Below are 61,977 nucleotides of genomic sequence, written 5' to 3' on the forward strand. Positions count from 1 at the left end.
TCCAGTTGTTTGAGGATTCTGTTGCTTTATTGTCTGTATTAAACTATTAAAGCAAAAAAACTTTATTAATTTTTATGCATCCATTTTATGCCTTTGCTAGAAAGGCATGAAGTTAGAATATGTGCAGGAGTTATCGGTCATCATGCAACAAAAATAATCAAGACGGACCATGAAACAGTAATAAATACTAAATTATAGGTATTTATAGTTACATTTATGATTTTCAGGTGAAATAAATTTTTGTTTTGTTTTGTCAGACTACATCACGTTTTTAATTATGCGCTCTGATTCAAAGAGGTGTGCAGTATTTCTGGGTTTTGTTTTAACGTCTGTTTGCCTCTGCGGGTTAAAATATCTTCTTGCATTAGTTGACATGGCGACAAACTTATTTCACATCCAGACAGAAAATGTTTCTCAGCGTAATAATGAAATCCTGCTGTTCAGTTGTGCCTGAATTTTAATGTTGTATTGGTTTTAAAATTCATTGAGACTTAATGTATCACAGATAAAACTGGCATTTTCACTGTTATTTTAAATGAGGAAATGTTTCTACATTTTTAAATAATACAATTTTATAATTACATAATTATTAAACATACAATGTGTTAAGGTATGTATTTTAAGGTACTACTATTAGTAAAATACAGTATAAATAACTGAATGGATTTTGGCAAAATTTTCAGAAAATAATCTTTGGGTTGACTTCTACAACAATTTTGAAGCGACCTTATTCGTCATGGCTTCCACAGCAAAGCAATCTTAGCAAACACAAACATGTCTATAACTCTGTCAGTTTCACAGACACTGAGCTAAAATGTGGTGCGGTTGTAGCTGACAGTCATTAACACATATTCCAAGCACTAACAAATCATGCAAGATATTGCAACATCACATGAGAGTGTGCATACGGGTTTTTTCAAAGTTTGAGCAAAATGGCTGTAATTCCATCATTTTTCAACATTAGTGGGTCTTCGTTTAAAACTCTGGCATGCGAGGCAGCAGGCGATATGTTTTCCTTCAAGCAATACTAGACCTTTTTTTCAGTATTTTACAACTTTTCCTGTCTTTACTTGGTAATTCCCCAACTTATTAAAAAACATTAACAGTTTTATGAAATGCATTTTTAACATTGATATTTTCTGTTTAGTCTTTGTACAAATGTCAGTTAGAACCATTTTCGTATTTTTTATTTTTATTTTTTTATTTAGTATTTTTATGGGTTCTGCATTTAGATGTAAAAAGTACAAAATATATCTTTTGGTAAATCTACTTTATAATGCAGTTTCTTTGAACACAGTTAGTTTACTGTAGTATAGTTTTTTCCCACTTATATGTTGTTTTATTTTCACTGGAAAACCTCTTCACACCCTGAAAATGCTCACCTCATAATTACTGCACATGTACAATAAAGTGACTCTTGCTTTTTTATGGCCTCTCACCCAAAGCTTTCCTGTTTCTTTGCTACCATTCTGCTGGTCTCCTGAACTTCCCCCATGCAGCATCCTGCTCCTCATTAGAAAGCCTTTCATGGTCACAGCCAATAAAACTTCAATGAGAGGCTGGCTGATGAAAACATGGCTGTTCTGTGGCTTTATTGAGCAGTAAATACATAATCTCCATACCAGACAGTAGAGGGCCAATCAGTTCCTCAGCAGCATGGCTGACCTATGACCAGATGTGGAACACAGTCAGACACATTTCACACAAGAACTGGCTATGACACAGGTCATACATGCACAAACCCATACTTAACTGACATATTATCATTTGCATGGTTTAGACCCTCAATATTCATTAACCTCTCGCCATATGTGTCATATGTTGCTTAATTTTCCTTTCCAGTAGGAAAGTCAGGCAAAAACACAACAATTACATATTTCTGAACATTAGAAGAGTAAGCGTGATAGAGTTCTGTCAGCTTTGCCCAGAAACACAGATGCATAGGCGGTAAACAAGGGAGACACTTGACACTGTTAAATAAAAGTGTAATTCATGCCCATTCATTTCAGAGCTGTAATAATAGGATGCGAGTGCAGCCATTTGTCAGTAAGTGATTTGTGAGATGCCGTCTTCTTTGTTTGCTCTGAACCAGTGATGAGGGGAAGGCAAATTATAGACAAGCATTTCCTAATGTTTTCATAAACAATATTTGTCTTTAGAAATATGAAGACAGAAAAGGATTCTTATTCCCACAAGGTCCTGTCCTTCTCAATTTTGTTCCTTATTTTCTTTGCTTTTTACTTTTGTTTGTGCATCTTTTGCGGCATAAAGCTGCCTTACACTTTTTATTTTATGTGTTATATCTGCAGGAGTGTGACACCTTCTAGCAGTGCCTAATTTAGCTTCAGACAAAGAAAGAGGTGGAAAATTGCACACTAATTTCACTGAAAAACATACTTGTTGATATGACACCACTATCTAATGATCTAACAGAACTGCAGTATTGTGTGATCTTTGAAGATGTGTTAGTGCTGTAGTGGCCATCTTGAAATAGGTTGACTCCAAAAGTTATCCAGTTGTACTTTGAGTTTCATAAAAAATCCATCCAGTGATTCATGGGTATTTTGCTAACAGAGAGAGTTGACTTCAATAATGGCAAAGGTTTTAAAACAGATTTTTCACATTCAATTATTGCAGAAAGTGTATGTTAGAAATGTCTTTCAGCTCCTTCTACATCATGTTTTAGCTCAATATTTGTCAGATTTGCTGGCTTATACTCATTTTTGTGTTTGATAAGGTTGCTTAGCTTTTGCAGCTTTTTTGAATGGAGTTGACTCCAAAAGTTATTCAGTTGTAGATGCTCATCCAGTGATTGTTTTCTAAGAGTTTCATTAAAATATTTTCAGCAGTTCATGAGATATTTTGCTAAAGCTACAGACAAACTAACACATGCATGCACATATACAGACATGCAAAACCATCACATTCAGTGGCGAGTAATACCAATATATTAAAAGCTATGATAATCAAATAAACCAGAAAAAAGGAGAAAACATGTTACTCTTACATAAAACATTAAAGTCACTGTTTTGGAAGTGTGTTTTATGGCATGTTTTTCCCTGTACACATTTCAGTAAATTTTGGATTATGTGAACTGTCTAAACTTGTAGCAGCACATGAGCAGAAACGAGGGATAATGAAGGCATTCAGCTGGTGACAGGTAACCTGGGAGCAGCACAGGGAACACATACTTGTTGGTCGACTAATTGCACCTTGAGGAGTGATGCGCGGCTCACACAGAAACTCTCAGCCCGGTGGGTGGGTTAGGAGGCTTCAGGGCGCGCCTTGGGTTCATGTGGGAGACACCTGGCCGGTGGTGATCCATCTGCCATGGAGCGCAGAGCACATTCAGACCACCTCATGAGGCACCCAGCAGCAGGTATGCATGGGGATGACAGGCCGTTCTATAAGAAGCAGATCCACCTTTCAAACCTAACGGGTTTAAAAATAACATTACAATAAGACAGGCATGGGACAGGATGGAATGAAAATGAGTTTCCTCCTCTTTCTGTCTCCCTTGCTCTCCCCGCCTCCCGCCCGTTCCACTGAGTGGCAGCGCTGGCACAGCATCGCTCAGAAAAGCCCGAGCTGCGGTGTCTGCCTGTCTGCGTGCACCTCTTTACTCAGATCCCTCCGTGTCGCCAAAGCCGGTAGGCGTGAGTCAACACAAGCAGGCTGCACGGCGTCAACCAGCGCAGTGCTATTTTCTGATGCGACTTAAAATAGCGTTATTTCAGCTGTAACCTAATTCTCGCATCTCTCTCTCTCCCTCCCGCTCTGTCTCCCTCTGTCTCTCGACATTTGTACCCATCGAGACAAGCCCTCTGCAAGAGAAGTGAGGGGGGGGGGGGAATACAAATACAAAGAAGTGGAGTGAAGAAGAGACCGGGACATCTGCGCTGTGAGGACTCGCTCCTGTGCCGCGCAGTAGTGCGCAAAGAGCAGCCGGATACTCAGCGGGCGCGCTCAGAGGGCAAAAGGGAGCAGCCAGGTGGAGGATATTTGACGCGCATCAGCACCAAGTAGCCATAGTTTTTACTCCGTTTCATTTTTTTTCTTCTTCTTCTTTTTTGTTCCTTGGATTTTCACTTGACTCAGCTGTCATGGATTCCTTCATCATAGCGGCTCTGGCACTGTGCTCTTTAACAGCACCAGCCTGTGGGGACAAAGGGTCCAGCAAAGCCCGGAGTTGTTCTAATTTTCGAACATTTTACAAGGGAAAACATTTCCCCTTGGATGGTGTCCCTCAGTCGGAAATATCAGGTAAGTTCTTTCAAAACCCATCTATTGTCCAAGTCATTTATTTTTATGATCTTCACACCCTTTTCCAAACTTACAGTTAACAGGAAAATCGTCCTGACAGAACTTTAAGTGTAAATGTAATCTGACATTTATCTTGGATGAGCTTTGCAAACTGTCTTTGGCAGGATCTGCTCATGCTGAACACTTGTCCACAAGTAAACAATAAACTAACAAGCACTGCATAAAATAAACCATGTTCAAAACTAAACCAAGGCTTAGAAAATATCTTTATCTGTTTTTTTTTTTTAAATTATACAATAATTTTGAGGGCATAAGGTTCATTTTTAATCGTTGATTACATTATCATTGGTTAGTTTGTGGTTGGTTCAGTAATGAGACAGCAGTAGTACAGTAATGCAGGTGTTCTATTCACACCAAACTTATATTTTAGTTTGTTTGAGAGATGTGAGATAACAGCTATCCTTACACCTCTTAAATCTGTTGTCACACTTCTTCCAAGTCACATGCTGCTGCAGAGCAGAGGAACTGCAGCTCCCGGCTGTCTCTGAAGATAAAACACTGCTTTGAAAAGATTTTGAGGCAGAGCAGACATGCCACAGATAATCTGCCTGTTTGATCCCTGATCAAAAAATATCAGAAAGTCCCCTTCCCATTCTCTCACATTTCGAAAAGACAGATGCAAGATTAGCAACTCACTGAACCTTTTCTCAATTAGCAGTACGTCAATCTTTCTCTAAAAATGAGTTTCTGATTTTAAAGACACTCCCTAAAACTTCTTTTAGCTGTGTTCACTGGATCATGTGCTGTAGCTGCACTGATATAATGTTGCTCAATGTGTCATTCTTGGTCTGATGTCAGTTACAAGCCCCTTTTACAGTTCAGCTGATTGCATGTTTGCCTCCCCTGGAATTCAACGAAATGCTTTCAGGCATCTCAACACACACATACACATATACTTTACTGTATTTTTTATTGTTGTGGAACTAAATGTGTCCAGACGAGACAGGTGTCTGAGGCTCTACTCACCCAACCCCTCATCCTCGCATTGATCTAAATAAAATGCAGTTTGAATTTTGTGTTCCACTGTTCTTCAAACTGAAAACTTTACAATTTCTTTTCTTGATAGCTATTTTAAAGGTCAAACAAAGGTTCACTTTACTGTTTCCAGTCTCCAGAAGTTACTCTATTTCTTGTTATGTTCTCATACAGCAGAGCATGGTTCCAGGACGGGTGTGTCTTTTGGAACAAAACATAATTATAAACACCTGCCTGATATTGTATTGTTCAATTTCTTTTAAACTGTCCCTGACCTGTTGCTGGGTTGGGCACAGGAACTCTGTCTTGTGGTATCTGGCATGGGGCGGTGGCAGTGGGTCTTTTGAGTTGCATGGTTTTATTTTTGATTAGGTTCAGGACATTGTTTTCTGATGAGCTTTGTACTGTATTCTACAAACTACACCACATATTTAATGGCATGAGTCAGTTTTGTCATTTTAGAGGAGGCTGTGCATGTAACTTGGTCTGGAACCATTTTAATTTGGGTGGTACAAGCGCAAGAAACGTCCATAACAATTTAAGAGTCCATGGTCTTCCAGTATGATTGCACTGTAGCAAAGTTATTTTCTGTTTGATGTGTTTTACCTTCTGTTTACAACCAGTGTTTGTTGAGAAGCATAAATGAAGCTGTGTTGGATCGTGACAACAACATACTTTATGTAGAGATGTCCTGTTGATCCTTTAAAATTATTACTCATGTTGAACCTTTTACAAATATATAAAATAGAGGAGCAACAATAAAATGTTGTGTTATCATGCCTTTCATTGCAGATTACAGCTGTGAGAACACATCTAATTGACCTAACTCACCATCTTGAATAAATCAGTTTCATAATTTACATCATCTTGAGTTTTTTAGGTGTCCCAACTTTAATCAAAATCTCTGTTGTTATAAGTGCTTCAATCTGTCTTTGTATAAAACCAGTTGTGCCTTTTGTTTCAGGTAATGATGTAGTACTTAAATTTGGTGTCACTTACTAAAAGAGAAAATAAAGTAGTCTGACAGGACTAAGAAGAGAACGACACTTGGTCCTGTCACTTGGCTCTTGAGCATAAATAACATCAGCTAATCACTTGTTGCAGACTGGCATAATAAACACCTTATAAAATATGAAAGGTTTAATTTATGCTGCAAAATTATGAGCCACTTGAAGATAGTGGATGAGCCCTGACATTTGCAGAGGGTATATCCTACTGTGGCACCAGTGCTTGATCAACGTAATGTATTGGCGGGGCCTGATTCAAGGTCACGTGCTGACTACATTAGACAAATTCAGTTTGGGAGGACAATGTTAGACAACTGAGTCCTAACTCTAAAAGTCATGTTAGGTTCAAGCGATTAAATGGTTCGCTGCATTCGTATTTTAATTACTGTGGGAGCCTAATAAACTGTGTTTTATAAGATAACAAAATGTGCCCAATAAATATTGGAAGAATATGCAAATAAAGTTTAAACAAGGTCTGCAAGTAATCCTTAAAGGGAAAATGGAAGGAAAAAATGCTCTGAAGTCAATACCCTTCTCTTAATTTTAAGGTTTTGGAACAGAAAAGCTTTTTTCCTTTGAAAAGGATATTTTGCACTACTTCAGAGTACTTTTTCTTTTTACTCTTTATTATCACCAGTTCATTCTTTCAGTCTTTGTTTGATTATGTTCACTAAGTGAGATTTCACACTGATATGCTTCAAAAAACATCTTGGATAGCCTCCTGTTTTTAAGTAATTTTCTTTGGAGAAAAGCCACGCAGAAGAATGCTATTGAGTTTAGGGCGAGCTGTTTGTTATCATTGTGTTGAAGCAATGTTTATTGGACCATTGCAGCATTATAAGCCAAGCACTTTAAAAATGAAAAACAAGTTCATGGGGAATAAAGTAAACTGACGGATGCTTTTAGAATGAGTATGATGATTCTACTCTGCAGAGTGCAACCAGTTTAGGAAAGAAATTCTTTTATTAGTTTTTTCTTTTTCTTTTTGTCAATGTTTACCAAAACTGGAAGATTGATTTTTATGATACTCATTTGTCTCCTCCTTGCACTGCCCCCTCCCTGTCCCACCCCATCATTACAGTCTTGATGACTTATCTTTTTGTCTTTCAGGGGATGACATTCTTCATCTCTATGTGTGTCTCTCTCATCAGCTCTTAAAGAGAGAGGCGTCAGGCGGCCTTTGAAAGCAGCTGGCAGCCAATGACTGTTAGATCCTCAATGTCACATAGGCCTGTACAAAGAAACGAGCTGTATGAGACATCTGCAGGAAGGCTGGTAACATTCTGGCATTGATTTTCCCATGCTGTATTTTTGTTGTTGTTGATTGCTGGTTGCTACACACTCAACTGTGTCGTACGATGCTCTGGAGTGTCGTCCCTAACTAGTGTTTGGATAATGATAGAGCTGGATTGCTACTCACCAGCCCTGCTAGGAAATCTAAGGAACACAAGTTGCTAAGAACCGGCTTGCGGGTGGAAACTTGTACTGATCAGTACAGATACCTACTGTGAGAAATATGGGAATGTTTTAAACCATATTTGAGGTCATGTATTTTAAATGCGTAATAGTAGTTCTGTTGCTGAAACGCAGTGCTTTTTTAAAATCATTTGGTTAAAAAAAAAAACTCTTGGGAAAGCTTTGTCAATTGTTTTGGTTTCATAAAGAAAACTTGGCACATTTTTAATGCCCATTGATTCAGATTTCTCACACTTCTTTATATTACTACAACAAAAATTATTAGCATGTCAAGTTCTTAATGGCTGTGGAAATGTTTGTGAAGTAATTGAAATTATTGCTTTCTTTTTACAGATTTAAATTTAGTCAGAGCTGTAGCTTTGATGTTTTAAACTAATGACGTAAAAACAGTTGTTTTCAAAGACAAAGAAGTATCATCTCCAAAGTTACTTGCTATTTGTCACCTAAGAAGCTGCAGCTCTACACAAAATTCTTCAAACCCCTTTGTAATTGCAGTTGTCTCACAACAACATGTCAATTTGCCATCAGAACTCATATTGAGCTAACAAGCATGTCTTGTTGTATTCTAAAAAAGACAGAATAAAAGAAGCAGTTCAAACAATAATCAGAGCAGAAGCCGAACCACTTTTAAGCACTTTATTCCCACTTGTTTGGCTCACATGCTGTGAAAATTATGATTAGGTGTTGCATCTAATCAGCATCAGCAAAATTGTGAAGGAGAAAAGTTTGGATGGCACTGTTGTCTATTTGTTTAATAACAGGACATGTCAGATTCATCTGAACAGCCAATCATGTTTCGAATAAACACGCCAACCTTGTACCTGTCTGTTCGTCTGCAGCAGATCAGACTTGTACCGCGCTGAAATAGATATGTTCTGAATATATGTCTAAGAGTGACATTAACAGAATTCTTTCTCAGAAGAGCTGGGGAGTAATTAAAACACAGCACAAACACATTCTTTCTGTTTAACCCTCCCGTGGCCTTCGAGTCAAATGGACCCGAAGTTACAAGGGCTTCTCTTCCTCTCTTGAGTTACGAGGGCTTCAGGAGGGCTAATTGAAAGTTATGCATGCAAAACCTGAAGGAGGCAATAAAGACCTATTACTGGCCCCTAATTTTAGTGAAATAAATATCTAAAACTAACTGAACTAATAGTTTTTGGTACTTTTGTACAAAGTCAATAAGTGATAACAATGCTTGTTTGGGAACATATCTTTGAGTATAATGTATGCATGTATCTTTAGGTTTTATTCATACACTCAGGCCCATTTTGGACAGAAACCTTGTTACAATTCATTTGATCACAATCCTGAGTCTTTTTGTCATGTCCTTGTTAAAGCTGTGTTACAGTATGAATGAAGGGCTTTTGGCGGAATCCATAGCTTATAGCTTTTTTTTTCTGATGCAGTGGGAGGTTTTCTTTACTTCAGAGTGAAAAGAGATTATCTACCTTAATCGATACCTAAATACAGAGGGCGTTTAAATGTCCAACAATATTCTGAATTACGTGATGTTAAATAAGCAATAGTCAATTTAGGCCATATGTAGTATGATGACCTGAGCTGAATTTGTGGCCATTTATGCATCTCAATCCATCTGGAGGTTTTACATCAACTGGTAACAGACACTGCTGTTTTGCAACGTGTGTCTTTTTGCTCCAGAACTGCCAGGTCATATTTGAGAAATTTGGATTTATTGTAGCTAGATGGGTGCAAATACTGCATTCGAAAAGGAAAGAGTCTTGACTTATACATTATACATTATATAAATAAATAAAAATAATAAAATATCCTTTGGAAATTAGGTAAATATCATAGTCACAATATTGTTTTATTTAAAGCTTTAGTCATATAAAGGTATTAAAATCATTTTCTACTAATATTTAGACAGATTCAGCAGATGTTGGACAATATTAAATGAGACTGGAAGAGGAATGACATGCAAACAAAAATCCTTGAATGGACTATAGATGCTATCCTTGCTCTACACTGTGAAAAAATAAATAAATAATGACAGTGAATTACACATGGTTGAAATGCATTAACTGCTTTGGAGATAAGAGTCAAAGATTATTTGAAGGTTAGGATGAGCAAAAAGCCCAGTGCTTCTGTAGGTCTCGATCTACAGGCAGATTAAAGCAAAAGCAACAGTTGTTTTTGAATCGCAGCATGCAGGCTCATAATTCTGCTGTGGTTTAATGAGTGTCAATCCCTGCATCTGGTTTCCTGGTTGTGCTAGTTTACATGTAGCTGTGTGTGTGTGTGTGTGTGTAACTGAATATGCTGAAGTTGTTAAAATGCTGAAGTCAGTAAGAAGCCTCCTGAAGCATTAAGTCATAATGGGCTGCAGGAAGCATGAAACAGACCACATGTGTTTGATGTTCACTAAAGAGAGAAATAGAGGGCAGGACTGCTGACTTGACTCGGACTTGACTTGGTCTGTTTGGTTTGTCTCATCCCTTTTCTGCTTTGCTCTATACAGTATGAAAAATAAAACAAAAAAATGTTGAAAATTGCTTAAAGGAAATAGCCTCTTTAAAAATATATCCTTCCTCATGAAGTCATTTTTATTATCAGGGATGTTGGAAACATTGACATCTGCAAGACAGTCTGTCTGGACATGTTGCTTTGAAAAAGTAACTTTGAACTCTGGGTGTTGTGTGAACATGCATCAACAAACCGTATGTGTTTTTCTAGTCTATGTTACCATTTTTAATGTTTCACAGTTTTTTTATTGTAAGGTCCCATGACTAATGTTGGAGCAGAACAACTCTTTAGCAAACAGAAAGGAAATCAGTGCTGAATAATACAACTTGATACTTGATTCTTAACCTTGACATGTATCTGATGTTATCTGATGTGAACTTCCCCTGTTGCTGCCACTCCTCCACATTCTTCTTCTCTTGAGCACCTCTTGTTTTTTGTTTTTTTTTTTGCTCTAATGTGAGAGTAAGATTTCACACCTACAACTCTCCTTGGGCAACAGCACACAGAGATGACAGCAAAGGCCATTTTATTTATTTTATTTTTTTATGGCTCTACAGGGGGCAGCAGTTTCATTGCAACATGAATGTGCATTTCTATTTGTTTGCCTTACTGCATTAGGATGTTTTCTGGGGAGTTCAAGTTTGGGTTAATCATAAATTGATTATGGTTTGAGCTATGACTTAGGTAGATAATTCCCAGTGAATGAAAGTCAACACAGTGTTCTAATAAGGATTGCTGCACATGCTTGTGTGTGTGTGTTTGTGTGTTTGTGTGTTGTTGTCGTCCTTTGAGGGTTGCGGTGTGTCAGTGTATGACTTCTTTTTTGTCTCCTGAGAAATTGGCAAAAGGAGAATTATTACTTTGTTACTGCATGCTGCTTTACTATCTCTAGTTTTGTGTGTGTGTGCGTGTGTGTGCGTGTAAATGTGCGTGAGAGAGCGCAAAAGCGAGAGAGTGCATACACCTAATGTGTCCATGAGTAAATAAGAGCAAATTTATTTCTGTGTGCAACACATATGTGTGAACTCAGCATGACTTCCCGAGTCATGCACAGTAAATGTTATAAAACTATTTTCCTCCAATTTTCTGCCACTTTCTGGAGATTCTTTGCATGTTTTATGATTGCTGGCACTTTTATTTTGCCCTGTTATCAGTATGTAAATGTGTATGTGCGCAACATCAGGCTGTTGCGCTTCACGTCACCTCCAGCTGTGCTCTCTGTAGTCTAGGTAGCTATTTAAAGTGACAAGGAACGAACAGTAGCTCTCAGCATGAGTTTCCCTTTGCCACGGCTCCCTCTCCTCTTTTCCTCTTGCTGCTTGATGAATGGTGTTGACCCAAACCAAGACGGCCACTACCATTTTAAGAGAGGGTACACAGTATGAATGCTACAGTGTGACACGCCCTAAACCAACACGCACACACACACACAGATGCACTGTCTGCAGCTGTGCAGACTTTCAGTCCTGGATAAAACACATCCCAGAGGGGTAATCCTGTGGCTGTGGCTCTATAGCAACAAACACACAAATAGAAAGGTTGGGTATTCTTTAGCTTGTGTTTATTCCGAATTCAATGTAGGTTACTTGTTTTACTCTCAGTTGGGAACAAAAAAAAAGTCATTTTTATTGCATACATTTACTGTAGATTAATTTAGCTGGGGTTCAGCCTACAATGTTTTCCTTTTATTATCTTTATCTGTTAATTGATATGGAAGCTATGTGGTGCAAGTGCAAAAAGAAAAACTGCAAACCTTGATCTGTGTTCTTAGTGTTGTAATCTTAATTTTGACATCCAAAGATTGTGGAGGACACCTTTATGTCAGCCAGTGATTCTTGTTGTCCCAGTTTGAAACACTCAGTAATCTTTAGCATCCATTTTGCAGTTCACTGAATTGAAATTGTGGTAAAGGTCCATTTTAAGTCAAAGTATGGTTATTTGTGTAACCCTATCAGTGCTGAAACGAAATGCTGTCTAATGTGTCTACAAAGCATCTTCTTTGTGTGGTAACCCTCACTCACAGTTTTGACTGACTGTTAAATGTTCCAGCAACTGCCTGAAAACAAACACTATCACTCAGTTTGAGATGCCATAACTTGTGCCCTCTGGTGTCTGTTTTAGATGTGCCAGTTCCTTGCAAATCAGTTTGTTAACATAACTATATAACTGGTCTGCATGGCTACTAAATTCCGTTCAAATCAGACTGTTTGTTATGGGTTTTTATTTACAATTTGGCAGTGAGTGTATTTATGTGCAGCAACCATGAAGACTTTTCTTTTTGTCTGTCCCAGCCACACCTAGCCTTGGTCCTTTTTTTTTCTCATACGAAAAGCATAATAGATGGATATTCTGATGGGAGACAGCCTTCAGGCAAATATTAAAAAAGAGGAAATTAAAATTTAGGGGAAGATACACTGTACTGTAAATAAAAAGACAAAACAAAAAGAGAAAGTTGATAAAACCATGTGCCTGTCAGAAATGTGTCCTCTACCTCACTGTGTGCACATGATGCAATAAAGACAGCACACAAGCGTAAAAGTAAATGTGCCTCTGCACTTCAGTTTGATAAGCAACAATTGTGTTTTGTTGTGTTATATTTTTTTTATTTAGAACACCATAGCTGGCATCTTTGTAAAATTAAAAAAAAAACAGGACAATCTGTCCAGAAATTAAAACAAGCAAGATATCAGTCTTTTCAGCAGGGCAATCATTACTGTATTTGTGAGTGTGAGGCAGTTATGTATATGTATGCATATACATGCATGTATATATATGTATGTATTGTAGCTGCCAGGCCACACAATCAGTACTATTTCTTTTTTGTTACTTGGCATTCATAATTTTACCAGATATTTAGCTCATTGAGATAAATGGGTTCATACTAGTTTCTGGTCTAATCATTTTCTCATGAATGCTACTTTCTGTTTCCAGCAAAACCTCTTCTGTCTTTGACACATTATGACTATATTTTTTTCCTTTTTCTTCTCCTGTAGAAGCTGTGAATTCATATATTTTTAAAGACAAATTTACTCTGTGCCTACAGATGTTCTCTAAAATTGCTGTATTTTTTTCTTTTACTTTTTTTATTATTATTTTCAGAACTTCACACTGCAATTTATTTTTGCTAAATTGTAACATAGTCTACATTTTTCAGAAGTTAAGAATAAAATTCTTCAAGAAAATATAAGGAGTCAAAGTTTCTCTGTCATCCACACTTGAGCTGCATTATTTCTCATCAAATTCAGGGCCAATAATTGTTTTTATGGCACATATAAAGTTTTGCAGTATCCCAATAATTTTACTCAGTAATTTTCCAGGGATTATATTTTCTCCATTGCACTTCTCCCAGCTTCTTTTTCTCTGCATTTGAATGTAAATACGGTAGAGTTTTTTGTTATTTCTTTATCTCCCCAGCAGCTTATTAAGACCAGTATTTTCAGGCTTTAGAACTCTGTTTTGCATGAGTGCCTCTCCATTTTGTATATTTTTGAGATTGGCACTGTATAATTGCTTTAAACTTCAGAGGTCCTTGGTACTTCATGCTTCTTGTAGCAACTAGAACACCCCAGAGAGTACTTCTAGCTGTGCACTGCAGCCTCTTTTCATGTCCCTTCTCTGGTTTTGGTTCTCTCTAACTCTAAATTCATTCTCTCTAACTCGCAACTCCTGTTGGATTTTAGTCTTTCTAGGCAAGCACATTTTTTTGTAATGAGATAGTAAGTTCTGGTTTTATGTGACATCATTTTTCAAGGAAAGTCCCTGCAGTTCATGGTGGTTTGCTTATTTAGCTTGACCAGCCCCTGCTATTTACATCTAGAGATAGTGACCGTCTGGAAATGTTGACGCGGAATGACCTGCAGATTACTAAGGCCTCAAGAGAAGAGGGTAGCATAAAAAAGCACATAATTAGAGGGGAAATATGTAATTACTGCCAATTGTCATCCTGTTTGCTGTTACAGAATTATCCATATTTATTTGTTTTTTTTCTCCTCCTGTAACCTTTCTTTTTTTTTTTCTTTTCTCTAGTCATCTACTTTATGGACTCTAATTAGTTATTTATTGAACATTTGGATAAAAGCACATCCTGTTGCTTTCATATTTCCATCAGGTACCAGAGCATTTCTAAGATGTTTTGCTAAATTGTTACACTTAGCTAAAATTGTTCTGAGAGGTTTTACTTTTTATTGAGCAAATATAAAAGTTTCCGCTTCTGCTCCTCTCCCCTTCTGCTCAGGAGGAGATACTACACAGTATGTCAATGAAATCAAAATGACAATGACTTATTTGCCTTTCTTCTGTTCAGCTGTAATGCTTGGCATTTCATTTGGGTCCACTCATCATCGTTTCACATGCATTGCTTTCTCTCAGTTTCTCCCTCACAATTTTCCTCTCGTCATCCTTCCCTGCAGAGTCTTCTCTCATAAATATTTTACATCTTTCAAATGAACTCTGCCAACTCAAGCTTGCTGCATGGCTGACTGACTCATCTCTTTAAAGCATATAATGTGTTTATGTATGATATGTGTTTGGGCTTCTGTGTGTGTGCGCATGTGTGTGTGAGAGAGAGAGAGAGTGCTTAAATCAGAGAAATAATAGCTCATGCATATGAGTGTTTCGCTACATTACTGCACAACGCAGTTTCTGCTTTCTCATTTTGAGAAGTACACACATGGTTTACATAATGTTTTCATCTTTTCATTCACTACTTGCCTATACAGAGTTGCACGCAACATTCATGCCTCGTAAGCCATTAGTAATAAGTAGTAATGATGTTTTTAATTCATTTATATAGCCTTCGTCAAGAACAAGCTCTGGAGTGCTTTACAAATGTATCAATCTGTCAGAAATAAGAAAAAAAAACATGTTATAGTGATTGAGTCAGTTGTGCTACAGAGAAAATCCATTCACCTTTACACTAAAATCTCCTTTATGCTGACTGACAACCCTTAAAACAGCCAAAATGTGGATGATCTTTGCAGGGTCTTGACGAGGGCATGGACATATAAAAAATGCATTAAACTTCTGTAGCAAGGTTGTGTTGGTTTATCATCAAGGTGGCAGTGTACTGAGGAAGACCTTGATGACCTCGCTGGCCTCATACTGAGACAAAGTTAGGGGTTACCGGTTTGAACCAGACCTGTTGTTCCAACCTGTCATTTAGTTGTGTACAGTAGCCAAGGGAGAATTCATTTAAACTTTTATACTCATTAAAAAAAGATACCATTGGGTGGTTGCACATTTTATCCGGTAAATAACACAGTCAGTCATGGCTTACCTACCAGAGAACCAACAAGCATCTCTCTTTTTCAGGTAAAGCTGTTTTGAAACAAACAGCTGCATTAAGCAACAAGGGTCAGCATATTAGCAGGTGAAACATACATTTGACAGCATCACTACAGAAGCAAATAACCCAGCTAATTATTTAACTAACATCAGCTTGTCAGACTTTACATAGTAACACTGATGGTCTGACAATTTATTTACAATTCTAAAGTAAAGAAGTGCTTGGTTTGCAAAATATAACTTCTTCTCTGCTGTTCTGCTGTGTGAAATCTTGTGTTGGTTTTGCTTGTGTGTATCTTTTGGTGCTGATAAGAAAGGATGACAACAGCATTTTCTTTCTTATTTCTGTTTAAGGAAAACACATCTCATTATAAGGTAGATGACAAAACAGTCAGCCAAACATATAAAACATATGAAACTTCCTCTCTTAGCAAAATACAGTATTTATGTGAAAATCTGTTCACAGTGTCTTTAAACAAGCTGTTCATGGTGAATTACGTTCATTATGTCCCCTACAATCTGTTTCAGCTGTGACAGGCAACAGTAGTAATAGTATTTGATTTTCTTTTTCAAGGCAAATAAATTGTGTGTTTATATTTTTGTTTTAATACCGGTAAACCATTTTTAAGCAAGTGACATTTAACTCACAAAGTTATTGACTGACTAAAACAGAAATTCATTGTATTGAAAACCTTAGTTTATTACAGGAATACTGTTTGTTTACTGTATATGGGAAGCTCCTAAGCTGTCTAGTAAAATGAATCGTTGAAAAGTATGAATAAATTATTTACTATTTTATATTGAACAGTAAATATTCTATCTGCATACAATAGAATTACGATTGACAGAATAGCAAATGAAAGGAGTCCCAACTTTCAATCATGCCATTTTTTTCCACCTTTACTCTGAGTAAAGTTGAATTTGTTGAATTTTGACGGAGTAGATTACAGGCAAGAGCTGCTTGCAGAGACACATGTTGAAGGTGAAACAGAAAGTGTAGGGTGTTGGTTGAAAATATTTCATCTGGAATCCACGACTTGCAAGTGTAATTTAATATACTTTAAGGAAAGTTAGTTGACACAAATGTCTTACACGATTTTGATCCAGGGATAATAGAACTGAATATAATTGTCAGTTTTGTCAAGATAGTTTTATGCCTCTTATTTTCGTTTTTTGGTTTAAGCATGCTTTAATGAACCAATATCTGGATGAAAAAATAAAAAGCAGCCCTTCTTTAAATTGTTTGTGTCCTTGTTATTGCTGTTTTGTTAAGATGCAAAGATAGACAGAGCTGATGAAAGCAGCTTATAAAGAAATAAAAGCTAATTTTATTTTCATTCCAGTTGTCCTGTATTTTCAGTTAATGTGATTTATAATATTCAGATTTTCTTCCGAAAACCACAAAAAAGGAAAATAAGTAAATTTGAAAAATCATTACACTAGTCAAGTTACTTGTTGCTCAAGATGCTAACCAACTTTTAAAATATATATATATATAGTTGGGAAGCAGCAATAGTGTCACCACTGTTACACAGCACACCCTGGACTCTACTTTTCCACCGGCCAAGCAGCCTCTGTTACAGCAATGGGGCCCGGGGCATCACTCAGTCAAATTAAATCACAAATCCTTTTGGGCAGAGGGGACTGTGGTTCAGGATGAATGCCTCTGGTCTGTCATGTGATGTTTGCTGATGAATGATCTTGGCCAAGTGAACTGAATAGACTCAAAGAAGGTAAGCAGAACTGGTGATATTTCCAGTACATCTGTACATCTATTTTGTTGTGGCTTTAAAAACAAGGGACGCTCATAAATCTAGAGCAGATCAAACTCAGAAGTTTGATAAAAAGGAATGGTTACACTCTTCAATTCTTGGAAATTAACTGCTCTTTTTAAAATGGTGATCTAAAAAGCAAAAGTTTATTTTTTTCATGTCAGTGTTGTGTTCTTATACTTAGCTGCTCTCCTTGACATTTCTATCCACTATACTGGCTCCATGTGTTTGAGAGTTAAAAATTAAGACTTCTTTCAGTCTACTTATTTCCCCTCTCTCTTTTCCCTGAAGGCCTCTCTTCCTCTACACAGCTTTCTTCACCTTCTTTCAGCCTCTCTGTGTCCTTTCACATCTCTATTGCCTTAGCTTTCTTGATTAAGAACAGTTGTTATGCCTGTCCCAAAGTCCCTTTTCCCTACTTTGTTATATAAATTAGCTGGCTGCTTTCCTGAAGCCCTTTCTTTGTTGATTTTGGGCGATGTCAGTAACTGTTGTTTAAGCCTTATACACAAAGCTGATTCCGGTGTCTCCTCGGACTGCTTTGACTGAGTTCATTTAGTTAATATGTGCATCTGTGTGTGTATGTGTTTCTGCATTTAAGTATGGGTATGCTTATTTGAATGTCCATTAGTGAACCGCATTTGTGAATTTTAAATTCATCACAAAATACTTCCCTGAACATTCATTATCCCTAAATTTCTTAAAAGGGACAAAATATATATGCCTTTGCTGCCTAATGATATATATATATATATATATATATATATATAACTGCATCTTCTATTGGAATACATTGAAAGAAGATACAGTTCTGCCCTCCTTCCTTGAATCACTCCTTGAAGCTGAGATGTGTCCCCACAGGGTGAGGCAGTCAGACAAAGACAAGGTATGCTGTGACACTGAAGGGATGGGAACCTAAATCACCTTGCATTGCTTGTCTTTAGCTGGGCAAAATCAGTAAAGAAGGATAAAATTACCACAGAATGGGGCAGTGTTTCATGACACATTAAAACATTATTTCCTATTGGCTCTTAGTCTTTCTCATTGTAAAATAACAGGGTGTGCATGCACTTCAGTCCAATCTATTGAGTCCTGGGTCATTTTTCAGCAGAGATTCCAACCCCTAGTCCTAATAGATTTGCAAAGGATTTTTACTGTGGTACCAAGGTGAAAGTAAGTGAATAAGTAATGTGCATGCATGTTAAGTCCAAACACTGAAATAAAAGTTCTGAAATCAAAACAACCTTCATTGTTCCTACTTCCAGATGCAAGACCCAAACCACCTCTATCCCTTTGACCTCTTTACTTTATTGCTCATTAACACCACAGTATGTGCTCCCAGTGGAGAACACTGCCCCAGGCAGTGTGTTACAGCTCCTATTTTAGACAACTTAGCAGCATTTATATTTGTGTGCCAAAAGCAGGCAAGCAACCACATCCTTGGTCCAATACCACATATCTCATTCATTTGGGAGCTTAAGTTAGACTTGACTGGATCTTCCAGGAGTAAAGATTAGGGCTTTTGCCCCAACAATTACCAAGAATAACTTTTTTAGGTCAAAGGTAGAGTTTTCTTGTGGGCTTAGTCCTTAAGAATTAGGTTCAGCAGCTCATACAAATAGGTAAAACCTTCAAACAATTGTTTAAAGTTATTATTTATCTTGCTAAGTGCCATATCTGTATGGGACCAACCACTACACAGAAAATAGTGTTTATAACAACACAATCTTTGAGTAGAGGGATTGAGTTTAGTATGTAACTGCTGTAGAGGGACAACTAGAGGTGCATATTGCACCTTTAAGCCATTAGTGATCTGCTTTTTATTTGCTGCATGGCTGTGCATACTTCGAAAGTGAAAGCTTTGTGGCTCTGCAGCATTTTAATTTTATCTACCACAACAGCAAGAAAAAGCGTAACATAAGGAACAATAATGATAATGGACTCAGAAAGGATACCATCACAATTCAGCAGTAGTATTTCTTAGTGGTTGTTAAATGTATCTTAGTCAACCCTTTATGAACAATGCTCCTCTGTGATGTGAAGTCCTACCAGCAAAGGGCATTTTCTGTCAAGCTACAACATTTCCTTGACCCCTGCTTTCATGTATTGTTGCCTTTTCTAAAAGCACTTTGCTCTCTCCAGCTCACAGGTTGCTTTTGTGAAACAGACATAGAAAGTTATTTTGTGTGGCAGCCTACTAGCTCTTTTGTACCTAAATGTCATGCAGCGGTTTTCAGAAGAGTCAGGTTGAACTGTTTGATCTTCCCATACCCACATCACCCATTTTGCAAATTGTAACTGGGTCCTTTCTCTCCAGGGAACACTGTGCCTAATGCACTATTGCGCAGCTATAAATACTCTTCTTCATAAACCATGCTCACACTTTTATTGTTAGGTGATTATTATTTTATTTCTACCTACAGTCGCTGGCTTTTACTGGTCTACTAAAAGACAATGTTTTCTGGTTGAAATAATTATGAGCACCCTGTAAAATATTTTTGTGAAAGTGAATGCACATTCATACAATGACCATTTACAGCAATTAGATACAGCATCCCTTGGCAGAGTTTTTTTTTTGATTAACTGTGTTTAAACAACTTCCCACAAGGGAGGATATATTTTTGATCAGTTTGAAGCACACATTTACACAGCCTTCTATTTTAACGAGAGTAATATTGAGGAAGATTGAGGAAGTGGCTGATATGAACAAATCCTACCAGTGGCTAGAAAGGGCTGGACTGAAGGACAGCACAGAGACACTAATCATGGCAGCACAAGAGCAGGCCCTCAGCACAAGAGCAGCACAGGCTGGGGTCTATCATACCAGACAGGACTCAAGATGCAAGCTGTGTAAAGATGCCCATGAGACAGTCCAGCACATAATAGCAGGAAAATGACATAACCAAGTGGCTGGAATAGTGTACAGGATCATTTGTACCGAGTATGGGCTGGAAGTCCCACAGTCAACGAGGGAGACCAAGGGTGTTGGAGAATGGTAGAGCTAAGATACTGTGAGACTTCCAGATACAGACTGACAAGCAGGTGATGGCAAACCAACCGGACATTGTGGTGATAGATAAGATACATAAGAAAGCAGTGGTGATAGATGTAGCAGTCCCCAGGGACTGTAACATCAAGAAGTAGCACAAAAAGCTTGAGAAATACAATTTGAGAAACATCATTTGTCTATACCTTAAAGTTTTTGTTTGTTTTTTTGACATCCTAGTTAGATAAGAAGAAAATAATACAGGAAGTGAGTATTTGCAGACATAATCACTAAATTCCTGTTTTAGTTTGTTTTCGCTGAATTTCTGTTCTGCATTGTTAACATTTAGTTGTTGTGACAATAAGCAGTAAATTCTAATTACTGTACAAGAAAAGACTATATTCTTTCTACTGTTGCTGACAAAGCAATAGAAAGCCTAGGCAACTTCAGCTCTTCTCTGATAGTTTTCTATTTATTCAGCAATTAGATGGCTATCTCTTCTAATTAAACTTCATGGCTACAGCACAACGTCCACAAACTCCCTGCTCTCATTGTATCCCACTGTGTTCCTGGCGTAAAATTCCATGTCCAACCTCATTGAAACACAGCAGCAGCAGGCTCAGATGGCAAACTGTCCTCTTTAACTGCTACAACGTCTATCCAAATTGAAATGATCTTTCCACTCTGCTGTAGCAAGCCTTCTATAAAATGTATCTGGTCAGGACAGAGCAAATGGATGGTTGGCATTCAAGGCTCTGCAATTGGCTTCTGGGTGTCCTTGTGGAGATGCTTTAGAGGTGTGCCAGCCTGTTTTGTTACAATTATATTGTCGCTGAATTGTTTAGCAGATTCTACTGCTGTTTGTGAGTTTTATTGTGTCTCTAGGTGTTTCTGTACTGCATGGAAGTACTGGATGTGTGTGTGTTTGGGTGGTGGAGGGGTAGAACAACATGGAGACAGTATGTACTTTTATGAGCAAGTCTGTCCTTGTAGTTAAACTACCCTGGAGTACTTTTTAAACCTTTGATTGTGCACTTGAGAAGTATTTGGTGATACAGACACCTGCCCTGGCAGTTAGGTAGCAAGTACCTCTGTACCTAATGCTGATGTCTGTAAAAGGAACTTAATGTGCTTTCTGAAAACCTTTACCCTAATGAGGCTCTGTCAAGTTCCCATTTCAGTCTCTGAAGTGACACAAAACCTTTAGATTTGCTTCCCTTTTTTCACTTTTTTTTATCCAATTCCTAGTGTTTGTTTTTCTTTTTTCTTTCAGAGATTCTTGGTAGAGACTGCTCACTGGGAAATCAGACTACTCTCCTCTCATCTCTTTACCTTATTACTAACTCAGGACCAGCTTTGATGTTCAATGTCTTTACTCTCTGTAGCAATGCAGCTCTACTGTAAAAGAATCCTCCCACCTCTCTCGTCTGTTTAATTTCTCCTGTCTTCATGTTGTAGGTGAAAACGATATTTTCTTGTTATACCCTAATTTATCTAACAACATGTTTAATGCAAAAAAATGTTCCTTTGGATTATATATCCAATTCCTCTACTGCCGTAATTTTTAACTCCATCACAGTACTTTTTCTTTAATAATATCAGCTTAGCTGAAGCAATTAGGGGAAGAAGTTATTTCCAGGCTCTCTTATTACATTTTTGTCTCAAGTGACAAGGCAAAGTTGATGCTTAAAATATTCTTAATTTTAAATAAATGTTTCAAGAGCCCAATCCAGAACATTGAAATCAATGCTTTAGACTGGATTAGTGAATCATTAGGAAAACTTTGTGGAAATATTTCAGAAATTGTGTGTCTGTGTGCATGTGTGTCTCAGAGGTCTGTGTATCAGACTCTCAATGTTTCTAAATGCAATACAGAAGTGCTTTACATGCATCAACTGTAGTTAAAAGAAATTGGGAAAAATGCATTAATATCTTGTCATATATTCTGAACACGTTCTTACTTATAGGGTTATGAATCTGAGACAGAAACTAGAGAGGATATTTGATTCATCCATATCTTATCAGAGCATGTGGCACCAAAAGCTCACAGTACATATAGTGTTGTAGAATTATAAACACAAATAAACGTGGAAAACATGAACGCAACAAACTACTTGACTTTGCATTTATTTGGTTCCCCTTTTTTTTAATTATTTTTTTGGGAAAAATCAATGGGGCATGGACTGACATATATGAATGTGGGGACACTGTAGCTCAGTGGTTGCTGACAGATTTAAAGTTAATTAAAAGTTCTCTTTTATCTGTTGACTGATGCCAGTGCAGTGTGGTCTGCATGGTTCATGGGTGGAGGGCAAAACCTGAGCTGCACAATGGTGGGTTTGTAGGTTACTGTGATGCAGAGAAAAGCTACAGCATATTTCAGTGCATATATTTATGATGCACAGAACAAAACGCCTTCATGCAGGTGCAAGATGAAGAGTGAAAAAAGGGGGAACGTGTTTGAAATTTAACCAGGAAATGTTGGAATTACTGCATTTATTGATAATAATATGGGACCAGTGTAAGATTTGTTTTAATAATTGAAACTGCCAGACTGTAACAAAAAAAAAAAACCCAAATAAAACAAAACAAAAAAACATTTCTCTTTCTAAAATACTCTGAAAGCTTTAATACATCAATTGATGCTTGTTGTTCTATCTGCTGTGTAGTATTAATAAGACATCTCCAACATTCCGGGCAAACATCTGCATCTATACCATTTTCATTACTAGTTACTAATTAGGAAGCAAGTGCTACTTGTTTGTTACTTGTTTCCCAAGTGCATTCGTGGTCAGAAAATAAATTAGGGTTTATTTCTCAAAGTGACAGTGTTAAATTAGGTGAATGACCAAAAGTTGTGTTTTTATTCAAATGAATATTTAAAGGAAATGTAAAAATAAATTAATATATAGAAAAAATTTCAATTCATTGTTGTCATGTAATGACTGCATTTCGACTTCTCAGCCTAAGCACTTGGTGGTTCCAATGTCATAACTGCAGAAAAATGAAGGTGCAGTCAGAAAGCATGTACAGAAAACCTGATAATAGATCAAAATTGTAAATGAACTAACATATTATTGTTGTTTCTGTCATTGTCATCTATATTTCACCCAATTATTGCCTATTTTGCACAGTGCAAAATGTTTCTGTGCAATTGTGTTACTTTTTCCAAAATTACTTGTTTTTACATTTTATTTGCTCTTCTTCCTTCTTGCATCATCAGGAAATGCTGACAGTTAGTAGTGAAATAAGTTAGGGTTGCCCTGTAGTGCAATTATGTAGTCATAACAATTTTAGTATTGTAATAGTAATTTGATCAAAATTCAAGTGATCTGCTGCTGGTCTTTTATAAAAGGAAGATGGCTGAAGTTGGTACCTCAAAGGAATGCATGTAGTGCAATGGCTGTTTTACATTTAAAATAATTATCAAATCAAATAGTTATAATAGTGTCACGATGCTCTAAAATCTCTGCTCACATCTTCTTGCTATTCCAACTGAACAGTGATGTTGTCATTTTGTGCCAGCATGCCCGTTTTTAACAGGTGTCAAGACTTTGAATATGAGTCACAGAGAAGTAAAACAGATAAAAGCAGAGAACTCCTCGATCCAAACATTCTTTGTAAAACTGCTGCGCCTTTTTTTACTCACAACTTCTCCTCTTAAATTCTTGGTTGGATGGATAACCATCTACCCTTTCAGCCAAGCCAGTGCCCTATCTGTCTCCCTGTGGCCTCCCTCTCGGCTCTGTCTGTCTCCTTCTGCCCTCCCTTTATCTCACTCAGGCAGGATAACCATCTAGCCTTTCAGCACTGCCAAGCTCTTTCTAATGGCTGCTTCCAGAAACAGAGTACAGTGGAGACGCTTTGTCCCAATCGTTCCAAAGCGTTTTAGAAGCTCTGGGAAAAAAAGTGGAGTTTCTTACATTTATAATATAGGCGCACTGTACATATGGACAGCATCATAGAAATCAATATTGAATTTAATGTGTTGGCAGAGTGAAATGAGATCAGATTCCTGCCTGTTTAACTTTAACTATTAATTTGTAGAATGATGTGGCAGCAGAGCAAGCCACGCTGCACTAAAAAAAGCTGCAGAGCATCAAACTTTCATATGAAAAACCACCATCAGATGAAATACCTGACGTCACATTGCATATGTGAAAGTTTTGACGACTGCTGGCAAGACCGAGGTGTGATAGTTGGAGAAATTTGGAGAAAAAGTGGAAGCCCACGACATGATTAAAAAAAAACATCTGACTGCTTGTAAAATTTGTAAGATGGACAAAATGTTTTTTTTATGATAAAAGCAAAAGCTGGAAACCAAGACATCCAGACAAATGGCAGTAAAAACCCATGATTTCTAACAGGCACATGCACTTTTAGAGGAAGCCCATATTGGGGCGCATGAGAGAACAGAACAGCAACCAAGATGAGACAAAGACAAGAGATGGGAAAAGCTCTTGGCTACTGCTCCTTCAGGCTCAGGAGTGCAGATTTGACAAGCATTTAGTTTTTGGTTTTCAAAGAAGAAACTATGAAAGCCCTCTTTCAAGCCTGGACTGATAGGGGGGGATTAGACAGGGAAGTACAGAGTGAAAGACAGGAACATTCCTTTTACACATCTTGTGCATTTACCTGTCAGAGCACTGCAATAAAGCTGCTCCAACATGGGCAAAGTGCCAAGATTTGAATTCTAAAGGCCTGCTGGGCTGTCTGCAAGAATATTAACACAAGAGAACCACTCTGTGGGTTTGTCAGAAGGACTGTGTTTCTGCTTTTCATATTCCATTTATATTCTAACCAAATGCTCATCTGTCTGTTTTCATCAACTGACAAGTTAAAACAAACACACAAACACAAATCCAATCAATCCAACACTTTGTGTTGTTAAATACATGTCTTCATAATTTGTCCAAAAGTTCTATTCCAGTTTGACCTTTTAGTATTAGAGCTGCACATCTTTTCCATGTCATTTTGAATTTCCCTTACAGCTATGAAGGAGTGCAATTTTCTTTGGTTCACACTATTTTATTTCCTCAAAGGAATGCTTAATTTTTTCTGAGTAAAATATAGGTTCTGAAATGTCACATAATTTGTTGACTTCCTGTCAGAAAGCTGTCTGTTTTAAAAACTCACGTGTTTGCTAAATTTTATGGTATTAGCCATTTTGCTTAATTTTATCTCTGTTAGATTTGTGTATTTGCAGGAAGTAGTATAGAACAGATTGCATATTTTTGGCTTTTCTCAGAATAACAACATCAGGATATATATTTGCCAATAATTATGCACAGTTGCATGCAGTGCAAACACAGGACAGGATGCACTGATCTCCACTGAAGCTTTGTTACCAAGAGGATTACTTCATGATAGTTATTTTTTACATGATATTTAATCCTTTTTTTCACCATTTTTAATATTTTTAAATAATTTTTTAAACATTTATTTGTATTAATAACCAGTCCTTTATGTTAAAATGATAGCCAGTATTTAGACTCACAGCCATGAACATAATCACAAACATATAATCTAAATAATCAAAGTAACTACAGTGATGTGTATCCCAGTGCTAGAAGCAGGAAATAAGTCATCATTAAATGTTTTGCAATTGACTCTTAATTTAGGTTCCCAGCTAAGTGGACACATATTGCATAAATAAAGAAAAACTTTATCATGGTATCTTCACTTCAGAACTAGACAAACCACTTTTTTCTTACCACAGTTTAATTTAAAGCTAAAATCATCAAGGTAAAGTCATCTAAAATTACAAGACCTTCATCATTTTCATGTATGAATATCATCCTGTAAATCGAATGCTTGAGAGTTCCTAAAGCTGACACTCACTGAACACACAGCTAAAACAGCTGGAGCAGTTTTTCAGATGCTCTGCTTATAAGGCCCGTGCTGCTTTGCATCCTGGGAGATGTGCGACATCAGGGATGATGGCCTACATAGAACAATGATTTGGTGGCCTGGTTTCTGAAATAAGCTGCTGTGGTGAATGCTGCTCTGTGCTGTTTTCCCTGGGTGTCATTGTGGTTTGTGGACAAATGAGGAACGCAGACCACAGATTTAATGGTTCTGACATCCTTAAACATCTTCATCTTTGTCTCAGACTGCTGATGCTTTCCAGTGGCTTCTGTGCTGAATCTGAATATCTTCCCTGTTGGTCGCTGTTGCTAAACGTCCTGCCAATCTCTAGTAAATGTTCCACTCCCATTGTCTTGCCACCCGTGACTTCCATGTTGCTGTTTGTTTCAGTCTGACTGTCAGTTAACCATGCATATCTGTTTGCTGTCCAGACTTTTCACTGACTCACGGTGACGAAGAGGGGGGCTAAAGTGTTAGCCTGCCCTGACCTGACTTCAAAATAGACTGCTTGGCACGCATAGCATTCTCACAGAACATCTCCAAAACAGGGCTTCCCTTGTACAGTTTTAGTTCCCATGTCGGCCTCTCTTTTAGTTCAAACTTTCAGAATGACTCACTGGTTAAAAGAGCCATCAAGTGAGAGCGATCATCCAACCCTACGGCTATCGTCAAAGTGTTTCTGATTGTCAGTTCACAAGAGCATACAGTTCTCTTTTAATTCAGCAATTACAGAGGCTGTTGGTGGTTCTCCACTGATCTGACCTTCGCTGACTGTTTACTGTATAAATATGTTAACATGCTGCAAGTGCTCATGGAAGCAGCTCCTTATTACTAATATGTTAGGCCATATAACTCTCCAACAAAAACTGTCACCACCTGACAGGTGATGATACTATTTATCTTGATCTATATTAAATCTAGACCAATGACATGAAATATTGTAGATAAGAGAAACGCCCTAAGGTAATGACTGTTAGCTAGCTCAAGCCATAAATTAAACAAGGCAGTGTTTGAGGATTTGGGCAAGTGTGGGTCTGCTGTCTAGAAGCCCAGATTCCCTGGCCATTTTCCCAGCCAGAGGCGAAGGAAGGAAATGGGGAAGAGCATGCATGTGTGTGGGTGTGTTTGTGTGTGTGTGTGTGTGTGTGTGTGTGTGTGTGGGTGTGTGTGGAAGGAGGGGGAAAACTGATTGAACCAAAGGAGGAACTGAGAGACTTGTATGTGCTTTGATCTGATGACTGAGGCAGAAAAGATCAGTGATCTTCTCTCCAAGTAAAACTCTTTAACCGGCTTGCCTGACTTTTTATGCTTATCAAAATCATTACTGGGAATTAAAGAAGACCCGATCGAGGATTTGACAACCTTTCTATCTGGCTTTGAAAATGGTTAAATGGGAGTGGCAGGGGTGTGTTTTTAAAGGTCTGAAGTTGATGACTGATGGCATTTTTGTGAAGGTCTTTGTAAAGTAGTAGAAAAGAGAAAGAGATTGCTGATTACATATTAAAAGTTTAATCACAAGCAAGTTTGTGCTCTGGATTTTAAGTCAATTTCTATTTAGAAACTGAAAGTTAGAGAAGAACCTGTACTTTGCAAAAGTTTAAAGCATTTATTTTTTCAGGGACGTAGACTAGGAATATGTTAAAGTAGTTATAATACTATTTGTTTTGGCTTTCTGAAGATCTTTCAAAGGTTTTTTGTTTGTTTGTTTTTTTGACATTAGTAACTTCTCTTTAATTTGTTAATGTTTCTTCCAGTCACTTTTAGTCCAGCACTATAGGAGGAATACGTGTTTGTCTGCTTTACTATGACTTATGAATCTTTTGGGCATAAAAGGCTTTAGAACTTAGGAATGGACCAGTGTTTGCATCTGCACATTAAGACAACTTATCAAATTTTGAATAGAATTTTTAGGATATTATTTCTTTAGCTGAAAATATGGAATTTACAAAATATAACATATTTTGAGTAATTAAAAATAATATTTTAGCTCTGGCAAGTCATTCCCAAAGAGCTGAGAAGAAAAGTAATCAGTGCAGTTGATGATTGACTGAAGGATGATGCATTTCTTAAGTCCTGTATCAGGTCTTTGCAGTCCTTTTTTTCTTTAAAAACATAACTTTAAAACACTGATAATCTGCTGTAATCTGTTGTTTTGACACTTCTTCTTTTGTCCTCCTCTTCTTACCTTTCCTTGTTTTTTAAGTAGTCACTGCACAAAATGCTGTCATGGTCAGATATACACACTGGACAGAAAATATGTGAAAAAGCAGCCTAATTTTGAAAACCTTGAAAAACCTTTGGAGACCTAAAGAACTATTGATCAAGACATCTTTAAGATAGACATTTTTGCATACTATACATAGTGAAGAACTTTAACTTCATCAATAAATAGAGATCATGGCAGCAACTTCAGTCATAACTTCCTTTGAAAAGCCTTATAATGTTTCTAGTAAATGTTTTTACATTTCTGTAAGAAAGGATGCCAAATATGAAAAGATACAAACACTAAGTTTAAACCTAAGACACAGTAACTTAAAGAGGTCAATAAATGTTGTTAAATTGGTGGCCTTCCAAAACTATTTAAGTAGGATCTTGCTGTAAATTTCACATTTCAAAAGAACACACATTTTCAGTAGAACATACAGACCATTATTATATTATATATTATATTATATTTGGAGCCTTTGCTTACTAGTCAAGCAGTGAAGTATTTGGATGCATGTGACAGAGTATAAATATCATGGCCTTGTTGATTACTGCTGAGTTCTTTCTGTATCACCGCTCGAGGCAAGTGCAGATAAGAAACTGGAAGTAAGTATGCTAAGGTATTTTGAGTTCATCATCAGCAAAAATATAATAAAACAGTCAAACAAACATTGCCTTGTTTTTAAGCACCTGACCTCACCTTCCTTTTACCTGAGGTAACGTTGAGGTGTACACATTAGCAGAAAGTTATCCATATGTCGCTACAATACTGATTAGTTAAAAGTGACTCTTCTTTTCACTTGTCTTTTTTGTGTCTTTCATTTCCCAACTTTGGTTTGCACTACATATTTTCTTTATCACATTGATTCTTTATTGTGCTTACCTCCTCGTATTCCATCTGCCAGCAGCTGCACCACCCAACCCCCTTTGGAGTCTATGTCTCTGACTAAGTGAGTTCTAGCTCTTGTTGCTTTGACTGGCCCTGACAACAGCGGGTCAGCTTGTGTGTCAGCTTCTCTACCACTGAACAGTGCAGGGCAGAGAGAAACTGGCAAGTTTGTTTGTTCTTTCACCAGCAGGAGAGATTTCTATCACAAGCTGGATGTTGCAAGTGTATAGAAGTCAAGCCTTTAGCGGTCTCTCTCTCTCTTGCTCTCTCATACAGACACAAAATCACATAAACCTGCACAGAGGCACATACACATTTTTTTTTTTTTACTTTTCTTTCTTTTTCTGACTTTACCTGCCTTGTAATGAAATATTAAATATTTAATCCCCTATACTATGCTGAAAATTCACCTACTTGGGACAAGTTAACACTGCTATACAACTGCAACATTGATTAAATGAATAAGAAGAGTAAGATATATCAACAGGTTTCTCTTTCTGACATATAAAAAAAAATCCCCAACTGCAAACAAAATGCAATTTTTAAGTTGTGGTCATGAATCTCCCCATAACCTCTTTCTACAATTGCATGCATTTTTTAAAGTATCTGTTCAACAACAGAATGACTAATCTGCCTTGTCTTCTGGTTAAAAAAATGAGTTGTTTCAGTAAATTTCAAAATTCCTGACATTGCCTGGTGAATCTTTGAATGCAGCAATGTTACAGGTTCACATTGTGAAAAGAGCATCTGTCAGTTCCTCCTCATCCTTCCTCTTTCTTTTGTTTCTGCCACGCTTCAAGAGTTCATTGCAGTGTGCAGCATCAGTCTATTTTATTTTTCCTATGCTTGATGTGACAGGCTGTTCTGACTGATGTGCGCCAACTGTTGACATCTACTGTCAAGACTTTTTACTAGAACACCGGTGAAATACCCACCTACATGCACTCCAAAAACAACTGAAGTTCCTTCGTACACAGAAACGAGGCCAGCTCCCTGCAGCATATATATAGCTACTTGTTTTATTTCGAGATGGCCTGTGATAAGGCAGATATGGAAGATATGGTGTAGAATATACACATAGATAAGTAAAGCTTCTTCAGAATAACTTTCAATGACCTCTTCCACCACTAGCGTTTCTTATTTTTGCACTCATTCATGCACATAGACAGCACACAGTGATGCTCAAGTTAAAGCATTTCTGCAATTTGCGAGAGAAGGGTGGGTTAGAGGGTGTATCTAGGACAGCATGTTATTGGATGTGTTATTTTTATTAAGTCTAAGCAAATTTAATTCTATTGCAGTCGAGGTCAGTTCAGTTTTATCTTTGGCTAAGTAAAACAAACTATCAAAGTCATGGAACATGGTGAGAATAGATAGTAGAAATGCCAATGAAGACTGCAGGACATGTCCATAAAACGACAACAGCACATGGACCTGTTTCTGCCAGCCCTTTGACTGAACCTGCTAAGTGAACAGGACAGGCTGCTGCTTTCAGTTAATGCTGCTGGCATTCACACTCTTTGGTTATTCATCAGCCACAGGGACTTGCGTATTGGTGTGCGTGAATGGGGGAGAAAAACAGAGAAAGGCCAAGAGAGAAGGAGGAGAACAAAAGCCAAATATATGTGTGCAGCACTGTGTATGTCATTATGTGATTGTCCTTTCAGAGGACACAGTCTAGCATGTTTTTCAGAGCTACACAAACTTAATTACAAAACCTGCTGAAAGATACTATGTTCTTTATAAAGTACAGCCCCTGTTTGAAAGCCATAAAAATGTTGGGTTCTTTGCAAATTCTCTTTGACCCAGTGCAAATGTTACAGGCATAGGCTGTTGGGCTGAATATTTATATCATCCATTTCCACTCGTAAGTTTTAGTTTAGTTTGTCTCTCTTTCTCACCCACTCACATTCTTTCTTTCATTACATCAACATTAGAAATTGTTAGTTCTAATCCATTTTGTTCTGTAAACATTGACAGTATCACCAAAATCCCCAAGACTGATGTTCTTGCATCTGGTACATATCTGCTAAAATGGGAGATTTTATAAACTATCAAGAAAACAAATATCATCCGTAAAGGTTTCATTCACTTGAAAGTTCCCTTTGCCTCAGGATAAATCCTGTTAGTTTTGTTCACATTTTTTAAGTGACTTTTTTTTACATTTACATTACAAGACAATGCATACTGTCCTTGTGAAATGTGTAAAGAAAAGCACAGTGGAGCACAATGTTGCATAGGAGAGTAATCAGAATCTCAGTGGGAAGAAAAGGTCTGCTATCTCAGCAGAAAAGTGGTAAAATGTATACAGAACAGCTCTTAATTTACTAACATTACAAGTGTAGAGCTTTTTTTTTTGCACCCCTCAGTGATTATTACATAAATCATGTCACAATCTGCTTTGTCGTCTTCTCCTCTGTTACATTGTACTCCCTTCTCACATCTTTGTTGTGCTACTAAATTTTACTCAAGAGTGTCCTAAAGGCTGGACACTATTCATGTTAATCATAGTCGAAGCTGCTCAACTCTAACAAAGCAATCTAAGTCCCACCGCTCAGATCATTGCATTGATCATTTTTCTCTCTTGTAGTTTTCCCGGAGAGCTTGCCGAACTATTCCCAGTTAAAAGATCACCTTTTTCCATGTTAGTGTAGCGAGTCATTCAGCCATGCCACTAGACAAACTGGCCTCAAGGAGGTCGGCATGTGAAATCAGCTGACCTCAAAGGTAAAGTGTTATAAATGTGTTGTGTGGCTGCCACCTAGTCTGGCTCGAGAAAGCTATTTATGTGACTCTCTGTGTAGCTCGCATTACCAGACTGAGTATCCAGGGTCTATAGGTGAAAGCCTGAATAACATGAGGGTCATTCACTATGTGTGAATGTTAGGAGTACAAAGACAGCCCAGACTTACACACAGCAAACAGGCATGCAGGGTGGTACAGACTTCCCAGTGCCATTTATAAAGAGCATTTGTTGAATTGGTATGTGAATTTTCAGTGCGTACATTTGGCGTATCAGATGTTTTACCTTCTGACGCTAAGAAGACTTCATCTGTGTAACTCTAATCCACTGTTCAGAGAGTTTGTGGGAGTGTCCTTATTCATGTATGTGATTCCTGGTCTTCCACGGATGTTTTCACTGGCATAGACAATAATCCACCTAGCTGTGGACACACACACTCTGACCACTTGCTGGATTAGGCTGCTAATCTCTTTGGTCCCACAGCACACTTACTGCATATGAACACACACACACACACACATAGATTGTGATTTGAAACTCATCAGTTATGCAATGTCAGTCATTACCAGGAGCTATTTGTTACATCAGTATGATTGCACTCATGCCATCTTGTTTAGCTAGAAACCTTTTCAGTCGGGTTTATTATCTGATCTATGATTGAGTTGATTGTTTTTTAGAAATAATAATTAGTAAAATCATCATTAAACTTACCCAGAACTTGACTTCTAGCACAATATTTTGCAGTTTCTTTACACGCACAAATGTTGTTTCAAGTTATAAATTTATGGTTACAAGTCTATTGCAATAGTTATATAACACTTTTGACATAAAACACAGATAAAATAATATTATAACAAGCCTGTAACCAACATGATGCTAATTGCCAAATCATGAATGCATGACACCACTCTAACTAAAATTGATTCAGCTTCAAGCCATTCAGGCAATAGGATGGAAATAATGATCACTTCTGTGATTGTGTAACAGTGAACGTGTAGTGTAAGAATATTGCTGTGGATAAATTATACAATATGTCATGGGCACACAATGTTACAGAATTCTCCCCAATCCATTCTCCACCAGAATAAAAGACAGCATTTTTTTTTAAAAAGTTGTCTAACTTGGAGGATGAAATTGATCCTCATGAACACACTGAAAACTGAACAAGCTACTAAAATCCATGTAAATTCTGAACTAGTGGGGTAAATATGATGTCAAAACAGCCCCTAAAGTTTAATAAAACTGTGAAAGAAACTGGATTTAACTTGAAGATACTGGTGTTTACTTGTCCTTACCTTTTTAATAGCCACACACCTGAAAGTGACAAACTTATGCTAAATACTGCAACAAGAGTGACCAAACTGGACAAGACCTCTATTTTGTTCTCAGCCTTCCAGACCAGCGAGGCTCCGGGTCCTTCTTAATTTCCTGTCGCCCTCTAGTCTCTCTGTGTTTCCCACCATCTCTAAAAGCCTGTGACTGTCAGTCTCTCCCATGCTTCATCACAGTGTGCATGACCTTATTCTGCCTTTCGAGATTGCTGTTTAATAGGAGCCTTCCTCCCTGGTGAACAATGATAAGCTAATGGTTGGGGAATTTAACAGCTGTATCTGTCAAAAGGAAAAAGGGGCGAAGTGATAGAGGACTGTTGTGGGCTAAAAGTGAACAATTAGTTTCCTCAATTTTGCCCACGTGAACAGATTAAAGTTTTTCTGGGTGGTTAGTTTACTTAAGGGAGTATTTTTAGAAGAGGGTCTTGCTACCTGATTGTTGATGTGATAAGTGCAGAAAATTAGATATTTACATTAATCGAACATTAGCTGTAATCTGGATTCTTTCCCGATCATTTCTGTGTTGGAGCATTACACCTCAGACTGTCCTGATCTCTTCAGCTGATTTCACTAACTGTTCTATCACAAGACTGAGTTTTTAAGTGCAGCACCATAACTTTATGACTACTTGACTAATTTTATCAGTTTCCTTGTTTGCCTTCTGATCAGATAGATTAAACATTTAAGGGTGCCCTGCATTGTCCTGTACCAGACTGAAAGCAATATATCCTTTGGGCCTTGTGGTTTGTGGAGTGGAGTCTGTTTTTACAAACATCATCAGATTCCATTAGATTGATATTTGGAAAGTTTGAAAACTAGAAAAACACCTTGTTGCTTTATTTATTTTTATCATTCTTAAGGAGTGTTTGCAGGCCCACTGTTGTATACCTCGATGGGAAGTGGCTTACTGCTGCTGGCACCCAAATGGAGAAAGGCACTCACACATACTGCAGTTTACCAAATCTAGCAGATGAGACTGCACTGTCTGTAACACGATCCGACTTCTAGGTTAGCCAGCTGGAAACATAATTCTCTGTTACAGGTGACCTTTCTTGCTGTATATCATTATTTAGACAGAGCAACTGACCCTCTGAAGAAACTGTTTCTGTCAGGCTGCATCTGGAAGTCTCGCTCCTGCTGCTGTCTGTGTGTCAAAGAAAACATCCATACTTTTTTGCACAAATGCTCAATCATGCTGCACTGGAAGAAGTAATGGCAGACAAATAATCCATTTACACACTGAAACTGAAAGGGCTGACAGATAGCAGCTGACCCACAAAGGTACAGTGTGCTATTCTTTAATGAGTCTCAACTTTAGCTCGTGTTTTCTTCTCATTTTCCTTGGTAGAAATCATGCAGATTTAGGATGGTACAAAATTTTGTTCATGGTGCATGTAGGTTAGTTATAATGTTAGTGAGAGGATGTTGAGAGATGCATCTTCTCCTCTGATCTGGTCAGGCTGTTCTCCATTTTGGGTTTGAACAAGAGAAGTGCCTTTAATTGCACCATTTCGGACCTGTAATCGATGAGGCTTTTGAGAAGACAGATTTTGAAACCTGGTTGACATATCATTAGTGAAGTACACAGATTCTTGTCACACACTCTACTGTCAATGTAAAATATAGCTGAGGTGGTGGAAAAGGATGAGGGGAGCACACTAATTATTTCAAGCTACAACCACAGCAAATGAAGCTGGCACAATTCCTTGTAACACGAGTCAGAGCACAGAGGAATCACAAGCTTTGACAACAAAAGGATGACAGTGGAATCGGCCTCATCGATGTGTCATCACATTGTGCTTGGAGTCTTGCCCTGAGTTGAGGTTCATCCAGGTGCAGAATAATGACAGCCTTAGACATGTTAAACAATAGTTCTAGCACTCATGTGTTTACTGAATTTGCTCATGTACAGACCAGATGAAGCTCAGTCATGTGAGCTGACATATTAATTAAACTTTTCAAGACTTGTCACAATGTTAGATGTGTACAGTGAGCTGTAAACCTTTGATTAAACTGGAGCTTAGAGCTTTAGCTGAAATCGGCAGACACTGGAATAACTGCTAAAACGTGTTGAATGATTTTACTATTATACATTCAGCTAACGTATTAGTGCTCTCTGGACTGATTGCAGGTTTAAAAGCAAACTTGGGTATAATGTCATGTTGATCTTATGTGCTCTTTGAACGCTTAAAATAAAGGGTAATAACTTCAAATATATGACTTTTTTTATCAAGTTTCGTATCTTTACATTGATACACTAAAAATCGATTCTGGGGACAAAAAAAAAGAATAATTATTTTCAAAAATTTCAACCTCAAACAACAACATACTTTTTTGCATTTAATTTCTGGGTTTTTGTAGACAAGTGTACATTTGTGAAAAGAGAGCAAATTTTCTAAGTTGCATGTTTGTCTGAGTCAAACTATTGTACCCTCCACAATACACTCTCATACATTTAATTTCCTCTGCTAATGCTATGATCCTATTCTGCAAAAAGTTAACTTTAATGCTAATAGCTGTTTCTGACAAACTACTTGGAGAAGTAGTTTGGAGAAGTCAAAAGGCAGACACTGTCAGTTTAAGTTGAGTTTATATTTAGAAACTGCGTTGTTTTGGGATTACCATCTTTGATTAGTTGAATGTAAATTAGTCCTTTTGATGTTTTGTGATGTTCTTTCTTTTCCCACCTCTCCATATTGTCTCTCATCTGTCTCTTCTTGTCCCTCTGCCAGGAGAGCACCTGCGCATTTGTTCTCAGGGTTACACCTGCTGTACCAGTGTCATAGAGGACAACCTGGCCTCGCTGAGCAGCAGGGAGTTGGAGGCAGTTTGCAAAAACACCAGCCGGTCCTTACAGGTCTCACTTGCTGGACAGCGCAAGGCCTTTGATGGTGAGTTTTAGAGTTTATATTATCATGCATCAAGTGAGCTAGAGGGTGTGAATATAAAGAGGAATTTATGTGGTGCATCTATTTTTACATTTTAAATTTTTACATGCTCACACAAAAATATAGATCTACTGTACTTACACCAGTAAGCAATAAAGTCAGAAGAAAAAAATATAAGTGGAAAAAAAACACCCCATGTTTTGTTTGAATGGTGTAAGTTTTGTCTTGGTATTCACCCAGTTGTTATTTTGGCAATTAATAATTACCCAAGCACTAAAAAGAGGCAAATACACCCCATCCTGGCAACTTTATGTCAAACTCCCATCAGGAAGAATCTGTGCCATTTTTGCACCAAAAAAGTCACACATGAATAATCAGAGTAACTCTGTAAAATAATCAAGAAAGTCTCTGGTCTGACAACCCACAGAACCAAACACATTCACTTTTTTTAGTTTCAATTAACTGGTACCACCTTTTAAAATGCAAAATTAGACCAATGGAAAACAAACAGATTGTAGGACGCAGCAAGCAAACAAGCAAACAAGCAAATAAAGACATGGTAGTAGTCCGTAGAGGTTTAAGATGCACACTGTGGAACATTCTACAAAACTGAAAAAAATAGATTTTATTGGGAACTCATAGCTTTAAAAATTTGAAAATGTACTCAAAGCAACAACAAATGCAGCACATTGGCAGCATACCTCATCAGTACTTATTTTATGCAATTATTTTACTCCCAGCTGAATAAGATAAAGGAAAATTAGGTTTCATGCATAAGACAGCACAAATTTGGGTTCCAGTTTAATGACATGTCACAGTTGTTATTCCAAATCACATAAATCGCTATCTGAATTACATAACTTGTTTAGTGCTTGTGGCAAACATCAGGCATTATAAACTAATTATAACATCATGTTAGATCTTAATTGCAAAGCATTAAGTGCCAGTAAATTATTATTTTTTGTTTAAAAATGATCAAAACAAGACAAATGTCTGTGTAATGGCGTGCTCCAGTTAATAGAAAGGTGTCTCTTTCTTCCACTTGTTCCTCTTGACCAGTTTGCAATAATAGTTCTGTCAGCTGGAGCTCTGAGATTAACTAGTTACTCCGACCTTTTTCAGATAACACTGATTAGTAGCTGATTGAAATTTGTTTGCATTTCACCTTTATGTCCTTATTCCTCCTGACCTATTTTTCACTTTGAATTCTACTGCTGTATCAGAGGGATGAAGTCACCCCAACAAAAAAGAAAATACACGTCCATACACAAATAAAAAGTACTGTCCAAAACACATTTTTTTCAAAGATAGTATGTCTTGTTCAACAACTCTTGAAATGTCTTTTTTGCCAGTGGAAGAAAACATACACCTCATTAAGCACAGCTGAGCAAGTCAGTCAACAGAAACACATATTCAGGCAGCAGGCAGCTGCAGCCGCTAATAATTTTTTATGTTTTATGTCCAAACATTCACAGATAAAACAAAAACTGACACATCACAAAAGTGATTTATTGTGTTGTCTTACAAATCATTTGGCACTTGTTTGTGTTAGCATAAGCTTGCCAGACATGTTTCTACCAAATTTTAATAACTTATGTTGGTTTGAAACTGAGAATTAATTAAAATGTTCTTTCATGTTGGTCGTAAATCCAGTTACAACTTCTGCTCTCTGCATTTCTCCCAACCTCTCTGCTCTGCATGCTGAGAGTAAGTGCTTGAAGATGATGAAGTTAGAGATTGCTTTTTGGAATGTTTTGCACTGTTTCGAGGTTTTGTTTGTTACAAATTGACATTTTAACATTTCTACTGCACTTAATCTAACATGTAGACCCAAGAGCAGGAAGCCAGTGTGTTCTGTCAAGCTGAGGAGACCTTGCAAAATATTTTAGATCATGTCAGAGAGACAACATTTTCAAATGGGTTTTTGAATGTTGAACTATTGTTTATAACTCTGATTGTTGCTTGTTTTAGTGTTTATATATTGCAAGATGATGGGAGAGTTTGATTGGTTTGCCGGTGTTTGTGTGTGCTTGTCTGTCGATTAGCAAAATATCTCAGGAACCACAAGATGAATTTTATTCTAGCAGAAAGTAATCCTGGGAGGAACATCTACAACTGAATAATTATTGAAGTCAACCCGAATCAAGATGACTGCCACAGCCATTTGACCTTAAAAAAATATATTAAAAAAATGTATTAATGGATATAAATGATTTACAACACATACTCTTAGTGTAAGATTAGAAATAACATTATTTTCAAGATTTTACCAAAATTGCTACAACTATGTCAATTCTCAACAGAGGTTGATCCTAGTCTAAAACTCTGGCATAAAATATGGTGAGCAATATGCATTTTTCCATGGAATGCTAGGTCTTAAATTTATTTTATTTATTTTTTTAATCATGTTCTCTTATTGCACCCCATGAAGCATCAGATGGAGATGTGTTTGCTTTTACAGACCTCGAGGTCTAAAAACCATCTGCTGCAGACTGCATCTTTGAAGAGAGCTAAGCAGTAGACTAGAGTTAAATAGACCATGATATGTCACATTTACAGCCACATAAATAGCAATTTGGCAGGATTCAGCCATTCCTGCTAAAAACATCCTGTATTTTTACTGTTTAAAAGTGAACAAAAGTTATTTACATCATTTTACAGGCTGCAGTTGTTAAAAAACTGTCACCCCTTTAAATGGATCAAATTTGTTAGACACAAAGCAAAAGCCAGAAAAGAGTTAAACATTCCCAGCTTTTCAACCATTTTCTGAAACTATTTTTTTTATTCTTCTGACCACATGGCCATGCAGTGACATTGTACCATGTTTCCAGGCCCCGCACATCTGGCTGTATTTAGCAGGGTGTGGGCTAACTAGCGCCATGTGGCTAAGTGCAGGGTGTTACTGTTCCAGCCCAGTCAGGCTTGGCCCTTTTGAGTCCTGAAACTTTGGAAGAAGCACCAAATAAAGCCACAGATTAGAGGACTAGCCTGCTCACATACAGCTGGCTCAGGGCCTGAGAGTGCACTGAATAAGTATGCAAATGTGTGTTTATATGCACATTTGTAAGTTTAGAACTTGCTATGTCTCCTAAGTAATTGTAAAAGTTTTGTCGAAAGTAAAGTGTGTGCATTCTTTTGATTATACCTGTACTTGCTGTACTATTTTAACCATCGATGCTAAACAAAACATGTAGGAAAACACTAAAATGCAACAAATTTGTTCAAGGAAAAGACAGAGTGGAAAAAAAAACTGTTAGTATAATTAAAACAGAAAAAAATAGGAACATAAAGCAGGGATGAAGGTGAAAGAAAACAGCAGATGGTAGAAATGGACAGTTACAGGCAGATGAGCATGGAAGAAATAAACAGAAATAGAAATGGAAAGTCAGAGGGAAAAAGTCAAGGAGGACACAGAGAGTGATGGTACCAGAGGGAGTTGGGTGTTAGATGGCAGCCAGGTGTGTTAGACAGGCGAAGCCCTAAACCTGACAGGTGGTGTTTGGCCTGATAGTGCCATCACTGACATCTGGATATGTGTGTGAACACTTTGTGTGCGTGCGTAGGAGGGGATATGTTCTTTTGTATTGCTTCTGCATTATTCAAACTCATTTCACTTTGTGTGAAATGACATATATTTGCTCTTTCTATGTTCAGAGAGAAAACCGCATCAGCAAAACCTGTGCTTGACTACATGTCACTTTTGGCTATTAGGTACATTTGCATGGCATAACCCAGCATAATTGTGCAGAGATCGGCAAAGACCTGTTTAGATCCTATTGCAAGTTTAACTTGTGGACAAAGAAAGTGAAATTGTTACAAAACTTTTCTGTACACAGATCAGCCATAAAATATGAGCAAAATCCTTATATACAGTCCATAGTTGCACAAAATGATTCTTTATTACTTTGAAAATGGTTGTTTTATCTAAATGTAGCCCAGTAATTTTTACCTCCAAATAACTAAATTATTCCTTACTGTGGCACCTTCTACCTTTGTGTAATACTCAAACAATTTTATCCACTCCCATCTCCTTCCTCCCGAATTCTAATATTCTGCTTTCAGGGTCACCTCTAATAATGTTATGAGAGACAAGGACATCTGCTACCACTGTGGTGCTTGATTGTCTCATTTTATCTGCATGCAAATCATGTCTGTGGGGACATGGAGTACACTGGCCTAATTGTGCCAAATACACAATTCAGTACATGACTGATGGCTTCGTCGGAAAATGAAGTGAAAGTATGACAAAGTTAGACTCGTAAAAGAGACATATACCGTCTGAGAAATAGTGGAAGTGTAGCAAGCCAAAGAAAACGAATTCAGACAGAAGAAGAAAAAAAAAGACCAAAATGATAGTGAGGGGAAGGAATGGTTTGAGTTTTGGGAGAAACAAGTAAAGGAAAAATAGCTGAAAAAGAGAACCAGATGGATAAAAGAAGAAACAGACATGGGTAAATGGTGTATAATGTTAGCCAGAGGATGTTTGAAAAGGAACAAAGAAAAAGTCAAATGAAAAGTTTCCAGAGCCTGTTGAAAACTGGATTCAGTGAGTGGTGTGTTGACTTGTTTAACATAAGACACCTTTTAATGAAAACTAATTTTTTTACTAAGATTGTTGCGGTGCTCCTTGGGCACAGTATGTCTGTGATGTGGTGTCTTCAATACAGTCACACTCAGAGAAGTCTAATGGCTCCCAGATAACCATTTACTCAGGATGTTGTTTTTGGTTTTTGCCTGTTGTACTTTTTTATTATTTTTTTTTTTGTATTGAGAAACAAGGCAAAAAAAGGAAAAGGGAAACGAAGGGATTTAACTTTTAATTTAGACATGTTCACTGTTCAGTCATATTTATATTGTTAATGAAACTCTTTCACTTCATCTCTCTCATTTCTCTTGGCTCAACCCTCAATATTTAATGTTTGTTTCCCTTCATTGCCCCAAAAGTCATCATGCCAATGGGATTATTCAACAAGTGGAGAGACAGAACTGAAACAGTCATATGAGCATATTATAATGGCTATCCCTGCACCACCTTTTTCCTCTACTCACATTCATTGCACTACTGAATTAATATATAAATATTTTAACCTTACTCATTTTTTGAAGCAAAAGTATTTGGCCAAAACTCAGCTGATCTATCAACTTTCACTGCTACACCTTAAGAGCTTTCTATAAGAGTATTTTAAAGTTTAGTTTTCAACTCTGACATTTTATTTTGATTTTTTTTTTCTTTGTGGTTGCAACAGCCTCATAATTCAAAGTAGAGTTATTTCCATAACTTAGATCAAGTAACTCAAGAAGTATTTTTAGCATTTTGGAATATTCCCAACCAAGCAAACATTTCAGCTATCTTAAAGAGACCAGACTAGAAAGAGCAGTGAGAGCAGACGAGTCATTAAATAATCATTTTGTTTCCTTTGTCGGCCATCTTTGATTATAATCACAGCAATTTGTGAACATTTTGTTTTAAGTCTAGTGGTTTAATACTGATAAATATTTATCAGTATCAAAATCATCAATGAAATTCTAACCAACCCAGTGTACAAATATGTGGCTCAAGCTTCATTCGGTACTTATCTTCATGTGGGAAAGTACCACATAATCACTTAGAACAATTGGCAGCTGGAAAAGCATCTATGGCACTTCAGTCTTGCAGAGACTCTCTTGCCAATAACACAAACCACAGGACAGAGTTCAGGGACGACTGAAGCTAGAAAGACTCCAACGGAAACAAGTCAGGAAAGTTAAAGGCTGTCATTTAAAGCTTAGTATTGGTTTAGAAAAGTCTTGAAGGCAACAGAGGTCAACAGAAAATAAAAAAGTAAATTGACAGATAAATAAAAGTATTTTATGGGGAACAACTATCTGTGTACACTTGAATAAGAGTATTCATGTAAATGTATTTAGCCTAAAAGCAAGGGGACTAGAGAAGTTAAAATAAGATTCTGACATGTCAAGGTGGCCTGGATGTGGAGCTCAAAGTGAGTTCAGATGAAATCATTAACTTTTCTTTTACCACAAGAAGAAAGTCATTAAGGCATGCATGGCTCACTTAGCTTCTTTTAGGTGTGTGTTTAAGCCACAGTGTAGTAATGGTGTGATGTAAGCATTTTCCTAAACCTACTGTCAATGTAAAGAACATTTTTCAGCTATTTCTGTAGCTCATGTAGGTGAGCTCTGTAGCAGTGTTGAACAGTACTAGAGGATCCAGTTCAAATGGCGCCACAAAATCAAAAAGAAAATCAAGCCTTTTTCTCCATCACTCCTCCAGATGGTTTATAAAGGCAGTGAAAAGGTGGAGGTTTAAAAAAAAAGAAAAGTAAAAGAAATAAACAAATGGAACAGCAAAAATGTGTGATTCCTGAGTTAAAGAAACAGCTCAAGAATAATAAAGGTCATTTTCACCCACAATACACTGACCTAATACACACAAAGGATATGTGTCATTTAGCTGACGGACAAAGCAGAACTAGATAGATAGCCTGATACCATTTACTAAGATTTGCTCTTCACTCTTGATGATCCAATTTTGCTTAAAAATATGCCCCAAACAAATTACCACTATAAATAGAAAAAAAAGAGATCATTTCACTTCTATGATTTGAATGGAGCTACTTCTGCTGAAGTCTGTTTGGCCTTGTCAGAGCCAATGTAGTTTGCCTTTCTGCCTGTTTGCCTGGAATTAAACATGGTGTCTATGTATGCATGTATGCTTCTGTCCTATAATGTCTTCATATGAATGTTGCTCTGAAGTTAGTGTCTCTCTGTACAGATGCCTTCTGCTGACTTGTTGTTCACAGAAATGTGTCTTCATCCTCTCCTCCAGGCTGGTCCAAAACACGATTACAGACTGTTCACATGACAGAACATCTAAGAAGGAAGGTGTCACACTGTAGCTGCTAAATAAACTGTAGACAGTTTACATACATACATATAGCTGCTGTGTGTTTGAAACAATTATAGCCGTGTCTGTGAAAAATGTGTGTCACATGTACATATATAGACTACACAAACCTATTAAGGTCAGTGCTTTACGTTTAGGTTAATGATTTTTTTTTTTTATTTTATGTTATGTATTTATTTTTTCTGTGTTTTTTCTTAATATTTGCAATAACTGTTAAAGCCTTTTAAAATAAAATGTTCTTTCATGCTTTTAAATCTTTATGTAAAGAGTCAGCCAACACTTTTAATGTAGGTGAACACATAGACAAGAACAACTTATTGCATACCATTACCCAAATCAAATAAAGACAAATAAATAACAGAAAAATTATATAATCAATGGTTTTCTGTTAGTAAAATTAAACACCAATGCTCTTCACGGTAATAACAGTAATTTACAGCTGCAGCGAGTAAATGTTTTACCTGAGTAGAGGAGTGAAATGCCAGAGGAAAGTTTACCTGTGAAGCATGCTGGCTACTCTTTATTAATAAGAAGGGAAGCAAAACAGAGAACTACAGTAACCAACAAGGCCAGTGCTTAGACTATGCGACTCAGATGGGTTAGTATGAGCTTAGCATATTAAACGATTATGTAACTCTGATGCTGAAATTGTCTTTAGGCTTTCTATGCTGGGTGTGATAGTTTGACTTGACTTGATTTTCTCCAAGTGTTTGTCAATAATGAGACTAGTACATAAACAAAAGCTTCCATTTTTCTTCAAATCTGTGTAAGAATCAAGACAACTTTACAAAGGATGACCCCTGTGGGAAGCAAGCAGCTATCTCCTTGTTCCTGTGTTCATTTATCTGTACCAAAGTATCTCATGAATTGCTGGATGGATTTTATTGAAAATTTCAGAAAATAATCAATGGTAATCAATCTACAGTTGATTAACTTCTGGAGTCAATTTGATTCAAGATGATCGCCACAGCAAAGCAATCTTAGCAAACATACAAAAAATGGTAATAAAACAGTCATTATTTTTACAGATATTGAGCTCTAATCTGGTGTGGCAGTATTTCAGGATCATCCCCAAAACATACTTCAAGCACAATACACTGCACATCATCTCTTCTTAATACCTTGGCATTAACTTTTGGAGTTAGCCCTGTTTGTCTGTTAGCAAAATATATCATGAGCAACAATGTACGTAATGTACAATATATCAGCTTTACATTTACTGACAGTACCCCACAAAGTTCACATGTAGAACAAATCAATTAAAGAATACTTGTGGGTTCTGGCATGTGACATAGTTAAATGCACTTTCCATGGTTTTAAACAGAACATTTTTTTTCTTTGTTTTTCAGGCTACGCACTTGAGCTGCTGAACTACTCCATGAGTAGCCTTCACGAAACTTTCATTTCAACATGGGGCTCTGTGTACTTCGAGAGTTCCCAGGTTTTCTCCGACCTGTACCAGGATTTGACAGATTACTACAAAGGTTCTGCTACCAATGTCAACTTGGAAGAGGTGCTCAATGAATTCTGGACCAAGCTGATGGAGAAGCTATTTTACATGGCAAACAAGCAGAATTCAATAGGTATGCTTCTGCAATATCAAGTTATGAATACAAGTTAAAATGTGCTTAGCGAATTTCATACAAAACTGCCAATTTATCGCACCCCATTTTCAAACAATTCAGTTTGACTTTTCCCTATACTCTAATAGATTTTCACTTGGGATGACATTTAATGCTCCCATAGCAATCACTGAAAAACTACATGTCTGACAGAATTTATTGTCATTTTAAGTCTATGTTTTGCCATGACATCATGCTTGTTTCCCCAGGTTTTAGGAGTAAAACAATGCAAAGTAGAAAAAAAATCTGCTTTTTTCTCAATTTGTAATTTAGTTCAGTTGCCTCAGGGGAGCACAGAAATAAACCAGACATTCTTTATTTAAAATATCCCTGTTTCATTGCACAGCTTGACAACACTTCACAACAACATGGTAACAGTAACTCCCCCGTGGCTCTGATGGGCTGATCACAACTATCCCACTGTGCTCACTGGATTAACATTGGATTAATTGGGTTTTCATTTTTTTTAAACTGCTTTTCTTATGCGTCACCAATCAATCAATCAATCAAATTTTATTTGTATAGCACATTTCAGCAGCAAGGCATTTCAAGGTGCTTTACATAATTAAAAAAACAAAATAAAAACAGCATGTGACAATGAATAAACTGTAAGAAAGAGACAAACATCAAAACCTCGCACTCTAACCCTAATTTAGCCATAAGCAACTCTAAACAGGTGGGTTTTAAGTTGAGATTTAAAGGCACCCAGTGTTTCAGCTGTTTTACAGTTTTCTGGAAGTTTGTTCCAAATTTGTGGTGCATAGAAACTGAAAGCTGCTTCTCCTCGTTTGGTTCTGGTTCTGGGGATGCAGAACAGTCCAGAACCAGAAGATCTGAGGGGTCTAGACGGTTGGTACAGCGATAACAGATCTTTAATGTATTGTGGTGCTAAACCGTTCAGTGATTTATAAACTAACAACAGTATTTTAAAGTCTATTCTTTGAGCTACAGGGAGCCAGTGTAGGGACTTTAAAACTGGTGTTATGTGCTCAATCTTCCTGGTTTTAGTGAGAACACGAGCAGCAGCGTTATGGATCAGCTGCAGCTGTTTGATTGATTTATTGCAAAACAAGTAAATCAATAAGTTTGGTGGAGTGGACCTATACAAGTTGGGTTCGTAAGTGAGATGAAGCAGTTAAGCATGTCTCTCCTCTAAGTCTGTGGCCATGTCTCTGAAGTGCTTTAAAAAAAAGTGATTATTATTTATATCACGTTCAATCAAAGCATACATTTTATTAGCTTTATTTGAGTTTTCTTACAAAAATGCAATCTCTTAATAAATGTGTCTGCTAATTGCAGGTGAGGACTACCTGGATTGTGTATCAAAGCAAATAGAAACTCTACGACCTTTTGGAGACACGCCCCATAAAATGACGACACAGGTCACGCATACGTTTGTGGCGGCACGTTCGTTTCTTCAGGGACTGTTGATCAGTGAAGACGTGGTGCGCAAAGTGTCCCAGGTAAGCTCTCACTTTCTACCCCAACTGATATTTTGTTCTTATCACTTTAAAATTTAAACTTGTTTTCCTGAATTGGGTTTACTGTTTCTGACAGAAAGATTCAAATTTCTCTAACGCTTGTCTTTTATTTCTTGCTTTCTTCTGGTATCCAATTTACTGCAGTGCTAATAGTCTGTGCATCTTTGATATTTTCAGTAATATTACTGTGCTGAAGGGTATGCATTTTCTCTCCTCACTGATCAACATCTCCCTTTGATATAAACATTTAAGCACACACACACACATTCACACAGATCTGTTTTTACCACTCCACGTGCGCAGCATAAAGCAGTGGCAGATTAATGCTGGTAGAAGTGAGAAGCTCTATAAAGCATGGCCTGTGGTGTGAACAATCAGCCCCTGCAACAACAGTTAATGTCAACTCCCAGCTGAAAAATGCCTCCTCAGGCTGCAGGAAAGTTATTATGTCCCAAGAGAAATGGTTCCTTCTGTACATAAGACAAGAATGAGGTTAAGATTCGTTGCAAGACTGAGAAATTGTTTCGGGGAGGGGTCCGACTTTGATGCCCCATAAAATTATCACTTGTCTGACACTGTGCCAAGAGAGCAGTGAAAACACAAACTCCATGAGAAATATATACATATTTAGTACAGCTATGTTGCCTCAAAATAGTTAAATATCACATGGTTTTGATGTATGTAGTTGTATGACAAATACTGGACAGAAATATTCAAACTTTTATTTAAAATTATGTAAAAAAAAAAGCATTTGCATAATTTTCTTCCTTATGCATCAATATATGTAGCCATTCAACCATCTGATCGACTGCAAGGTCTGTATGATGGATATTTTGTCATCTGTTCCAGTCTGCCAGGGCCAACCAGGTCCTTCTGTAGATGATAACATACAAATAGGTGGAATGCCTTTTTTTTTTGACAAATGAGACTTAGATATTTTGAAGGTAAAAACAAAAACAGCATTTAAAGAATAGTCAGAGTTGTGTGTGCTCCAAATGTTTTAAGCAAAGATGACCAAAATGCTAATGGTATTTTTTTTATTACACATGTTAAAATAAGAGCATGTTGTTAAAGTTGAGGACGTGGTTTCTTGTGAGGATTTATTGGAAAAATAAAGCCAACGATTGAGTGGTTCATGCCAAAAGTGAGACAGAAAAGTAGATCTGAGCCAGAACTTGCAGTCTCTCTTTCCAATGCAGCATTCATTTCTTCCTTGTTTTGCTCAAGGCTTTGCCAGTCAGTATGTCCTGAACTGTTTCTGGACTGCTTTATTCCCTCAGGAAAGGAAATAGAGGAAGTAGGCCACGAGCCGCATAGCTCATTCTAAAGGCAAGAAGCCTAGATCGTCTCGCCCTGTAACTCAACAGGAAGAGGAAGCTTATTCATTCTTACTAATTACAGAAGGAAGACAAGCAGAAAGTCTGAGAGAGAGAGATAGATAGAGCTATGATTTCTTCAGAAGGTACAGACAGGTGCGGAGAGAATGGTGTAAAGGTGAAAAAAGAACATGTAAGAAGCATAGGTCTGAAAAAAAAACATTGAAGAATTATACTCAAACAAATCACAGGATAATTTCGGTTAGTATCTGCTGAAAACTCATATTAGGATAATTCAAATAAGGTCCGTTTGTGTATGTATTTGTGTGTATGTATACGACACATATAAAGGAATTTGCTATAGTAAATATCTGAAACTCCCTATGCCTTTGGCTATTTAATGACACTTTTAATATAAATGTAGCCTGTGAGAGCTCAAAAACTGAGACTAAAAAGTTAAATCTTTGGGTCTATGAGAAAGAGATGCCTAAAAAATTGCTTTAACTTTTCCTTTAGGCTGAAGTGAGATTTAAAGAACTGCAACAACATAAAACACCTGTTTTTCCTACCAACTCAAATAAATGAGTACTTTACAAAATAGATATCATAATCTTAATGTGAGTAACTGAATTTTATTTCAAGTTTTAGTTTACATTTAGTAAGGGTGAATATGAAAACGTGAATGAAAGTTGTGGAAAAAAAAAGACTTGTCACCAGCTAAGCTAAAAAAAAAAAGAGTAAATTTATGTGATTGAGTGGCACCTTTCCAGATTTGTTCTAATATCACAAATAACACCAGGAACAAAAGTTATTCTGAAAATCTTTCTTTGTTTGTTTCTCTTCTGAAGGTCTATCAAAGCTCTCCTTAAAGTTTGTTTCTATTTAGGACAACTTTTTTTTCTACTTAAGACAGCACAAGCAATGTAGACTATATCACCACCATGTGACAACACTAAACACACAACTTTATTCAGTTCAAGTCAAGTGTGCCCAGTCGATGGTACATGGGTGTCGCTAGTGTTTTTCTCTCATCTTAATGTGTTCCTTTGGTTATATTAAAAAGATTTTCAACAGATAGATTTAAAGGCACCAGTTCATTTCATTGAGGGTGATCCCAATCCACAACAAACTTTAATTGGTGTTTCCTTTTCCCATTCAGATCATGTAACAAGAAACTGATTGCTGGTTGTATGTTCTTAAAAAAGAATTTCATTAATGTTACCTAGGGTTTTTCAAGGCTTTATCGCACCATCGTCTCTCTCAGTCTCAGCCTATCTCCCAACTGTACACTCCTTTTTTTCCACTCTTTTCCTCAACAAAAAAGCAATCATCTGACTCATCCCTACCTAATGAGTGTTACTGCACGGACTGAGGGAGTAGAGAAAGGAAGTGAAGGCATGAGCATCTGACTCTTGTGTCGTGACTTGAGATGAAACTTGCGAATGTGATCATTTATTTTCTTTGTCGTTTGCCTCACTTCATTCTGCCCTTTTCTTTCAAAACTGACCAAACATATTATTATTTTTTTGGATGAAGGAATTTACTAATTTGACTTAACACTGTATTTTTAGAGACGTACACTAAAATGGCACACTATTTAGCATACAAATCGATTTTTCACAAGTTGACTTCAGACTTCTGTCAGTCACTGACAGGCTTGCACAGTGTTCAAAGTATCTCTGGCTTGTTTTCCTATTATATCACTATTGTTGCCCTTTTTCACTGTATATTGTTTTAACTGCAACTTTGTTGTTTGAGGAGGAGTTTTCAGGAAAAGCATCAAGCTGGCCCAGATGTCAGCTTAGAAGAGCTTTGTATGCGTAGCTGGGCTTGTTCCATCTCTCTCCCTCTTTCTACAGACACACACCCCATACTTCTTGAGGTTTTGTATGCATAGCTGTACTCTCTTGTGAACACAGCTTACTGGTATTAACCCAGTTTCACTTTTCACGCACGAAGGCCTTTTTTTCCCTTTGGGAACAGCTTGGAATAGGGAGAGAAATGGAAGAAATGAGAAGAACCGAGGTGACTTAGAATATTCATATCAATGTCTGAATCTTTTCATCACATGTGAAATAAAAAGTAAATTTTCCCTTAGTGGTTTCCAAGGAAACTGTGCTATAAGAAAGTATGGTGAAAACCAAAAGGTCAGCATGGGAGGTGACCTCCCACTGTTTTGTGGGTGTTATCACTTCAGCTGAGAAATATAGCTTTTCAAACTGAAGACTTTCGTAAAATGTCTCTCATACAATATGACTTGAAACAAACGAAGTGATCAAATGTACAGTTTTAACAACTTTGTGCTTTGAGATTTGTTTGAAAGCTGCTTGACAGAACAGTTATTTTTGGTTGTTCTCCTTCCATGTAGCATACAGTAGGTTAACTTTTGCCTGTGCCTTACCCCAGGTGCATCTGAGCAAGGACTGCATGAGATCTATCATGAAGATGACCTACTGTCCCCATTGCCATGGCATGGTCTTTGCTCAGCCTTGTGCTAACTACTGCAGCAACGTCATTAAGGGCTGTCTAGCCAACCAAGCTGACCTCAACCCTGAGTGGACACGTCTAGCAGGTCGAGGCACACACATATTCACACATGGATCAAAGTGATTGTTTTATTTAATTGTTTGTTTGTTTAAGTGCAGTTTGTACTTATGAGCACTCAGGTTTTTATTTACGTGCAGTAAATATCGTCAGAGCAAACTTATCTTGGAGAATCCAGGAGAAGTTCTCATGAGGGAGTCAAACTAACTGCTGCTTAAAGTGGGTGAATAGCTCAAATTCAGAACTTCCTATGCTGTTTGAGTGTATACTTTATTAAATATTTTACACACAAATGCTTTTGTATATATAAAAATGTTTGAATTTTTGCTCTCAAACAATCTTTGTTTTGCTATCCAAACTGTGGTGGCTGTCCCTAATCAACAGTTCCTTCTCTGTATAATCTGGCTCATACATAGCTTATCTCCACAGAAAATGGCACATTGATGTTACCTTTTATGATTGTAAATCTACTGGAACTACTAGAAAGGTTTGGAGTTTGAGTTGTTCTTGACTGAGTCCTGCTCATTTTATCAGACTTAGCTTAACTGCCTCATCAGAGCTCTTCCCTGACACTTCAAACTGAGATTGCTCTGAGCACTGTCTATTGCAGTTAAGATAAGGAATGCTCTGATGTACTCCATACAACCCCGGTTCATTACAGTCCTGCTAACATACTGATCAGCTGTTGTTAATGGGTCATCATGTTTGCTCAAAGCTTTCAACCCAACATGCAATGTTAAAAAGACCCTGCATCACTTTATAGATGCATATGTAAGTGTGCTTCGTATGAAATATTCCATGCCTGCTTCACCCTCACTGTGTTGTGCTTTTGTAGATTCAATGATAGAGTTGGCAAAGAGTTGCTTGGAAGACATGGATAGTGTGATCCTTTCCCTTCCGAATCGCATATCAGAAGCAATGTTTACCATGATGGAGAACATTGGCAGCATCAACAATAAGGTCAGACTTCACACTACCAAACCCCCCACCCCCAGTCAGCAGTTTATAGGTGTAAACTGCTAAGACACAACAAAAACTCATTTATAAAGCATAGAAAATATATATGAATTGCAAACGTTAGCTAAATCATAATGTTGCACACAAATCTCAAAATCCCCAAAGCCAGTATTTGTAATAACAGTTTTTTAGTAGTACTTATAAATTATCATGTTTATCTCTAGTAATACCTACACCTTCATACGTCCACCAAAACAGCTGCTTATTTGTGGTTTTCAGGGTGCTGTACTAGCCACTAGGCATGCAATATGCAAATGCCTAACATAACAAAATCATAGGCTACAAATGGGTCATTTGAATGACTACTACTGGAGAAAATAATTCCAGTCGGGCTTGTACATCAGCAGATTTTTCCCAAACACAAAATTTATACAGTAAAAGTAAAGAAAGAACCCATTAAAAAAGTCTGAAAGCATAATATGTCTTCCTTAAGACAATTCTCTTTGTACAGTACTCATAGCAAGCAGTACATAATTTAAACACTGTGGATCCTCCTAGCCTTCCTTTGAAAAGAAAGTGTTGTCTGTATTGCTAAACAAATGTCATATTTTAAAAAGGTTCTTGTCACACATCAAAATGTATATATTTTTCTAGTAAATTTGTAGCAGTTTCACAATGTGAAAACAAAATGTAAACGAATGTAAAATGAAGGATAAAAGTGATCAAACGTGTCTTTGTCTGCTTTTCTGCACATATGGACAGGCTCCAGCTTTAAGTGTGACTCAAATGTGTTTTTCTTGAAACTGACATTAGCTCATTTTCTTCCTTAAAACTATTTGCAATGTATTTTTTAAAAGTCTCAAAAACCTGTTTTTACAATAAATATTTGCATTTTTGCTTTTGACTGAGCTCTTCTCAATTTGTATTGGGTGATGTTTATTACAAACAAAAAGTGCTGCACTTGTTGTCTACGTGGGTGACTCAGATCCTATTGAGCATATGATCTGATTGTTAGATATTTAGTTCTAAATATTTAACATAGAGGAAAAGTGACTGAACCTAATTTCCAAGGGCTTAAAAATGTTAATTTACTTTTCTAAGACAGTAAAACTAATGGAATAGAGATAGAAAGCCCACACTCTCATGGTTTCAAGTGCTGTCTCTCATTTCTTTTTTCGTCCTTTCTTGTTTATAGGATTACCATCAAACCTTCCAGTGCATTAAGGCTTTTCTAAGGCTCCACATATTTAGTTTTAAATGAAAGGAAGTGAGTCATCACAGTGTCTCCAGGCCAAGCTTTTACTTTACTGTTTAATGGTGTTTGGGTAACAGTTTTATGATTCTTAATAGCACATGGCAGTGGTAAAAAGTGACTGAGCTGTTTAGTCAATGAAGAAGAAAGACAAAGCTTGATCTGTGCGGGTTTCTCAAAGAGCCTGGCTGGTTTGAGGTGATCCTGGTGGGCGGCTTCACACCTGGTTCAATATGGTTGTCACACACAACTTCAACCTCACTCATTTCTTAAGAAGAGTGCTGTGATGATCACATAGATGTCAACTGGCTTTCTTAGTGTTCAAAGCCTATTTACTATTTTTATTTATTCTGATGGCAATAAAAAACAAACTGTGCTTGCATATGTTTTGCTTATTTCCGAAATAGAAACCACTGTATGTTTATTCAAAAATTCACCATCACTCAATTTCTTATAAAGCCTGACACCAATGGATTTCAGGTATACTAAAAGACATAAGTGGAAACTGAACACAGGATTATTTTTTACTCGCGTGTGAGGATTCAAAGAGTTTATGATTCTCTAAGTAGGGCAGATTAGATGACAGACTGTACCGTTCACAGTATTCCCTGTACAACATTTATATACTGTAAAACTCATACAGACTATTAATACTCACTGAGTGGTAAGTCAATCTACTAATGTGATGATACTGTGATCTTTTTGGGTCATACAAATAGCCAATACCATGTGTCCTTTTTATTTCCTCAAGATAAAAATCATGTTTCTTTATGCTCAGAAAATCCTTGTTCACGTAGATAGCTGTAAACTTAACTAGTTGTGCAATCTGTAGCTGAGTATGCACAAAAATGTCACACTTGTATTGTTCTTTTTACTAATTTGTCACTCTTGTCATGCCTCTTCTTTGCATTGGCTTCAACTCACCCTTTCGTAGGTATTTCTGGCATGTGGCAACCTGAAGAAAGAAGGAGCAAGCAGGTCAGGAGTTGTTGAAATCTTGAAAAATGGAAGGGTCACAGTGGAGGACAGGTTGGGAGACAGCCCAAACAAAATGACAAAGTTGGTTAGTATTTACATGCCATTCTTTTTGTTTCTCTTTGATGACCTACTTGACCCATTTGTAGAAGTAGTTTTAATGAGGGAGGCCATTACATATCATGGGCAGTTAGAATGCTTGAGCTGTTAATACCATCTTTGCACAGACGACTAAGGGTGATTAGAGGGGAATAAATGTTTGGATGGATGAATGAGTCTGATGAGTGAGTACAAGAGCCATAGATGTTTTGGGTTTTTTTACTCCTGTTGACGTTTAGCATTTTGATGTCATTACAATTAAACTCTTATCAATTCTGTCTGATAGCTGTCTAATGTTACCACAAGACTCAAAGACATGCGATCACACTGGATTTCTCTACCAAGGATTTTCTGCAGTGACAGAGAGGCACAGGGTGCCGGGGCCGAGGATAAGTGTTGGAACGGCATAAGCCGTGCCAGGTAGGAGTTACAAAATAAGTGTTTTTAAGCATCCAAGACATTCATTGTGATGAGAGTATGTTATAGATATGGATATCAAAAGTTTAAATCGTAAGTTTAAAAGATTATAATAAATCACATAGTCACAGAATTCCTTGGTAAGTGGCATTTAATTACCACTTTTTCCATCATTGCTGAGCACTGAAACAGCTTTAAAGTAAGCTCACATTCACCAAATCACACACACACTCATACAGCTACTCTTAGTTCATACATGCAACATGTTACTCTGCCATGCATAGTTTTGTTTTGTTTTTTGTATTTTTTCACAAAAACATTAATACAGAATAAATTTTATGCAGCTAACTTTGCTAAATAATAAGAGTGATTGACTCCTTGAAATGCAATTCTGAAAAAAAAAATAGTATTCTGTTGACTAATCAAGTGTTTTTATGTGAGCCAGGTATCTTCCTGAGGTGATAGGCGATGGTCTAGCCAGTCAGATCAACAACCCAGAAGTGGACATCGACATCACAAAACCAGACATGTTAATACGACGACAAATCATGCAGCTGAAGATCATGACCCACCATCTGAAAAATGCTCTCAATGGCTTTGATGTGGACTTTCAGGACACCAGTGAGTAGTTTGAAAAAAAACAAACAAAAAAACAAAACAAATGATCTCCAAGTTCCAAAGACTTTTTCAAAACCAGGTTTATTTCTGTTGATCTAAGGAGGCAGCTTACCTAACCTCTGAAATGTTGAAAAATTGCAAAAACAAAAGATATTTCAAAATTGAATTGAACTGAATTAGAATAAGGGAGTGCCTTTTAGAACAAATGGTGATACTTGTTGTTGCTTACAATTGTACAGAAATCTTAGTAAAGCAGATATTAAATGGGTACACTGTTGGAATTAGTTGTAAATATATTTTGCATGTAATGTTGTGTATATAACAGCTCCCCTATAAACGTGAAAAAATCCTAAATCATCCACTTTAAAAAATACTTTGTTCTAAGGAACCAGACTGTCTTGTAATATTTTAAAGTGGTCTTCAACAAACCTTTTGTAAACTTTATGAAGGTCTGTTAAAGTTGTTTGGTCATTGGAAGTTTTTCATTCATTTTTATTTCATTACCTGATCATTATTTTTCTGACGTGCTTAGGTCTGACATATGAATCATTCTTTTTTTTCCTATTATTAATTACTGTTATATTAATAATTTGCAAAGTGCTATTAACCAACAGCTTGACAAACATAAGATGCTTAGCTGAAGGAGGACTCATTTCTCAGATTCTGGATGGGTTTTAGAAACAGTTCATCTGCTATAGATAGTTTTTTTTTTTTGTTTTTTTTTTAGGTCCTCCACTTCTTCTTTCATCCTCCACACCTCTTCTTTTCTCGTTTTTAAGCACACACTGCACGATATGCTGTGATTGTCATGTACCGGGACTGAATACTAAATGGGTGAACAAAGTAGCCAAAGCCCAAACAAAAACTTTGAAATACCGTGAGAAAGCCTGGAAAACTATTAATGAAAATCACTTCAAAAGTTTACAAAAAAGTACTTCATTTTTTGGTCAGTTAGAAACCCAAGAGGTTTTCATAAAAAAAATGGCAATGTTGTAAAAGACATGAACAGCATAACATTAATCAGACAAATCAGTGCAAAGGAAACAACATGACATTGCTTCTTCTTCTTTGTAATTTCAGGCAGCTGAATATAGCAAAAAGGCACAAACAACTGTTGCATTTTCTTATTTTGCAGGTGATGATGTCAGCGGATCAGGAAGTGGTGCGTGTGTGGATGAAATGTGCTCCCGAGGACCACGTCTTGTCATCCCCATCAGTGACCGGCCTACGCTCTATGACTATCCACCAGAAAATGAGAAAGTCAAAGGGTCATCCCAGCAAAACCTTCCTTGTGTCATCATCCACCTGCTTTCACTGCTCATTTTGCTGCTCCAGCGATAATTGAAGAGGGAATCATGTAATTGGGACTAAGTTTGAAATGTAGGGGAAATGAAAAGTTTTAGAAAAGGGGGGAAAGAGGAGAAGTTGAGCGTTAGTTATTTTGCCAAATGTAAGTGAGTGTAGAAACAACAACAATAAGAACAACAAATCACTTAGGTGGACTTCCTCTGGATTTGGATTAGAACAAAAATGGATTCACAAGTATTCATCATTGTTTTTGTTCTTCTCTTGTCCTTTATTTGTTGCTATTCTATGACACTGTTAGAGCTGGTCTTTTTGCATCTTCTAATGTTTTGTTTCTAGTGTTTGGGTTCTGTGAGATTATATGTGCACCTAAGACATGTATAAGTAAATTGCTAACATTATGTTGACGTTGAGACTACAGAAAGAGGGAGAATGGAGCACTGCAGTTGTCCTCAAATATGCATATTTGAATTCCACTTATATTTTGTAGAATTTATTTATTTATTAACAATTGTCAGCACTAATTGGATTAATCAGACCACAACGTCCTTAAACAAAAACATACACAAACTTGGGGGAAAAAAAAGAGATGTAAAAATTGTTTAAAAGAGGATAATCTGGACAGCATCCCCCATCGGACGCATCAAGACTTACAGTGTTAGTATAATGAGGATGAGAGCACAGCCTGTCGGCACTTTCTGCATCTTGTAAGCTGCAATAAAAGCCGTCCTCGTGTTCACACAGACATTTTCCCTCATAACCAGCGAAATGTGTTCCATCCATCCAGTTATCCGTGATCTGCTCCCATCCAATCCCACGCCACCCCACCCTAACCCTGCATCCATATTGCTCACCTCCTGGCAGTGCAGAATCATCTCAAGATTCTGGTTTAGGTAAAGCACATACTTTGACGGAACAAGTCTCAGATGACAAACCTGTAACAGAACGGAAAATCCTGGAGCACTTTGTTCACTATTCCTTCAATGCAAATCAAAAACGTAGAATGCATAAGTTTTCTACTTTTTCTATTTTTTATTTTATTTTATCTGAACTGCAGTATCACAGACTTTCTTGTTATATTGTAGCAAAATCTAATATAAAAGAAAGAGCCAAATTATGTGCATCTTTAAAATGAACTATGTGAATAACAAACCAAACAGTGTACTAATTGTTGATTGCTTCTTTACTTTTCTTTTTTAAGGAAAATAGCTAATTAGGCAGCAACATTTTAAAACGGCAGATCATTGCACACTCGTATGTAATTCTTTCATCATCTGTCAGAGTTTCTATTTCTCTCTCAGCAACTTTTCTATACGAGTGCCTCTCAGTTCCCACCTCAGCTCCCACCCTTCTCCCCACTCACCGGTTATAATGACCTTTAGTGTGCTCCTCATGATGGCAAGGCAATATGACAATGACACAGTGCTTCATTATGTGTCAACCTTCTTGGAAATGTTTTTTTTTTTTTTGTCTGTGTGTGTGTGTGTACGCAGTTTAATAACACACTTGCCGATGAGATGCTTGCTAGGGAGAAATCATATGCCACATTTTAATTCAAAGAAATGTCAAGGCACTTGTTTTAAAGAATTTCGGTGCAGAATGAAAGGACGATGCCGACATGTTTGTATGAGTTTGTGCATGAATGTGGGCGTCTGTCTGTGACTTACAGAGCAAAGAGGGACAAATAATGGAGCCTTTAACAATCTTGGGTTGGCACAAAAAATGAAATCTTCTCAGATGTGCTGGGTTAACAATGTATGACAGATAGCTATTAAACTGACAGGAAAAAGAGATTAATATAGCCCATTTTTCAAAAATAGTATTCTCAAACTACTACTGGACTAACTCCCAGTCTGTGTTAATGGTATCTGTGTTGTCAAAATTGGATCAGAAAGATATAATATAGAGGAGTCAAACAGACATGCTTTTTCAAGTCTGCCCTTGCTTCAGTTGTGCACTTGGACAATCCACATGAGTTACTGTTCCGAAAATGCATTAATCTAAAATTGCCTGGACAGGTGACAAAACTGCAAATCCATTTGGGCTCTGTTGGAAAAGTACATCTGTAAAATACTTGGTTAGTTCCTTATTTGATTTTATTTTTGTTTCTATGTGTATTAGAAAACACATCTTTAATGGTACTTTCTCTTTTAATATGCTTTATTAATGAATGATTTGTCTCTGTGTTTGTGTCAAGTCTCTGTTTTTGTCCCTGGTTAAGAAATCTGCCTGTGACTGCCTTTGACACTTTAGGGTCAATAAAAAAAAAAAATAGAGGTTTGATAGTATTTATTGTTTTGATGGGAATAAAAATGACATGGTTAAACAAACAAACAAACAAAAGAAAAATCTCAATGAATTAGCCAGTGTGCCACATAGGTGTTGTTTTGACACCCTTTAGAAACATTAGAAAATATATGTGAAATTAAACGCACAGCCCTGAAATAATCAGAAATTACTCAGACTGTGATGGTGACATTCCTGCTGAAAGACGACCAGCGACTTGAGAGTAATAGCTTCAGTTTCAGTGACTGCCTCACAATATCATCGGCTGAAATTTGCACAAGCCCACTCCTCGCCCCGTCCTCCATCACTCTCTGAACTTATTAAATTGCGCTTTCGAAATCCCTCTCCTCCTTTTACCATACTTGCACTTTTATGAGGCCACTAAATGGCACAGTCCGCACAAAGACATCACAAGACGGTCGATCAATAATAGAGTCAACACCTTCCCGAAACGACTATCGATCGGGGATGTGCGTATGCAGATAGATGTGGCCCAGCAAGCCAGTTCTTGTTTGAGGATGGTGGAAGAGTGTAAACATGAAGGCCCTGAGTGTGACAGGAAAGAGAATATAGGATCATGCTGATCTCAAGTCAGTGTGTATTTCTTCACCCTCCCTTCATTCATTACTGTAATGCAAAGCTTATTATCCATCCATTTTAAAAACAGCTTATTTCTTTCACACTGAGCTCGGAATGAGGGGCATATCTGAATGGTACTGATTTATGAGGAAAACAAATATTTTATTTTTATTCTTTTGATTTACTTTGATTGTATTCTGATCAGAAACCTATGAAGAGTTTGTTTTAATGGTAAAGACAGATGCCAGGAAGAGGTTGAGAAATGTCTCATTTGCTGTTGTACCTGCAATATTGTGTCAATTATACACATTGTAAGATTTTCAACATTCCTGTGTCCGGTTTCTTTTACAAAAAGGTGTTTCTATCAATGGTTTTGAAACAATAAAAGTAAAAGAAAAACATCCCTATTTTCTTGAGTTTCAAGAAATACTGACAATTTCGTTGCAGAGATGAGTCAAAACAAATGCATAAATAAATGCAAGCTTTTTTGTGTAAAAGAAAGTGTTCGGTGATGTCAGACGTGACAGCCGCTGCCCTGTGTTGTCGTGCTGGGAAAAACTACCACACACTTAAAGCATGCTAAGTGCTTTCTCTTGTTCCTGTGTGTAGACAACAAAAGCATTACACCAACTGGGATTTAAAATTCCGTAAACACGATAAAGATCCTATAGAAGAGTCAACATCTTCTCCTCACTTGCAGCAATGCAACATAGCTGTCAAATGTCTTCAAATATGTATGAAAGGGCTCTCAGACACTTAAAGCAATACACCAGCTGTATGATAAAAATTTGGGAACACAGTAAAGTTTATGTAATTGAAAATTTGTTTTTGTTTGTTTGTTTTTTTCAGTAAAAGTTGACCTAGTTTCCACATTTTGGTAATACTTCTATAAGTTTCACTGTATTGTTTTTGATTATTCATAGTTTAGGGACAAAAAGGACATTTTTAAGCAACCTGATTGATTATTGCTTATTTACAAGATTATTTGTTCTTCTTTTTGCAAAAGTTCTCAGATTACATTAGATATTGAGGTTGTCTTGATGTCTGCGTGCAGACGTGCAATAATGTTCAGTTTATAAGATGCCAATTGCAAACCTTTCAGCTGATATCTCGTCATGCATTTTAAGATATGTTCAGGAACATTTCCTTGTCTTCGCTCTTGATCAACAGTGTGCTTTTTTTATTACTTGATTTTGCTTCGATTTAATTAAAACCATTTTTGCCTTTTAAGTCACAAGTTCATAGCACTTTTGATCCATGCAAAAACGGCTACGTAGATGTTGTTTTCATCAAATTTTGCTACATTTTGTATGCCAAAAGCATACTTTTCCTCATTGCTGCCAAAAATTATTAGAGTTTAACTTTCAGTCAGAGGAATTGTTTCCAGAATCTAACAGGTTTTCTTTAAATGTTCATTTACAAACCTCTGCCAGTGAAATTTGGAAGGAAGATTTAGAAAAATGTTTCTATAATAACTCATTTAGAAGGATAACATTTGTGCAAGTGTTGTTTCCTGGTGGTTTTTCCACTTGAGCATGGCTTTGATTTATTTGATATTATGGTAATTTTAGAATGCCTTCTCTGAGAAGGTGTTAATGAACTTCAAGATTTCCACTTGACTTCTTCTGTGACTTTTAAACTGCAGTTTCTTAAATTACACACTGAGCGTACAACTACCTGAAAGTCTTTTCCTACCTTTTTTTTTCTCACATGCAAGAAAAGCTTGTGAGTCTTATAAATACTGTAAAAGTCACCTCATGACAAATGATGATTGTGATAAAATTATAGCAAGATGTTCTAAGAGTTCCATTGTCTGAAGATGCTTAAACTGCTTGCTTTTCTTTTTTTGGGGCACTAAAATGAGAAATTTTGACACAAGATGTTTAAGTTTTTAAAGTCATTCAGAGTAGACTGAACTGAATGTGGTGCATGGAATTTCACTGAAAATACTGCAGTTGTCTTCTGTTTTCTGCACACATATAGGCAGACACATTCACAATATTGATTAGGTCTGAATTCTCTCTTATTCTCTGTGCAGATTGCTGCACAGATACAGCTCACTTCAAGCCTTTTGGTTTTCAGTTACATTCTTTGATTCTCTGCATTTTAAAGCCACTGCCTCAAAAACATCATGTTTTTTGAATTCCAAATAACAGTTCACAGGGGAAAAAACACTTGTGAGTAAAATCTGCTCAGCTTGGTCCACTTTCCATTCTCCTATCTGCAGTATTTTCTGGACCTGCTTGATCCTCTTCAGGGTCATAGGGGACTGGTCCCTTGTCTCCAGCAGTCAACAACCAAAAGGCATGGTACACACCAGACAGGTTGCCAGTCCATCGCAGGGTTTGTCTGCCTGTCTTTCTTTTGTTTCTTTATTACATGCAATATGATGCCCAGCCAGGACCTGACACTTATATCACAATTTATTTTTAAATACTATAAATGTACAAATTTAGGGGTATTGATACGCCATGCCAAAGTGGATATTTTTCATTAATTAGAAGCGTCCTTTGCATGAATGAAAGTAATAATAAAAATAAAACATAAAAAGTCATGGACAAAAATGTAGCTTGTTGGAACAAAGTGGCAGAAGTTATGTGAGACTAATCTATAATTTGAGGCTGTTATTACAGGTATTTGAATTGGCCTAATGCTTTGATATTTTTATTTATTGGCTGAGCCATAAAAGATGTTTTCCCATTGCCTTACTCTTTTTTATTTGGGCTTGTGATTTAACTGATTCCATAAACTCCTTCTGCCTTTTTAGGGTTTCCTAATGTCAGCCGCACTAAGCTGTTATATAATTTTTACATCAGTAACTATATTTGAGATCAAGGGTTTAACCTCGTTGCTCCTGTCGGATGGCTGAATGTGAGAGGGCTTAAAAAAATATCCCAACATACCATGTAGAAATGCACACACTGCCACCCAATGGGAAAATAATGCTATTACATATACAATCTTGTGTTTTAAAAATGCAAAACAAGAGTGGTCTGCAGTTTCCAACTTTTTTATCTGTTCAATGACATCCTACTCAAATCAAGTCAAATCAAAATGTATTTATTCAATTCAAAAATATTAAATTCAAAAACACTTTATTAATCCCAAAGGGAAATTAAATTAAATTATATACAGCACACTTCAAACTAACATTTAATGACTACAGTCAGGGGTGGAAATTAGCACCCCCCACTGGCCACATGCGGGTAAATATTTGAAGTGGCGGGTGAATTTGATCAACACAAACGCCACTGTGGCGGGTTGGCAATTTGAACAGAAAAGGTGTTATTTGTCCTCTTGACATATAGGGGGCAGCAATGTGCTCGAGTTGCTGCTAAATGCAAGAAGGAGAAAAGTTTAGCAGACACTCTTTACCAGTTGGTGGTGGT

The 61,977-nt window shown here is 37.1% G+C and overlaps 1 protein-coding gene across 1 annotated transcript; it reads left to right on the forward strand.

Annotated features, from left to right (window-relative positions):
* Nucleotides 1-3,577: 3,577 nt before the first annotated feature.
* Nucleotides 3,578-58,991, forward strand: gpc1b (glypican 1b). The gene is made up of 11 exons (XM_017432544.3): nucleotides 3,578-3,991; nucleotides 4,099-4,263; nucleotides 36,078-36,236; nucleotides 44,487-44,720; nucleotides 46,059-46,222; nucleotides 49,963-50,128; nucleotides 50,936-51,060; nucleotides 53,244-53,372; nucleotides 53,670-53,803; nucleotides 54,246-54,421; nucleotides 55,554-58,991. Exons 2-11 carry the CDS (start codon nucleotides 4,104-4,106, stop codon nucleotides 55,757-55,759), a joined length of 1,653 nt encoding a protein of 550 aa, XP_017288033.1. The 5' UTR covers nucleotides 3,578-3,991; nucleotides 4,099-4,103; the 3' UTR covers nucleotides 55,760-58,991.
* Nucleotides 58,992-61,977: the final 2,986 nt, after the last annotated feature.

Source organism: Kryptolebias marmoratus, linkage group LG20 (assembly GCF_001649575.2).
Source record: "Kryptolebias marmoratus isolate JLee-2015 linkage group LG20, ASM164957v2, whole genome shotgun sequence".
Taxonomy (NCBI): Eukaryota; Metazoa; Chordata; class Actinopteri; order Cyprinodontiformes; family Rivulidae; genus Kryptolebias; species Kryptolebias marmoratus.

Coding starts and splice junctions, on each gene's coding strand:
- gpc1b (XM_017432544.3), top strand. CDS start 4,104: ATGGATTCCTTCATCATAGCGGCTCTGGCACTGTGCTCTTTAACAGCA. Junction 44,721..46,058: donor AAACAAGCAGAATTCAATAG/GTATGCTTCTGC, acceptor TGCTAATTGCAG/GTGAGGACTACCTGGATTGT. Junction 50,129..50,935: donor TGAGTGGACACGTCTAGCAG/GTCGAGGCACAC, acceptor GTGCTTTTGTAG/ATTCAATGATAGAGTTGGCA.